At 44.3% G+C, this 70,475-nt stretch overlaps 4 protein-coding genes, 4 long non-coding RNA genes and 1 other non-coding gene across 16 annotated transcripts; 6 read left to right on the top strand and 3 right to left on the bottom strand.

Moving 5' to 3' along the window:
• Positions 1–1,522: 1,522 nt before the first annotated feature.
• Positions 1,523–7,486, top strand: LOC105915093. The gene is made up of 2 exons (XR_001164954.2): positions 1,523–2,077; positions 6,905–7,486. It is a non-coding gene; the product is annotated as an uncharacterized LOC105915093 (long non-coding RNA).
• Positions 7,487–7,790: 304 nt separating this feature from the next.
• On the top strand, positions 7,791–7,865 carry TRNAR-ACG. Its single transcript has one exon. It is a non-coding gene; the product is annotated as a tRNA-Arg (tRNA).
• A 1,579-nt stretch (positions 7,866–9,444) lies between these two features.
• LOC111255752 lies at positions 9,445–11,195 on the top strand. Its single transcript, XR_002675665.1, has 2 exons — positions 9,445–9,822; positions 10,919–11,195. It is a non-coding gene; the product is annotated as an uncharacterized LOC111255752 (long non-coding RNA).
• A 1,539-nt stretch (positions 11,196–12,734) lies between these two features.
• On the bottom strand, positions 12,735–23,980 carry LOC105913623. 4 transcript variants are annotated; one of them, XR_001163055.2, is made up of 3 exons: positions 23,426–23,980; positions 21,964–22,548; positions 12,754–14,150 (listed from the first exon to the last, which is right to left on the bottom strand). It is a non-coding gene; the product is annotated as an uncharacterized LOC105913623 (long non-coding RNA). The 4 variants fall into 4 exon arrangements; XR_002675781.1 differs by lacking the exon at positions 21,964–22,548 and adding an exon at positions 15,075–15,298 and having other exon boundaries at positions 23,426–23,976; XR_001163054.2 differs by lacking the exon at positions 21,964–22,548 and having other exon boundaries at positions 12,735–14,150; positions 23,426–23,972.
• Positions 18,331–21,049, top strand: LOC101763097. The gene is made up of 2 exons (XR_002675782.1): positions 18,331–18,837; positions 18,925–21,049. It is a non-coding gene; the product is annotated as an uncharacterized LOC101763097 (long non-coding RNA).
• A 6,584-nt stretch (positions 23,981–30,564) lies between the features above and the next one.
• Positions 30,565–33,862, top strand: LOC101762688 (myb-related protein P). Its single transcript, XM_004982471.3, has 3 exons — positions 30,565–31,432; positions 31,539–32,277; positions 33,271–33,862. The coding sequence occupies exons 1-3, from the start codon at positions 31,049–31,051 to the stop codon at positions 33,543–33,545; spliced, it is 1,398 nt and encodes a 465-aa protein (XP_004982528.1). The 5' UTR covers positions 30,565–31,048; the 3' UTR covers positions 33,546–33,862.
• Positions 33,863–38,978: 5,116 nt separating this feature from the next.
• On the bottom strand, positions 38,979–40,706 carry LOC101762152 (probable membrane metalloprotease ARASP2, chloroplastic). Its single transcript, XM_004982470.3, has one exon. It carries the CDS (start codon positions 40,593–40,595, stop codon positions 39,330–39,332), a length of 1,266 nt encoding a protein of 421 aa, XP_004982527.1. The 5' UTR covers positions 40,596–40,706; the 3' UTR covers positions 38,979–39,329.
• A 12,321-nt stretch (positions 40,707–53,027) lies between these two features.
• LOC101761740 (putative disease resistance RPP13-like protein 1) lies at positions 53,028–61,103 on the top strand. 5 transcript variants are annotated; one of them, XM_012842816.2, is made up of 9 exons: positions 53,028–53,286; positions 53,470–53,542; positions 53,931–54,044; positions 54,119–54,596; positions 54,957–55,229; positions 55,568–55,648; positions 56,749–57,138; positions 57,485–60,337; positions 60,442–61,103. In XM_012842816.2, the coding sequence occupies exons 5-9, from the start codon at positions 55,014–55,016 to the stop codon at positions 60,625–60,627; spliced, it is 3,726 nt and encodes a 1,241-aa protein (XP_012698270.1). In that variant the 5' UTR covers positions 53,028–53,286; positions 53,470–53,542; positions 53,931–54,044; positions 54,119–54,596; positions 54,957–55,013; the 3' UTR covers positions 60,628–61,103. The 5 variants fall into 5 exon arrangements, with proteins under 5 accessions (XP_012698270.1, XP_012698269.1, XP_022678535.1 ...); XM_012842815.2 differs by having other exon boundaries at positions 53,396–53,542; XM_022822800.1 differs by having other exon boundaries at positions 53,396–53,564.
• Positions 61,104–62,377: 1,274 nt separating this feature from the next.
• On the bottom strand, positions 62,378–67,148 carry LOC101772296 (GDSL esterase/lipase At5g55050). The gene is made up of 3 exons (XM_022829674.1): positions 66,869–67,148; positions 63,200–63,321; positions 62,378–63,099 (listed from the first exon to the last, which is right to left on the bottom strand). Exons 1-3 carry the CDS (start codon positions 67,146–67,148, stop codon positions 62,380–62,382), a joined length of 1,122 nt encoding a protein of 373 aa, XP_022685409.1. The 3' UTR covers positions 62,378–62,379.
• Positions 67,149–70,475: the final 3,327 nt, after the last annotated feature.

The raw sequence follows: 70,475 nt of genomic DNA, 5'->3' as shown, positions 1-70,475 counted from the left end.
CACCGATCCCTCTTTCTCAAAATTTAAGAGGCTGCTTGATCGACCCAGTGCGATCTACACACTTTGAGTATATTAAAGTGTTTTATTGCCAGACGATCTTGTCTGGTGATGAACAATCTAGCTGGGGTAGTTGAGTGCACAAATCAATGTTCAATAAAAGATGCAAACAACTATGTGTGTAAATGCTAGATAATGTTATAATAATAATGTCGAATTGAAAAGGTGAAGCACTACTAGTACTTGTCTCTTCATCTGAAGCTAAAGGAAGGGTGTTCACATCTTTTTTTCTTTTGCGAGTGGTGTTCACATCTTTCGTACTTCCCCCGTCCTGAAATACAAGGCACATTTTGATTTTGCTTGACCTGGTCTAGTAAAAAGCTAGATGGAGGTAGTTGATCAATTGTAGCATTGTTCAATAAAACATGTATGGAAATTATTGCGTATATTTTAGATTATACTCATTTGTTGTAGCTGTACACAAATATATTAATATTGTATGGATAATGAATTTTATATCACAGCTTTTTGTGTGTACAAATGCATACGAATAATACTCAAATAAAGGTGTTAAGTAGTATGGTTGTTCGTTGTCCTTTCATCTACCTCAAGGGAAACAATATTAAGAAATACATGTGTTCATTTACACACACACACACACACACATATATACATATATATATATATATATATATATATATATATATATATATATTCTCTATATATGCAAGTACTTGGGGTAGTTTTTATATTTTACTAAATGATGTCCATATACATATAATTATATATTATAGGTATTATGGACCATGATCATAATTGGAATATGTAAAATATGAAGTAAAAATATACATCGCAATTCTATGAGTTTTTCATCGAGTGAAAATTCATGATTCAAGTAAGCATGGGGCAAAACCTTTTTTTATTTTTAATTCAAAAATGAATGCTTGCATGATTTTGATATTTGTAAGCGCTTTATCGCTTGGCCTTGTCTGGTGAATACTGATCTGGAGGTAGTTGAGCACATAAATTATTGTTCAATAAAAAGATGGAAACAACTATAAATAACAGATGGCAGTTCTACTATAAGAGTACTAACAATCCCCTGATAATATATTTTAATATACCATAGCTTTTGTCTTCTTTTCATCTCTCAAAAGAAAAGTTGTATATGTTTAAATGAAATTTTGCATTCCACATTAGCTACTTTGACCACCAAGTAGCAGTATCTAATTATGCTCATTCTGGAACTTGGCGAAGTGTTATACCCGTTGGGAACAAAATCATGAATCTCCGGCAAGAATAAACGAACGCATCAAGAAACCCAACCAGAATTGGTGTGCGTCCTGAAACATTTCTCTCGATTGTATCCTGTCACTCACTTTCTGCCGCCTTTTAGGAGCCAGGAGATAAAAAGTTGCATCATGAGAAAGAGAAGCTCCTACAGTAGAAGGCACTCACCTACTGGCTATATAATCCCCAGATATCGCTTTCTCTTGGAGAAGGCACCATTAGGTATCCGTCCACACACCACGCCATTCCATTTGTCTTCAACAACACCCTCTCTCTCTCTCTCTCTCTCTCTCTCTCTCTCTCTCTCTCTCTCTCTCTCTCTCTCTCTCTCTGCATCTGCTACTGTTTCCTTTTTGTCTACTTTCTCATTTGTTTTTTTTTCAACCCGAAGTAATTTTCTAGAGACTAGAGTCACTAGATTTCTAGAGTAATCTTGCAGAAATGGCTTGTGTTTTGGTTGGCATGAAAGGAAAAGAAGGGAAGGCATGCTTCGGCTAGCTTGTTGCTAGGATAAGGAGGTATTGGCGCGCCTCAATCCGAAGGCTTGGCTGATTGGCACGGCAGCCATGTTCTTGGATTGAGCCGCGTCAATATCTCCCCTTGCTCATCTCCTATACCTGGCTCGCGCTTGCCTTCTGATGTTCCTCATGTTGAAGCTAACTAATCGCAAGCAAGAATCGTCAGATGCATGCTAGCAGGATCTACAGGATCTATGGAAGTATGGAGAACGCTAGCGTCGAGATATCATCTTCAGGAGAACATGAACGGAATTGGTTTCCAAGCAAACTAGGTATGTACTTCATGCTTCATCTCTTCATTAAGAGTTTTATTTCCAGTTTATTTACCTTTTATTTACCTACCACACTAGAGAGAGAGAGAGAGAGAGAGAGAACCTATGCCATATAGCCTTTCAAATTTTGTCTATTCCATGCCACTGCCATGAACTCAGTGTTTATTTTTCAAAATCCTCCATTAGGGTGTCGTCAGGTATGCTTAAAATGGTTAAAGTTCCCTAATTGGTTGCAAATATGCAAATCCGCTTCTCATCTTTTTAGATACAAGATTTTCTACATTTGATGTTTGAATCAAGCTAGGATTGATATTATATATCTTCAAGTAGAAACTAGGAGCAGGACATATTTTTTGGATAACGTGGAAAAGGTACCACCAAAGAGTTAGGTTACATTGGATTTTGTGTAAATCATTTTTTTATGAACATAAACTGCGAAGATGAACTGGCCATTAAAAATATAGATGAATTGATGAAGTTTTTAACAAAGAAAAGCAATGTTGATCAATGTTGTTTCCTGATAGATCCCCCTCCCCTACTATGGTCATGTGTTATTAGGGGAAGTTAATGTGTCTATACTGGGAGATGCAAATAGTCAAATGGTATCATTTAGCTCGAGATGTGGCATTTCATAAAACAATTTACTTACACATAAAACCAGTAACCACTGGGGGAGCCTGCCAAAACATTTCACTGGCCCCATTAGTAAAAATATACTCTTATACTGTCGTATAATCTACTGCTTCTTACCTATTTAATATCCAAGCAAGAGAATGCCAGGTTTGTACAATATATAGCTTTTCATCCTTTGTGCTTCTGATTAACACCTTGCAGAAAAGGTATATGGTGTGTCAAAATTAACAAACTTCACAACTAAATCTTTTGAAGTACCTTAAAAAATTAATAGATGAATTGGTTTCAATTATGTTACTTTTTAATCAACGTAAATTCATTGTTGGAATGCAAACTCGCCAGTAGAAAGTAATTAAGTCCTTGCTTTTGAATTGTTTTTCTAATTATGATATGTTGGCTTATGTATGCTTGTGCATTATCCAAGCACACTATTTACAAGAGGGTTCTTTCTTTATTTTAATGATATCTAATATACAATACTAGTTCTCTTTTAATAGAAGGCATAAAGTAAAAATAATAATTTTAAGTCGACTAAGGTACTACACGCATGTGTAGATTACTGCAAACTCTCCCCTATCTGTTTTCATTTGCATACTATGGTTTCTGTCCTTCCAAGCATTCAAAACCTCCAATGCACCCTCTTCAGCCTCCAGTGTGAGTAGAGGTAGGGTAACGCTAAATTTTCTCTTTACCAAAAAGGGTACATCGTATTTTTTTTGTTATCCATGATTAGAAGGTTAACAAAATAGAATTTACAAATGGCAATGGAAGATGGCCATATATGGGTTATCATTTCTGTGATATATATAAGGATGTATAAGTTAAGGTTGTATATGCAAGTAATTACTAAAACTTATAAATTAATAGGATATGCATGCCCATCTTAAATTTTGCAACTAGGTGGTGAAAACTGTAAGTCTATTCCTAGGTATTGATGTATAGAATAATTAAAAAAAATACAAGTTCCCACTTTAGAAAACAAAATCATATCACATTATCACTCAAAAAACATGAGGCCGCTCGTAATGCCATGGTGGCAAGGGCAACAACCTTATTCAGACAATCAGACTCAGTAATCTTACCCTACAATGGGTAAACATTTGTAGAAGGTATCTGGCAATAATTATATTATTTATTAATTGTGTGCTCCTGTCGTGTACGTAGTGCAGCTAGCACCAAATAACCAAATGGAGTATCATCATCCCAGGATTTGTAGGTAAAAAGATAGTGATGTTAAGTTTAGCTGCCACTATCCTTGCAGAAGAGGCCAAAGAAAAGTTTGGCGAGCTGCTCCTAGTGGAGAAAAGATCACACACCACTTCATGGTAATGGCTTTTTTATGGACTCGAGCTTATTTTTGAACGCCAGCTCAGTCACCTCACTTTTGGAAAGCATCTGCTGTGCCCCTATATATCAAGAACACAATGAAATTATGGTGGGCACTGGTACACTGAAAATTTATTGCCATGTATATATTGGCCGAACTAGCATGTGTATTTGTTTCGGTGTTTATTCCCTAAGAGAAAGAACAAGATCACTGGGGGTGCAAGGATCTAGTTATTCCTTGTCGGCAGAAAACTGTTAGGGAGCCAAAAACACTGAAGCGACAGATATAAATCCCCTCCCCTCAATTCCATATCCAAATAAAAGTGGTCAGAAAAAAGTTACAAAATGCAGATGCTACTACCTGGGTTCCTGAACACGGATTTGAAGGAAGGTGCCCTAAAAGTTTTCTCATTTCATTTTTACTCTCCTCTAAAAATCTAAATTTTGGAGTGTTAAACTTGAGTTTGGAAGTAAATATCCTGAACTAAATTTTACATACAACTTGTACTCACTCGTGCAAGGGCATCTATCCTTTTTGATAAAAAAAATACTGGCTTGATCTAAAGGGTCAAGTTTGATATAGTGCTCCAAATTTCTCGCAACACGTATCATGAAGGGCTCAGAATGTGCAGCCCACATGTTCTAGTGATGAAGCGACTGCAACAACTCAATTGCAAACCATAAGCCCATGATACCATTTGCAAGCCATAACTTTGAATGTACAATTGAGTTGTTGCAATCGCTTCATGCGGCAGTTGCGTACTCTCAGTCCACTTGCTCTACGTATTGGTCTGACTCATCTTTCCTGAAGCGGATTGATTGTTAAAAAAAAAATTCGAGCTGTATTCTCGGTTCATAACGGATTGCTTTATCAGTATATAGGATGTAAATGTAACGAAGATTGAAACCGAAAGACCCTATTGCCCGCAGCGGTTCATTCTTCACGATTGTCTCAACAAGTCAAGGTTTCAGATTGTTGAGGAAGGAGTGACATCGCCGTATGATCTTTTTCCCAAAAAAGCGTAGAACTTGGTCTGTTTGATACGAGATTGGTATTGGCTTCTCATTTTCCGAAAACAGGATTGCAGTAACATAAGACAAGATCACGCAACTGAAGAGCAAGACAGAATGGCACCAGAAATAAAACTTTGTTCCATTACTTTCAACAACTCAATTACATGTAGTTGGCAAACGCGAACAAGTAAACACCACAAAAGTGTGAATCTTTCTACAAGAATCTGACTCAACAAGTCTAAAAAGTAAGGAATCAGTCAGTCAAATTATAGCTAGAACCGATATGCTACATTAGTTCAGACAAGAACACTACGCCACGCCCTAAGTGACTAGAGGACGGCGAGGCAGAAGAACTCCACCGGATCAATAATCACCGGCAGCTTCACCACTGCTGCTCCTACCCCGATTGAATGGGCACCAGGCGCGGAGGCCTCTTCGCTGTGGCAGCCCCGCTCTTCCCCGGCGGCGCGGACCAAGCCATCGCAGCGGCGGGAGCAGGACGCGGTGGTGGAGCCTCCTCGATGGCGCAGGGTGAGGTCGCGCTCCAGGACCGCGGACGGACCCACGCGTCGGATCGTCTGCAATTGCCCTGCGGTTTGCCGCGACGCGGCCGCGCCGGCGCGTGAGCGCCTCGACGCGGTTTTCGTTGTCCACTGCCACGAAAGTGATGGCATCGTCGATCGAGGCGGCGAAGGCGCCCGCGGGCAGGAGCAGTGCCCCGTAACCGACCATCTTCTTCTTTGGCGCGGCACGGATGGGGATCGGAGAGATCGGCGATCGCAGAGCGCGCGGGCGGGAGGCACGAGCGGCTGAGCGGCAGGGGTTCTCGAGTTGGCGGGAGGCAGCGAGGTTGGGGGCATCCGAGTATGTCGTGGGTTCGCTCGATTCCGACTCGGACCTCTCCACTCGGGCGTTCGAGTCGGACAGCAAGGAAGGCGCATGCCATTCAGCTACGTTAACGCAGTCGGGAGACGTATTCCTTCAAGTCCGCCTTTCGTGAGGGGCTCGGCAAGCGTGTTTAGCATTCCGATTTCCAAAGTCCTGTTTTGATTCCGAGACAGGCTGGAAAAATGCAAGCTGGAATAGCATAGTACCGAACACAAACAGCTTCGCAAGAAATAACTAAAAATTGGATTTTTGACACGTTTTCCCTTCGAGGTAGAATCAAATGCATTTTAAAAGATCGTTTCAATCGATCCCATGTAATTCTTGATCTAAAAGAGCGCTTCAACCAATCACATTTCTACTAGTAAATTACAACGTGCTGTTAGGCTGTGTATAGCCAGAGCTGATGCTGATCGGATCAAATCAATCCATTTAGATCACATTTGGAAATCGATCTACTAGGGTGCGTTTACGGACTAGTCCTGTTTTCAAAGTCTCATGGTTGGCCATCGATCTACTAGTCCTGTTTTGATTCCGATAAATAGCTCTGTTTTGATTGTTGTCAACACGGTCTATGCTGCCAGCTATTTAGAGAGCTCCCATAGCTGATTCTTTGCTGAATTCAGCAGGAGCTCTACCAAACAATTTTTTAGAGAGAAGTGATTCTCTGCTAATTCTGTGAAGTGATTCTCTGAAATGAACTAAGAGGCTGGGAGCTGAAAAAAGTAGTTTCTCTGATTCTGTGAAGTGATTCTCCATCTTGATTTTAAGAGTTCATGTTAGAGAATCAAAGAGAATCACTTTCAGCCATAGAATCACTTCTCTCAGAGAATCAGCTCCCATAGAGAATCAGAATCGGATGGAGTTCTACCAAACAAACCCTTAAATATCCTCAAATTGTCCTCTACCGTAGTGCCATCACTCTAACAAGCACTTCAATCTCAAACTCACAAAATCCATCTTTCCCAGGAATTACTACACGGCCAACCATGAGAGCTACCTTCCTCCTTGTTGTCGTCACTATTGCGGCCATCTACATCTTTGCAATGCCCGCTACCGCGATCTCCCAGCCGCAGCAAGGATGGTACCCATTACCAGTTATTGATGCTCCAGTGTCCAAGAGCTTGGCAAGTGGGCGGTGGTGGAGTACAACAAGAAGGCAAGATGAACTTCCATCGGGTGGTGGGTGGTGATAAGGGGGAGGATCCGCGGCTAGGCCAGAGTTACCATTTCATCATTGATGCGTCGAACGGTAATGGCAAGGACAGAAAGTACGATGCGGTGTTGGTTGAGCAAGTTTGGTTGGACAAGAGCATTCTCATCTCCTTTAAACCCAAGAATTTGAGTGTTTTTTGTTTGCACGCTGCAGATTATTTGAATGTAATAATTCAAGCCTATGGATTTACATCTAGTTTGTTTCTGTATCAATCAATCATCGTATCTGTTATCTCTAGATAGTCATGAATTTCTGGTACAACTCTATTTCACATCTACATTAGACAAGTTTGGTTAGACAAGCGACTCTAAGGAATTGAATTTGCCCACTCTTAACGGATTGGGGTAAGCTATTTTGATGGGCCAAGAAGGAAAGCCCGTAGAAGTGCTGGAAATATGACGGGCCAACTGATTTGATATTTGAATTTGAAGTCCTGCAGTTGACTAGCCAATAGAAATTCCACTGGAACGTGACAAATATTTCCCTAACTTCTAGATTCTACGACACAGTGCAAATACAGCTTCGAAACAGACCCTCTGTCTGAGTGCCCATGCCCTGCGTCTTCGTTTTAAATCTGTGTATGAAGGCGTAAATATATGAGATTAAGTAGTATTTGTTGTGGAAAGCTGTCATGCAAATGACTCCGTGGCCCAATGGATAAGGCGCTGGTCTACGGAACCAGAGATTCTGGGTTCGATCCCCAGCGCGGAGTCGTTTTTTTTTTGCCGTTTAAACGATTCTCCAATTCCATAGTAGGCAGGCGAGCACTAGCTGCATGCCCTGCATGAGGCATTCGTCTTCAGGTCCCTCTACTGCATTTGGACCATGCTATCTTCATGGTAATCAATCATTATCTTGGTATGGCACGTTTGGACGGCAAGAAACAATTTTATTTTAAATCTAATATCTGCAGGGCAAATATTTAGGCATAAATTCGTTTTAGCTTATACATAGGGCGACAATAGGCAATTCTCACCTATCATTAACTGCTAGAAACCCCTTGTCATGCATGCTAAACGTGGATTGATGGTCACCTAAATTTTAGCTTGTCATCATGCGCAGTGGTGGAACTGGAGATAAAATTAAAGGGGTCAGATAAACATTTGTCGGTTCAAGAATTTTGATAATTTATCCTAATTTTTCGTTGTCCCCACAAGCATACAATAGGTAGAGTAAGAACAAAGCTTTGGCCTAATTTCATAAAAAAAAATCCTATGATATTATGAGATAAGAAATAAAATTGAAAACAATTTATGGGATATACCGATATGGCTTAGGGAAATAAGACTTGCTTTGAGTTGGAGGAATACCAGAAGTAAGAGGGTCAGCCGTGATGTTGCCCTCCATTGCAGCCACACTGCCATAGCCACTGGCTTGCTCGTCGTCGATGGTGTAATGGTAGTGCAAGATTCCGACATCCCGCAGATTGCAGGTGGCAGGCGAGGTTTTGGCGGCGGCGGCGCGTCGCGAGATTGGAATGGAAAGTCACGTGATTAGGTACGTGAACAGACGCCTAACCACCTGTGTGCATACGTGCGTTGTTGAACGCTAGGTAACAGCTGACAGAATGCCAATTGGGCTTGGCCCTTGAGGTGTTGGCCTGCTGAGTCCTGATGTAGTCTATAAGCTGACAATTGACGAGGGGTAGTAGAAATCTTTTTTCTTTATTGGGGGAGGTCATGGCTCCGGCTCCGCCACTGATCATGCGTTCTATTCCTGTAATGTTAGAAGGTTTATATACATTCTGAGTACTCTCTTTCCATATGCTCTTCCTGCTGATGAAGAACTATCCTTTGATCATCCTTTTCAAGGTCTCAATTCAGCCTGGCGAGGCAGAGTTTTGTGAAGATGGCTGATCAAAGTCTAGGTCATCTCTGCTCGACTACGACCTCAGCTCCAGTACAATCAAGATGAGAATGCCATTGATATGGGGCCATTGTTCAGATAGCAGTCAACCTGAGACTGACATTGATTTGGGAGCCGGATGGTGTGAGGTGTGTATTATAGTACATCAATGAAATGAAGAGACATTCCCCCACGAGGCGAGCGCGCTGGGCCTGATGTCGCCCTGCCTTCGGCCTAATCGCTGAAATTAAGCCTGAATCTTCCAGCCCATGATGCCTCGCCTCTGTGAACATACATAATCGTTGAAATTAAGCAGACTACATTGTTGCTAGGAGCCGGACATGATATTTCCTATATTTTTTCCAATAATTAACAATAATATACTTTGCTACTGTATTTTTTATCCCATTTCTAAGGTCTTCTATGTTTCGGTGGAAGGACCCACCGCATGAACCTCGGTTCTCGGCACCGGTTCCTCCCCCGCCGCTAGATCCCGTTTCTCGGCACCGCACGTCTCCCCGAAACCGCCGCCACTAGCACACAAGTGTGAGGGGCTGAGGTCCAAACTCGTCGGCAGTTTGTACCCTATCAACCAGCTGACCTGGATTGGAGACGCATTTGCGGCATTGAAGCTCGGCGGCGGCAGGTTCCTACCCATCCCTTGCAGCAGCGTCCAATTTCTTTCCTCACCAGCTCCCCCTTCCAATCCCGCTCGCCAGGACATGAATCGCATTTGAGGCGTTGCTCCTCGATGGCAGCAGCTTCCTATCCCTCCCCTTCGGCGTGGATTTATTCGGATTAATGAGCTATTCTCCCCCATTGCAAGGTTCCTTTCATTCTCCTCCCGTATGATTTCAGTTGATTTTGATTGATTTCCCGCAGAAGTACCGTTGATTTGTGCAGGTTATAGAACAATGTTGGCCTCTTAGATTTGCAACTGATGGGAGATTGAGTATTAGATTCGGAATGGTCTCCAAGTAGGATATTACATCAACCATATGTACCCCTAAAATGTAGAATTCTCCATTCAGATCGATGCCAGGATCATTCAGTGAAATTTTGCCACTTGGTGTAATGCACATCCACGCTCCTGTCATTTTTAGAGACGATGGATCATTTTTCTCTAATTTTTAATGTGAGGTGCTAATCAGAAAATATGCTAATAGAAGCAGACAAAGCTTTATTTTGAACTAGAAGCACTAATGTTTTCTTTCCAGGGAGGACAGTATGCATTTTTTATCTGGTGTTCTTGATGCTCTGTTTTGTGTTTCCGATCAGTTGAAGTGCAAAATGGACAATGGATAATATAAAGTAGGACTGATTTTCTTACTTACTCCATTTTCAGCTGCAAGATTCATATGTGGAAATGCATGTCTGCTCCATTTTTAGTTTAGGTTAGCTAGTTGTCAGTTGTCACTATATGTCACAGTGATTCATAAACCTTTCTGATATCTAAAACTTTTCTAATTTCGTTATGTCAAATGGACCAGCTTATATGTCTTATATGCAGTCGTACATATATCTTTCTGCTAAGCATTATGCTTTAAAATAATCCTTATTGTTACAGTTTAAATGGTCTGCTTAGGCACCTTGCAGTGAGATGGCATCCAGTAATCTCTGTTGCTTTGTTCAAATTTGATGGCACTACTCTTAATACTGAGTCCCTCAATAGTGTCAGCATGATTGCATAGATGGAATGGTGGCTAAATTGAAATGGCTTAAGGAATCTAAGAATAAATTAAATAAGTGATCTAGAAAAATAGAAACATAGACCGGTAATATATTGGATCAGAGATCACAGTCTTGTTTTGGTGCCTGGACCTGTACCTGTCGGAGTATGCTCGTAATGGGTGCGCTACCATTTTGCTGAATCGATAGCTAGCAATTATATGTTGCTCTGAACTATTGACATCTGCCTGCAGCGGCAAGATAACTTTAGAGGAGATTGGTATGAACAAACAAGCTTGACTTTCGTTTCCATCACAGAAGATATCCAAACAACCTGTCAGATGATGGCGAAGGCTGAAATATCTTGGGGGAGTGTAGAAAATTCTTGTTAGCGTAATGGTTAATGTCTTTCCGAGATATTTATTTGTATGCCTGTAATATGATCCTTCATTACACAAGATACGTAGAATTTACCATTCAGGTTATCGCTAAGTTTATTCAAGGAAAGAAATGTGGCACCTGGTGTATTGATATTCCTATTTTTCTTTATGAAAGATTTTCTGTGGCGTGAAAATGAGACACATCGCATATGATTGATTTGCCAGATTGATTTATCACAAACACTCGCATACGATGAATATTTAAAACGAGAATTTTTTAAACGAAATATGATGAATATTTACTCGACTGGCTGCCATTTCAGTTCGTAAAGAACGATAAGTCGGACCTGAAAGGCCCTTTGATATGATTAACATTTTGCTTAAAGAAACGTGAGAATACAGTTCAATCTAAAGCTCGGTCAGTTTGGATCATACAAACTGAATTCTTCTCTTTTATTATTAGTACAAATGTGTCAAAAAATTCGTACTGGACCCACAAGGTGGGCAACAGAAAATATCTCCAGTTTGGACTAAAATACTGAGTTCAATCTACTCCGTTCCGGTTGTTTTATACATTGATGTGTCATTATTTAATTACTACCAAAGAACAGATGATAAACCATTTGTCAGAAAAAAAATCATTTTTCTCAAATACCAAACTGGTGTCTTAAGACCACGACTGAGATAAAATGGCAGATATAAAATCATTGTGTTCAACTAGTACTAGATGACGTAGCACTGTTGAAACAACAAATGAAAATATTCAGTAGTTGGATCATAAACACTGAGATTTTGGTTGACGCAACATTTGCCTGCATGTGAACGTGAATGCTTATGTTGTACTGTATTTTGAGGAAAAGAAATTAAATTAAATGGACCTCATGTCACGTACTAGTTCCGACTAAAATTGTAAATTATCTGTTTTTAGTAAGTCACCGATATGATGCACGAGGCTACGAGCGGTGGATGTTGAAAAATGAAGATCGGCAGTCCATGTTCCATGCACCATGCAGCACTGTCCACATGCGCGAATAAAAAATGAATGGACAGGGCGCCTGCGAAAAAAAAGGAGCACAGACAGCCGAGGGACAGGGCGCTCGGTCACGCGGGGAAGGAGGGCGCCAGGCCGCGCGTCGGAGGTGGCTCGGTACGGTACCCAGGTATGAGAGAGTGGCAGTGTTGGTCTCACGTACATGATCACCATATTGTTTCTTGTAGTTTTTGGATGTCTTGCATTGCCTGCACAATGTGAGTCTACATAAACTCTTTTTTCTCATCTGGCTAACCTAAGCTTGTCAAGACATATTTTATTTCTGATGACATGATATGCATTTTTTTCATGATATGCAATTGATAGGTCGTTCTCGGATACTCGATGCTACAGCTGCAAGGAGGAGCTACCCGAACAGTTTGACCAACATGAGTGGTACTACTGCTACTGCAGCCAACTCCAGCTCATTAGATGAGAGCAAGTTAACAATGCAATTTTGCACCGAGCGGAAATTGCATTGTTTGCCTGGTGAATTTGAGCTCTGCTCTTGTTGCGAGAACCAACTGCCAGATCGGCAAAGATGTTTCCTCAGACCGGAAGAATGCAAAGCCAACTGCCCTTACTGCACTCCGAAGTGCGCCTGAAACCTCGATAGCACCAGCACCAAACGCAAAATCATAGAATATATACTTCATGATATAGGATATTCAAATCCTCAGGATCTAAACAATAATGTTATTGCTTTGATGTACAAGATACAATTTTAATGATGATCTGCATCAGTCTTGGTTCCTTAATGCTGTGATGAAACAAGAGTTCCTAACTTTTAAATTTTTTTGAGTAATAACAAGGTTTAGGTCCTCTCTGCTCGACTACTACCTCAGCTCCAATAAAATCAAGATGAGAATGACATTGATATGGAGCCATTGGATGGTGTATGCTAGGACGGCAGCCAAACAGACATTCCAACCTCCTTTGATTCAGATAGCAGTCAACCTGAGACTGACATTGATTTGGGTGCCGGATGATGTGTATTATAGTACAGCAGTCAACAGACATTCCCACGAGGCGAGCACGCTGGGTCTGATGTCGCTCTGCTTTCGGCCTAATCACTCAAATTAAGCCTGAATCTTCCTTTAGTGACACCTAAACATGTATCTTGAGTAAAAGGTTTCCAGGTACCTGGAATATAATATAAAATGAACTGTTAGGAGTACATACAAGGATTGTTTTAATTGTTTACTCAAGTGAGAAATGTGTAATATTAGCCCTCAATCAATCCTGTATAATACTGATATGTGGTGAAAAAAATTCCTTTTTTTTGGCACCAAGCAAAGTGATCCTAAAAATCATGTCAGCAATGAATCAAATTAATTTTGCTAAATCATGAGGGACTGTATATAGTAGATCTTATTGGATATGTATCCAGTGAATCCACTAATAAATCACATAAGATAGCTATTTATAAATGTTGACCGTTTTGTTTTCTACAATCAGAATAACAAACACCTCAATTTCATAGTTGCAGATCCCATTTGCCCCCATGGACTTACCTCAAGCTCAACTATGAGGACCAGCCTCTCTGTATAAATATCAAATTCGAGGCATTGCTGACAATCATATACAATTCAGATATTGTGACCAGTAAGTAAAATAAGTTCCAAGATGAGAGAGCGGCGGTGTTGGTCTCACGTACATGATTACCATATTGTTTCTTGTGGTTTTGGGATGTCTTGCATTGCCTGCAGAATGTGAGTCTACATAAACTTTTTTTTCTCACCTGGCTAACCTAAGCTTGTCAAGACATATCTACTGACATGATATGCAATTGATAGGTCATCCTCCTCGGCTACTCGATGCTACAGCTGCAAGGAGCTACACGAACAGTTTTACCAGCATGACTACTAATGCTACTGCAGCCAACTCCAGCTCATTAGATGAGAGCAAGTTAACAATGCAGTTTTGCACTGACCGGAAATTGCATTGTTTGCCTGGCTTGTTTGAGCTCTGCTATTGTTGCGAGAACCAACTGCCAGATCAGCAAAGATGTTTCCTCACACCAGAAGAATGCAAAGCCAACTGCCCTTACTGCACTCCGAAGTGCCCCTCATGCACCTGAAACCTCCATAGCACCAGCACCAAACACAAAATAAGAGAATAACTTTATGATCTTCAAATCGTCAGGGTCTAAACAATAATGTTATTTCTTTGATGTACAAGATATAACATTAACGATGATCTGCATCAGTCTTGGTTCCTTATTGCTGTGATGAAACAAGAGTTCCAAACTTTCAAATTTTTTTTGAGAGTAACAAGCAAGAGAGTTCCAAATTTTTTTTGAGAGTAACAAGCAAGAGAGTTCCAACTGCGTAGACACTTCCCTACACAAATTAGAACAAAACACTATTGGAGAATCGACCTTTAGTACTTGTCAGTAACCCCCTTTAGTATCAGGCGCCTGACCGGTATCGCTTGTTTGGTACTAAATGCCACGCCATTTAATACCAGGTCAAAATGTCCAGTACTAAATGCACCATTAGTACCAGTCGGTAAATTGATGAACAGCCGGAGGTCACGCAAATTTCACACATAATATGCGCGTGCGCGGTTCGTGGGATTCAAACCCACGACCTCAAGGCTCACACGAACCTTCCTTACCATCTCACCATCTCACCTACATAGCACATGTGACTGAGTAAAATATACTTTCCTTTTGAAGTAAACCGTGGAGAGGCCTTTAGTACCGGGCAATAACACCACCCGATTTAGTACCAGTTGGTGTTATTGACCGGTACTAAATGGTACTCCACGGGGTACTGGTGTTATCGCCTGATACTAAATAGTCCAGGCCTTTTAGTACCGGGTCATAACACCTAGCATCGGTTGGTGTTATCGCCCGGTACTAAAAGGCCTCTGAGGACCGAAAATTTCTACCCAGTACTACTTTTGCGCGTTAGTACCAGACGAAAAGCCGTCCGGTACTAACGTCAAGGACGAATGCTCATATTTCTAGTAGTGAAAGTTTGCGTGCAAGTATACCTTCCTTGCCAGGTTCCACAAACTGATGGCTTTCTTGCCTCGTCCAATTCTTGAGCATGAAACATGCCAGACTAGCAAGCGGCTTCCCCGTGTCTTCATGTGTTGCTGACTGCCACCTCATCTGTTTCTCGGAGGTCAGCAATGCTTGGCCCGATGTCTCTCTGCCTTCGGCCTATTAGCTAATAAAAGCCTGAAACCCTAACTTCCAGCCCATTGCCTCGCCTCTGTTAGTCAAGCAGATTACTGGGGAACATGAATTCGCAGAACAATTCTTTTACTTTTGGATAATGGAATAAAAGCATCCAGCCTCTACACCGTGAGAGGTTTATGGCCGTGCGGAACAAATCCAAAGTCATTGTTAAATGATGATCGATGGACACTTAGCGATACATACCTAAATGTTTAGCTGGTTGTCATGCTTGCTAATCCTACAATGTTAGAAGGTTTATATACATTTTTCTAGACCGGTCTATATACATTCTGAGTACCGGCTTTCCTGCTGATCAAGAACTACCCTTTTTTGTCACCCTTTTCAAGATCTCATTCAGCCTGGTGAGCCAGAGTTGTGGAGCAGATGGCTGACCAAGGTCTAGGTGCTCTCTGCTCAACTACGTACCTCCAGCTCCACTCCAGTAAAATCAAGATGAGAATGGCATTGATATGGGGCCATAGGATGGTGTATGCTAGGACGGCAGTCTACAAGACAATCCAATCTTCTCTGGTTTAGATAGCAGTCAACCTGAGAATGACATTGATATGGGAGCCATTGGATGTTGTATGCTAGGATGGTAGTGAAGTGAACATCAGTGAGCAGAGGCATTCAAATCTCATTTGGTTCAGATAGCAGTCAACCAGATTTTCTTTTATCCTAGCAGTCAAGCAGAGTTGGGCCACAGACTAGGGGAGATATATGTGTGAGCCTCCAGGAGGCGGATACAGCAATTAAACTAAGCGGGGTGGCCAGCGTGAATTGAACTGAAGTAGAGCTATTTGGGCTGATTTGAGGTGGGTACTACTACCATGGGTACTACTTTAGATGGCCTGAACTCAAGCAACACGATCACGCTAACGAACATCGGCTGCACCATAGAGGACAATATCCCAGGTGTGAGTAAATACTTGAATAAAACCATAAATGGATCACTAATTCACACACTAGAACACCTAGAAACTAAGGATCGGAGTAGATCATCACCATTGGCTAGAGTCGGAGTAGAACACCTAGAAACTAAGGAGCGAAGACCCGTGCCTGCTCAGTGCAGTGGCTTGTGTGGTGTTGATGGTGGCAGTCTTCCTATGGGCTTCAGGGCATGTGAGAGATCGGAACACAGGAGTGTGGGGTGGAGCATTAGCCCTCGCGAGAATGTTGGCCTCATGAGGGAGCCGACTCCCCCTCTTTATCATGTATGCTGCATGATGGGGGTTCGAAATCGATCATTGGTTTGGCAGGATACTTCCGTGGTGATTGGTCTGTGCAACCGGCGGTGATTCACGAGCAAGGAGTGTTGTGTCAGTCACGGAATGCTTGCTAGCATAGCAAATCCTGTGAGATCAAGTTGTATGAATTCTTAGGCTGTAAACAGAAAGGTTATTGATTATTTCCTTAGGTATTGGCTACATAGTATACTTTGTAGTATAGATATGTACACGGAATGCCAGCTAGCATTATGAGTTGTCGTCCACTGACTTACCTTAGAGGCTCGCAAAACACGTGGTATCTCGCTACCTTCCTATTTTACATTGCATGTATTAACAGAGTAAATTACACTTCAAATTGTATCTGCAACATTAAATGAGTTAGATATTATGCTATATGTCAGATTTGAAAAAAGAATCTTTGAGCTGTTCATTATCAAACAATCACACAATTTCCAACTGTGGTCGAAGACAGCTAGTACCCACTGTTACCTTAATCAATATAAATACCCCATCCTTCGCCAGATCTGAATCAGGGGCACGCATAGGTAGGAAGAGTTTGGCCAAAGCCTAAAAAGCATGGGTGACGAGGATAAGGCAAAGCATCAGATTGCTTTGATTGAGGAGGAAAAGAATATTGAAGCTTTATCGAAGCCCCCAGATTGGCTCCCTGATGGATGGATCATGGAAGTCTACCGTGGGGAAGATGGTACCATTAATCGGGTAAGTCTTATCTCAAAATTTAGGTCATGTTAGATCAGCGACTCAACAAATAATTATGCTTTATGGATTGTTCTATACTCAACCGCATCTTTTTTGCTACGGAGATCTTGTTGGGGACCGGGAGGGGGGGGGGGTCAAGCTTTTCAACTATTCCTTACGGAGATCTGTGGATTTTTTTCATGCTTTTCAACTAATTCTTATGCAGTATTACACTTCTCCAATATCGGGTTACACATTCAACATGAAGTCAGAGGTGTTGGACTACCTTTTTTCTCAAACAGATGAGCGTATACTGGAATCAAAGGAAAGTGGTGCAGAAAACACCTTTCAGGTGCATAGCTACATCTTTGATGCGTCAAGTTTTTATTTTAGACATGTTTCTATATTTGTTTATGTAAGTTTGTTATGTTCGCATCCCAGAAAGAACACAAATGGCTTCCAAAGGGGTGGGTGATGGAGATCAGAGCCGGTGGGGAGAAGATGGACAAGATGTACAAGGTAAACGCGATGAATTTGGTTATTACTTGGTACCTTTGCATGTCAATTAATATTATCTATGTGTATTATTGGAATGGTCTAGTGCATTAATTAATTTCAACAAGAGAAATATGTGTATTATTGGGATGGTCTAGTGTATTAATTAATTGCAACAGGAGAAATATGTGTATTATTTGAATGTTCCTTTATTTGGATCTGAGTTGCTACATTTGAAAAGGTTACTTCCAAGCTCTAAGATGTGGAATTTACCAGTTAATAGGAAAATGAACTTCTCTTAATGGATCTATGATATAGGCATTTGGATTAGCTAAATTATGAGTAATTGGACCCAGAGTTGGAGCATATGTTATGAATCTGTCATTAAAAATCCTTTTGATCTTGTATGAGTTATTGCTACTAAATAGGCAATTTTCTTAAGGTCATGATATCAATTGTATGATGGACACAAAGATTGCCATTGTATGAACGCATTTTAGTGTCATACTTTTGAACTTCAATATATTTTTTATTTAGAAAAGAATAATCTAAGACCTTTTATATACTGCATGTTAGGGGTGGGGATGGTATTTATTCAATTTGCCGAATACACTATGGTACTTAAAGTAAACTTGTCTACTGTATATTCCTACCCATTATTTCAGTTTTAAACCAATTAACTTGCTATAAAGAAAGCTATATGTTGCCTTTAGGACTCATAACTAATAATGGAAATATGAACATCAAGTGCAAAGAGCTTTGCGTGCTAGTAATGATTTAAGTACAGGTTGACACCTATTATTGACCTTTAATATGATTCCTTTGCAGTTTTATGTTTACCCAAAGACTGGAGTGCGACTGCTATCAAAACAAGATGTTCTTCTGTATATCAATGAGGCAACGGTCTCAAAGTGTGATACAAATGGACAATGTAACACCAGTTCTGAAGCTAATGTGTGCCTCTTGCTTGAACTTCTTACTCGAAGAACACATCACATCCTTGAATGATTGATTTTCTTTCCTATGTACTCTTTTGGCACATTTGCAGCTACTTGCAATAGTGGACTTTCACCCAAGTGGATTGCCAGAAGGATGGGTAAAAGAGCTAGTATTTAGAAAGACAAAGGAAGGACTCATCAGGAGAGATCCGGTAATAAATATTATGGTTCATGAATTTTCATCATTGGTTAAAAGGGTATAGTTTGATTTCAAAATCACTATTTTCCTTATCATGCAGTATTACACGGATCCTGCTAGCTCCTACACATTCCGTACGCTGAAATCTGCACTATGCTTCGTAGAAACCGGAAAAATTTCCAAGCGTGCTTTTATTCAAAGGATAAGTGTTCATGACCTGTACTCTTTTGACAAGTCTGCAGATTTGGTAATTGTTCTCTTGATGTTTTGTTATCTGGATAAATGTTCACTATTCCCTAGTTACTTGCATTCTTCACATCATCATGGAAAAACACTAAACATAGTGAGAATTTATTTTTTGCCACCTGATTTAGAACTACTTATTTGCTTTATTTTCTAGCTTCAAATAGGAATCATATTTGTTTCATAAGTTTTTCCAATGTATTATGGATGGATTAAAACTGAATTGGAATCAATTTTATTAACTAGATATCATTAATTTTATGGTCATGTTGCGTGGCAATTCCTTGCTAGATTGCTATATACTCTCTCTAGTCATGAACACTTTCTGTTTCAAATAAGGTTTCATCTAACAATTCCAAGCTTTGAATAAAAATCTTATACAATATTTAGTTTTGAAAATATTCTACTATATCATAATCTTTTAGTTTTATTAGAATATTACAGTAGAAATTAGAGTGGTCAAAGCTATACATTGGAGACAGGTCTTGGTCCTCAACATCAAGTATTTGAGTCTGGACTTGAGGGAGTAGCAGCTTTATGACATTCCAGAGGTCCCTCAAAATAATTGATTAATTTTTTTTTTGGCAGCACGAAAGTTTGCGTAGTAGACTGATAATAAATGAGACACCTTATGCGAAGGCCACAAGATCATCCCGACCTAGAGGGACACCACAAATAGAGTATGATCAAATTATAAACAACCGTAAGTTCCTGCACTTGTCGTTATTCTCATAATTTTATACATGTGTGCACTCCTCTTGGTTTTATACTACTTTCTTTTTGTTCTACAAATTTGCAAACATGCATAGGCTTAGCTATGTATGTATAATTCTATACCAACGTACTCCAAAAATGAAATATAATAATAGCTGCTTGACATCGAATAGAGTATGCTATTGTTACATGATTTCCTTTTGGTTCTATGAATTTTCCACCAGTCTTCGGAACTATAAATTCTTTTACATATTATTGATATACATAGCAATAAATAACACACTAAGTGAATTAGACTATGCATGCATATATATTTACTGTAACTCTTAGGATTGTTTCTTTATTAAGGTAGCTAATTTCCATCAATAGGGGTTAAGGGATTCCCACTTTTCACTCATCTACTAAGTGGCCTAGAAGTCAAATAATGTTTAAGAATTGATGCATACATATGTACTCTATTCAATCATCATGGTGTCATTTTTAAGCCACTTACCTTGTGTTAGTATATAGCTTTATGGTTTAAGTGGACCAATTTTCACATTTTAGGCTTCGTTGTTCCATGTTTTTTTTTCTTTAATGATTAGCTATGACCTCAAAGTACATATTATAGATTAGATGCATCCAACACAAGCTTGACTAACCTGAGAAAGGGTATGGAGCAACAATCCATTTACGTATATGTAAATAGCTAGGCAACATGCACATGAGATCATTTAATATATTATGCAACTAACAAATAGAGATATAATGTTAATCAACAGCATGCATGTTTCCATCCAAACAAATAGAGATCAATGCATCATGTGTTGTATTTTCCGCTTACTTGCTCTGACAACTAATTTGTTTGTGCTTTATGCTAGCACAAGATGGTGACACCTCTGGCTCAGATTCGCCATATGAGCCGGAAGAAGAAAACATCAGAAGCAGGAAGGCTAAAGGCAAAGAAGCAACCAACTCAAGGACTATCAACCGTTCAACAGGAAGGCCCCCACAATTGAGGATTAAAGAGGAGCCAACAGATGATCAGGATGTGGACTAAAGAAACAAATTGCAGAAGATATCAAAATAAAATTTTACCAACACTTATGGTGTTGTTTTGTTCTATTTCTTAGTGTGCTGTTACTACCAGCAAAAATAATTATCTGTAATAGTTAAACTAGTATTAAGTCATTGCTGCTTCACATTTGATGGTTGATGTTTCAATTTAAACTAGTATTAAGCCATGTCTGTTGCTACATATTGATGGTTAATATGCTTCTATTGAACTCAGTATGAATCTGAATCATTCATAATTCTGTGTTCACCATGTTTGATAAACAGTGCAATTATCATGCATTTGCAGTTGTGGTCTGGATGTGTTTGATCTAGTTAGTTAAAAAATTGATGACCTGTGTAGTCTTTACATTTTATTGGTGTTCCCCCATTCTGATGTAAGAATAAAGCCTGTGTGCAATGGATGATACAATAGCCAGATGAAAAAAAAATTATCTAAAATTTCTGAGATTTTAAGTCAAAAAATAAAAATGAACCCAATGAAACCGACAAGATGCCTTTTTCATTTGGTATTAGAAATTATTTGATAATAGAACTTGTTTGTGGATTGTTTCTACAGAGTTCTAGTGCTTATGTCTCCTAAAATTTCTAATTTGTGTGAGAGCACAAATTGATGCATTAGTGATGGGTAATTAAGAACTATAATCCACTAATTGTTACTACCTCCGTCCCCAAAAAAGTGAAATAATTCTAATTTTGTCCTAACAAACAATAAGTATCACAAGATTTGTTATGAAATGTACTTTCATAACCTATTTTGTATCATAAAAGTTGGTACCCTTCCTTATAAACTTTATCGAACTTGTGATAGTTTAACTTAGAATAAAACTAGAATTGCATTATATTTGGGATGGAGAGAGTAGATTATACGTCACTGACGGTCTACTCTGTTTCTTCCTATATAGCAAGACCTTAGGTTGAGATGTTGTACCTCATAATGAAATAAAAGGATGCTTACAGAAAACCTTTAAATGTGTATTGCAAAAGCTAAATCAAGAGGACTCTTGATTTTTAGTATATCACGTGAGCCCTCCCAATTTGTAACATACGAGGAAGAGAAAGGGGCATTGGAAGACAAAAAAAGGAAAAAAAAAGAGAGAAGTAAACGAGGAAGTAACAAATCGAGCACCTCCAACTCCGGCGACCTCCTCTACTCCAGCGATCTTCTATCTCCGGCGTGCACCTCGTCTTCTCATGCGAGCTCCGAATTGGGTTAGGATTTGGGTTCATATTAGGGTTTGGGGGTTTCGGGTTGGGTAGGGGATTGGTGGCTGTCGGGCTTAAAAGGATGGTCGTGGAGGCTGCCGAAGTGACAGTGGTGGACGGGACAGCGAGCCACCACCCACCACAAGTTAGAGGAGGCAGGTTGGGGAGGCTCGGTGTGTTGGTGGCGGTCGCGTGGGTGGCGGATCCGGCAATGATGGCCCCCCAAGGCCGGGAGGGACGGCGGGAGATTGGAGGCAGGGAAGCTCGGGTCTGACTGCAGGGGGGCGTGGTCTAGCTGGTGGTCAGGGATAGATGCACTACCATGCCTCGCACGGATGGAGAAGATGAGAGGAGCGGGGGGTCAGGAAGAAGAAGACGAGAGGCTTTTATCTTTTTTGTTTTCTTTTTTTCGTGCAGCTGTGGACACCTTATAAAGATAAAGCACGGGAGAGCCGGCGGCGGGGCTCTGCACCAATCGTTATCAGGACAGCCCACTCTCCCTAGTTGCCTACAATGTGTATAGATTATTGAACAATAGTGAGGACATAAAGTAAGCCTCGGATTCTTTCATGCATAGCAAAATTTAATCTAAGTTTATATGGTTATATTTGAATTAGCTATGCAGTCATTTGCTTCACCTAAAGCTCCATTACTCTCTCAGGAATTGCAAGAGACATAGTTGATAGTCAAATGCATATTAAAAAAACACTTTCTTCTTAATAGTAGCTCACCCTTAAGACTTACTCGTACATGTTACTAAGAAGCCAGTTTGAAGATTGCACCGTTTGAAGCCTTATATGGCCGGAGATGTCGAACACCTTTGAATTGGTCACAAACTGGAGAAAGTTGCATAACATGTTTCACTTCAATCAACTGTTTGGATGCATGAACACAAACACCACTGGTATATTCGGAACCATTTTATTATAAATTTACTATCACAATTTGTGCATACCATCTTTCGCCCACTCCTCAACTCCCGCACTTCATTCTCCCCCTCTATCTCCTAGAGTCCTAGTATAGTAGTATGGCAAGCAGGCACTACCATGCACCATTCAACCCCTAATCATTCTTTTCCGATTCCCACACCATATCTGTTTCAACACTCCCCACTCTCCTCCATCTCCCAGTCCAATCATCACCCACATACACCTTATATTGTATCTCATGATAAAATAAATTATAATTTTTCATGCTTAAAGAAAACCTTTAAACGTGTATCACAAAATCTAAATTGAGAGGGTTCTCGATTTTAGCTTATCCGAGAGCCCTACCGATTTGCAACATACAAGGAACAGAAAGGAGTGTTGGAAGACAAAAAAAACACATGAAAAAAGAGAGCAGTAACAAATTAAACCCAGACGAGGAAGTAACAAATCACACACCTTCAATTGCAGCGACCCCCTCCTCTGTTGTGCACCTCGTCTTATCTAGTGAGCTCCAGTTTGGGATAGGATTTTGGGTTCAGGTTAGGGTTTGGGGGGGTTTGGGGTTGGAAGGGGATTGGTGCCTGCCGGGTTTAAAGGGATTGCTGGGGAGTCTGCAGGACTGGTGGTGGTGGCAGTGTGTCGATGGAACGGCGAGGCGCTACCCGGCACGGTGGTGGAGGCCGGTCGGGGAGGGCCAATGGTAGGGGTATCGTGACCACAATTGTTTACGGCGATGGCGATCGCGTGGGTGGCTCCAGTAGCGTTGGGGCCGCCGGATCCGGGAGAGACGGCGGGGGATCGGAGCCAGCTCAGATCCGACTACAGTGGGGGCGTGGAAGGAGAGGGTAGAGGGGAAGGGAAGGATAAGAGCGGTCCTCGCCGCTGTTGGGGGCGACGCCGGTGAGGGGAAGCTGGCGGCGGGGCGGGGCAGTGGTCGGTGCTAGATGTGTCATCGTCCCTAGATGAGAGGTGGGAGGGGGTCGGGTAGAGGAAGACAGAGGAAGATAAAGCAGGTGAGTATAGATGTTCATGCAGCGCGACAGCCCAGCACGAAGTCCCCTTTCTTTGCTCCGTCCCCAGCCCAGCCCGGCCCGCCCGGCCCGTAACTCTTCAGGCTCGGGCTGGCCCGGCCTGATGGCTCGTGCCGGGTGTGAGCCGGTGCCTCGGCCCGATAGGCGGCACAGCCTAGCACGAAACTTACCAACAGCACGATGGCGGCCCGGTAGCCATCCGGTCCTCCTTCTCCCTTAGTTCCCCAGACCCCACCGTCACCTTCCTCTTGGCTCTCTCATCTGGCGCCCTGCCGCCCTCTACCCCCACCGCACTCCGCACGGCGCCTCCCCTCCCTGCGGCCTCGTCACCTCTTGCCAGCTGTCGTCGTCACTCCCTCCCTGGGCTCCGGTCTCCTCTGGGGACCTGGGCTCCGGTCTCCGGCTCCCCCCACGAGATCTAGGCGGTAAGACTGAGAGCGGCGGGCAGCGGCGTGGGGCTAGCCGGGGAGCAGCGACGGCAGTGCGGAGAGCCGCAGCGGGGAGCGGGAGCAGCGGGGAGCGGGAGCAGCGGTGTGGTCCGGCCGTGGGCAGCAGTGGCGGCGGTGACAGGATCGGTTGTGGGAAGCGGCGGCAGTGGCGACGCAAGGGGCCGACTGCATGGAGCCAAAGCAGTAGTACGAGGAGCTGGCCACGGCGGCACATGGCCGATCGGTGGCGGCGCGAAGCTTGAGCGGCAGCGCGGGAAGCTCGAGGGGCTGCGTAGGGAGCACGACGCCTCCATCGAGCAGGGCCAGCTGCGGGAAGCGGCGGTGGCGGTGCGGGGGATGGGGGCGGCGAGGGGCTCGGCAGCGGCAGCGGCGCGGGGGCGCGACGGTGGCAGCGCCTAGGAGGAGACCGCGGCTCAACTGGAGCCTGCAGTGGCGCACAGGCACAACACATGGAGCAGGTAGTGAGGGCCCATAGTGCCTCGTGATGGCTCGAAGCGGCCGTGGGCCGGCCCGGCACAACAAAGACCTTGCGAGCACGTGCTTGGCTGCCGGTGCGGCCCGTGGGCTGGCACGGCACGGCACGACATGACCGTCGTGATGGGCCAGGCTCAGCATGAAAAATAACGAGCCTTGCGGATGGCCCGAATGGACAACTATACACGTGAGGGGATTGGCAGGGCTCTCCAGTTGTTTAGTTGCCTCTAATGTGTAATGATTATTGAACAATAGTGCAGACATAAAGTGTTAGTCTTGGATTCTTGCATGCTTAGCAAAATTTAATCTTCGCTTATTTGGTTACAGTAGAATTAGCTATATGCACTCATTTGTTTCACCTACAGTGAAATGACCCGAATTCTCATTTCTGAGATTTCAAGCCTACGCACCTCCGTGATAGTCCTAGAAAGGCTATCACGTGTGAATCCCTGTCTTAGGTAGTACAAATCCATACCACGCCGAAATATAGAATAACAACAGAGTACAAATATCATAAATATCATAAGTATCGAGTACATCTCTTCGGCTCATGCCGGTACAGGTCCATCAGGACTGAATCAAGAAAGGTAAAACATCTACGCAGTGGAAATATAGGCTATGGCAAACACCATCTCTAGAGGCGACTCGAGTGAAGGATCATCCCTAGTCTTCCCATCCGTCGTTGTCGAAGTCGTAGTCGGACTCTGATCCTGAAAAGCCACCATCTACCCGAGAAATAGGTAGGCAATATCAACTCCTAAAAGTAACAAGCCAAGAAAATAGGAGAATTATACTATATGCATGAGTAAACCTATATATGACCGTAGGGGTTTATGCAGTAGCAGTAGCAGCAATCAAGGAAGTAGCAAAGTATCACCATCTCCGAGGTCAACACCTCAATCAAGGAAGTTGGTACAAAACACCAGATCCTTCACCCAAGAATCCAGTACTCGACACACTAGGCGATGTGAGAGCTCACTTCCCTCACATCTGAACGACAAATGCCGGCCTATCTCAAAAAGGGAAGGTAGAAGAATAAGCACAGTCTAGTCAGAAGTAGCGGTAGTCAACATCATTGTCCATAACCAATAGATACGGACTATAGCTATAGCTTTATACACTCTGCAGAGGTTGTACAACTGTACCCGCACGGATGGAACCTGAAAAGTAGCGACCCGTCCCAACCCCACCTAATAGCCGGAGCCCTAGTAGGTGGATAGGTCTCTCCTGTTTTCTCGAGTCTGGAACCGTCCTCAGCTGTAGGGCATGCCGTCACCAGTGAGGACCTCGAAGCTGTGAAACCTACCCATGCCGGAGTGCAGTCTGGTCAGAGTAGGTCAACGACTTGAACTCCTTACGCTAATCCTCCAATCCTCCTACAGGCTGAGCACTATCCACCACTAGTTGCGGACCGAAACCCCGCCCATAACGTAAGCGAGCGTTATGTACGAAAATAGATGTTGTGACTGGTGGTAAAATGACTTGGTCCTTAAGGGGCTGAGAGCGAGCACTCTACTCCACAAGTATGTGCTGAAGCAAGCATGTCACCTGCTCCTCAGTAACAAATAAGGTACCCGCCACAAGTACAAGGGGTAGAGAGAGTTCACAACGTCCTCTCCTGGCAAGGCACTCCTAAGTACCAACCATGGCTCGCTCCCGCCAAAACACATTAAGGAGTCACACTCACCCAAAACACACGAGAGAGTGTTCAAGAAATTCCATCACCAAAACCATGGCATATGTCCATCCATAACTCAAAAGTATGTATATGGATATATGAATGGTGGACTAGCTAGGGTCTGTAGCTAGTCCAAAAATAGGTAGCAAGGGAAACATGGTAAACAATTATCAAGGCATGGCTTAAAATATTGGCTATGCAATCCACCATCATCAAGCATCATAAATAAAGTGCTAGCAGCTAAGCATGCATAGGATCTATATGATTGGGAGTGATATGACACCTTGTCCGTAGTTGTTGGGATCTTCCTCGGCGTAGTCGAGGTCTTGAGGGTCTTCTGAGTCGTAGCTCGGGTCTGAACAGAACGAGATACAACATAAAGTAAATTAAACGGCATTACATCTAGGTAAAAACTCCAAGAAACCTAAATTTATAAGATCCAAATAACACCAAACTAGCTACAAACAGTACGGGCTTGATTTTACGAATTTAATGCAACTAGTTAAAAAATCATATTTTTCAGAGTTAAAATGAATTAGTTATGAAATTTTAAGGATTAAAGAATTTATTTAATTATTTAATTAATTTTAGAAAATATTTTATTAAGGTGACACGTGTCAACTCCTGGTTGTGCCCCACGTGTCTGCTGACGTCAACATTGACCCGGTCAACGGTCAACTGGATCCCACCGGTCAACAGGTGGACCCCATGGGTCAGTGGGCCCCATTATTAGTCAGTGGGCCCCACGAGTGGGCCTAGCCTATGCCTTGTCGTGCCACGTGCCTTTCCTGTCTTACGTGTATAGATGGCCAAACGGGCGGCCCGGCCTAGCCTGGCATGAGCCCGATTAGGCCGGCCTGTTTAGGCCCGCACAATAATCGTGCCAAGCAGGGCCGGCCCACGTGTCGAAGGAGCGGCCCAGGCCCAGCCTGCTGCCTTCTTAGGCAGGTCATGCCGGCCCTGGCCCGGCGGGCCATAGCGGCCTGGCCATGCTTGTGCCAGCCCGCGGCACGGCTCCGGCTCCTCCTTTTCCTCAATCCCCACCGCACTACCGCAGCCTGCATTTCCCCCAAATTTTCCCCAAATCCACCACCAAAGCATGCCAAAATCACCACCAAAATCACCACCAAACCCCAAATCGGCAAGGCCACCACCAGATTCATCCTCTGCCTCACGAGACGGCGGAGGGGTGTGGTTCCCGGCGACCGAGAAGGCGATGGAGGAGGGCCACGGGAGGAGGAGGCGGAGGGGCGCGGTTCCCGGCGACCGGGAAGGATGCGGCGGAGGGCCACGGGAGGAGGAGGCGGAGGGGCGCGGTTCCCGGCGACCTGGAAGGATGCGGCGGAGGGCCACGGGAGGAGGAGGCGAAGGGCCGCGGTTCCCGGCGGCCGGGGGGCGGCGACGGAGGGCCACGCAAGGAGGCGGCGGAGGGGCGAGGGTTCCGGCGGTCGGGAAGGCGGCGGAGAAGAGCCACAGGAGGAGGCGGCGAAGGGGCGCGGGGAGGCGGCCGGGGAGGCCGCAGGAAGAGGCGGCGGAGGGGCACAGGGGAAGCGGCCGAGACCGACGGTGGAGGGGCGCGGTCGCGTGGGAGGAGGCGGAGGCCGAAGGGGCTAGGAAGTAGAGGGGGAGGAAGCGAGGGAGCCGAGGAGGCCGGAGGCGGCTGGGAAGTGGAGGAGCCGAGGAGGGAGCTCAGGGAGGCGGCTGGGAGCCTAGGGAGTGAAGGAAGCGGGGGAGGCTGTAGGTTTTATTGCTGGCCTCTTAGCTGGGCCGAAATAGGCCTAACAGGCCTAAACAGGCCGTGCCGGCACGTTACTGGTTCACGGGCCAAATGGGCCAGGCTGTGCCGGGCCAGCCCACGGGCTGAGGCAGCAGCCCCGGCCCGGCCTGCAAGGCCGCCATGCCGGGCCGGGCTTGGACCGGGCCAAAATGCCATGCCGTGGGCCAGCCCAGGGGCCACGGGCCAAATGGCCAACTATACTTACGTGGCACTGCCACGTGGCACCCACATGGTGCACACGTGGCCGCTCGGGTCAGCCCCAGGATCCGGTGTGCCAGCTAGATCCCGTGCATCACGCGCGTGTGGCCGCGCATGGAGTGCGTGGTGACTGGCTGCGGCGGGGCGCATGACGTCGTGGTGGCGGGCTCACGGTGATGGGCTGCGGCGCGAGCGACCGCGCCCACGACGCCACAACACGGCGCAACATCGCAGCGCGTCATGGTCTGGCGCGTGGCGGGAAAATGGCCGCGCGGTTCGGCGTGAAGCAGCGCCGAGCGGCGGGGCTGCGACGTGAGGCAGCAGGCGAGGCAGCAAGTGCAGGCGAGGCAGCAAGTGCAGGCGCGTGTGCACGACGCTGTCATGGGGTTAACCCCGGCCGCGGCACAGCTAGCTACGTGTGCGGCATCTTGGAATTCCAGGGCCGCGGCGCGCGCACGGCGGCATCGGACGGCGGCGGCGGCAACCACAGCAGCACGAAGGCCAAACAAGCAGCAAGAGTAGTGGCTCGACGGCCAGACAGGCAGGGTCAAGGTGGTGGTGACAAGGCTCACCGAGGGACGGAGAAGTAGATACGCCGGCGTGGGGTGGACTTGCGGCGCGGAGGCGGCCTCCCCTACTTCGGCTTCTGGTGACGGCAGCGGCAGCAGCGGCTCCGACTCCTCGGCGATGGCGGCGACAAAGGCTACTCGAGCTCCTTAGCGACGGCCTGCTCCTCCTCTCCTCTCCTCCTTCTCTTCTCCTCTTTCCCCTTCTCCTCTTCCCCCTTCTCCCTTCTCCTCCTCTCTGCTTTCCTTCCTTCCCTCTCTGGCGGCAGCGATAGGGAGAAGGACTGAGCTTGGGATGAGCGGACGAGGGTGCCGGGCGGGTCTATTTATAAGCCGCGGTCAGGCTAGGGTTTCGTGCGGCACGCACCATTGTCGGGCGCCGTCAATTCTCAGCGGGCGCGCCCGGCATGGCGTGGCGGCCATCGAACGGCTCCGTGCTAGGGTTTAGGGTGCGGCGCTGGGGGTAGCTTGGTCCTTTCCCCACGGTGGAAGGCTCCGGAAGTGCGCGCGGGCGCGATAGTGCGCTCCAGCGCGGCTGGCGAGCGCTCACTCGCCGAGCGCGTGCCGCGGGGGTTGACAAAGGCGGCATAGTGCCAGCCGGGCATGCGGGGTTGGCTGGCAGTGAGAGAAAGAGAGGAAGGGAGGCGACGGCGAGCGGGCGGGCTGGCTGAGCTAGCTGGGCCGGATCGGTTGCTGGGCCGCAGGCGGGTGAGGGCGAGGAAATTAGTGGGCTAGGCCGGTGGGCTGCGGCCGGCCTGGTAGGTTAGTTTAGGTTAGTTTGCTTTCTGTTTTTATTTGTATTTAGTTTGAATTTTGAATTTGATTCAAAATTCAAAACACACTCGAATTTGAGATCCAAATAAAATTCAAGAAGAACCAAATTCAATCCACACAAGTTGAATTTAAATTGGAATTTAATTAATAGCATTTGCTTTCTATTTTTCAAATAAGCACACAATTCAAATAAAGTTTTAAATTTTTAAAAATTTCACTCAATATAATATTTCAAATTTTTGGAATATTACATACAGCTCCGTTACTCTCACTAGGATTGCAAGAAACATGCTCCATTACTCTCACTGGGATTGCAAAGACATAGTTGATAGTCAAAAGCATATAGAAAAACACTTTCTTCTTGATTGCAGCTCACCCTTACGCCTTACTCGAACATGTTACTAACAGGACACTGCACTAAAGTGGTAGTGCAAAGCATCCCGTTTCTTCCAGCAGAGTTGCAATGCTAATTTTCGGTCATTGTCCTCCATGGATGTTGCATAACAAATTTCTTCCTCCATGGATGTTGCGTAACAAATTTCACTCGAATCAACAGTTCAGATGCAGGAACAGCACAAAGGCGATTGGTGTATTTGGAACCATTTTATTACAAATTTACTGTCAAGATTTTTGCCCACCATCTTTCGCCCTCTCATCGCCTCCCACACCTCGTTCTCCCCGTCTCTCCTAGAGCCCCAGTATGCAGGCACTACCATGCACCATTCAACCCCTAATCATTCTCCTCCGATCCCCACACCATATCTGTTTCGGCGCTCCCGGTCCAATCCTCGCCCACATACACCAAAAACGTAAGCATTGCACCAAAAACCCCAGGCATCAGATGCTCCAATCTATGCAGCCCATATATAGCCCCTTTTGGAGAGCCAAAAGGTGAAAGTGCCAACAAATATGAAAACGCCACCGTAGCCCCTCACTGAACTCGCCTGCAAAAACCACTTGCAAACCACACAAACCGAAAACGCCAGCTCGTCGGCCTCCATTTTTAGCAACTTTTCCCTTAAATCTCCGCTTGCACACCTTCTTCCCCCCAGGCCCCCCACACAGGCACACAGCCGTGCCTCTGTCTCCCCTCCCTCCTCGACCCTTCCCCGGCGCCGCCGAGGCCTCGCCCATGGAGAGGAGCCCCGGCGCGGCGTTGACATCGTCACCCGAGGAGGAGGAGGAGAAGACGGCGGATGGCCATGCTGGCGAGGAGGCGGCGGCGGAACAGGAGCAGGAGGAGGAGGCGGCGGCGCCGGTGGTGCTGAAGAAGGGGCCCTGGACCACGGCGGAGGACGCCATGCTCGTGGACCACGTCCGGCGCCACGGCGAGGGGAACTGGAACGCCGTGCAGCGACTGACCGGCCTCCTCCGCTGCGGCAAGAGCTGCCGCCTCCGCTGGACCAACCACCTCCGCCCCAACCTCAAGAAGGGCTCCTTCTCCCCCGACGAGGAGCTCCTCATCGCCCAGCTCCACGCGCAGCTCGGCAACAAGTGGGCGCGCATGGCCGCGCATGTAAGCAGAGCACACTATCCTCCTCTTCGCCCTGATGATTAATTTATTGCGACTTCTTGATGTGACACTGATGGTGCTGCGTGTGCCTCTTCTCTGGTCGGTGCAGCTGCCGGGGAGGACGGACAACGAGATCAAGAACTACTGGAACACGAGGACCAAGCGCCGCCAGCGCGCCGGCCTGCCCGTGTACCCGCCGGAGGTGCAGCTCCAGCTCGCGCTCGCCAAGCGCCGCCGTTACGACGAGCTCTCGCCGCTATCGGGGACGGCGGTCAATGTCCAGGGCGCGCTGGACGCCGCCGCCGCCGCGGCCGGGTACACCAGCTCCCGGCCGGCGCCGCTCGACCTGGCTCGCCAGCTCGCCGCGACGAGCCAGACGGTGCAGTTCCTCTCCCCGACGCCGTTCTCTGCGCCTTCGTCCCCGTGGGCGAAGCCGTTCGCGCGGAACGCCCAGTACTTCCAGCTCGCGCACTCGTCGCCCGTGTCGCCGTCGACGCCGACCGGGCCGCTGCACCCCGTCACGCCGGACCTGTCCCTCGGCTACGGCGTGCGCGGCGCCGACCAGCAGAGCAGGCTAGCGCCGCTCTCGCCGTCCCCTGGCCCCAGAGTGGAGCTCCCTTCAAACCAATTCGGCCAGGCGATGCCGCCGACCTCGGCCGCCGCCGCCGGCTTAGGCGGCGGTGCGGCGCTGCCGGATCAGCACCAGAACGCGGCGAGCCTGGAGAAGATGCTGCAGGAGCTGCACGACGCCATCAAGGTCGACCCGCCGGCGCTGGCCCCGGCGAACGGAGACGCCGCGCGCCCCGGCGGCGGCAGCGGCGCTGTCCTGGAGCGGCATGGTGGCAGAGGTGAGTAGTGCATGCCGTGTGTGAAGCATCTCCCACGCCTTGCCTTTTTTGGATGCACTCGGAGTTCGATTTGTTGCTTTGCTGTATAAGAGAACAAATGCTCATGATTATGATGTGAATTGGCAGATTAGCGTGAACCTTTTTCGTTCGTGCTTCCAAAATCCCCATTTGTTTTCTCTAGCGAAGTGCCACCAACTTCTTGAAAAAGCTAAAGGAGACAAATTCTTAGCATAGTGTCACCATCTGGTTAATCAGATTTCACTTACTTTGGCAGTGATAGGGATGAATGTGCCTTGGTGAAAGTAATTCTGATGGAATAAACTATTTTAGGATCTGGGCAAAATCAGAATCATGGACAGCACACTGTTTGGAATCTTGCTCGTTTTTTTTTCCTTTTTGATAGTTTTAAGGTTAGAGAAGCTTCTGCGGGTACAGTCTACAGAGGGCTTTCTTTTTGTCCTTGCAAGACAGTGACTGCCTTTGATCTTGTGCCATGATTACTTTGCCTTATCTTGCCAAGTGCTTTAACACCTTTATTTCCCTTTTCTTCCTTTTCTCACTCCATCTACCACTTTATCTGTCATTTACCTAATCAAATGCAATATGCTTCCTTTTTCGTGCTTCTATGATTGATTGCTAGCTTCCATAACAGCACGTCACATTGCTGTGTCATATTCTGCACAAGTTTAACATAATCAGGATGATCATATCTAAGAATATTTTCTGGACATTAACTAGAGATATAGGTTCTCATGTTCAGTGAAACATTAACTAGAGATATAGGTTCTCATGTTCAGTGAAGAATAGAATCAAATCAGAACTAATCTATCCTCTCTGTGTATGAATGTGCGTACTTTGGTGCAGATATAAACTTTCACGAAGCAAATTGAGCTTTGATAATTTGTGCTACACAACTCTGTCACTCTGTTCTGCATTCTGCGTCATGAATTTTTATCTAAAAAGACTCTATCATTAATTTCATTTCAATTGCAGAGAACAAATCGGGCGGCCAGCATAGGGTTGACGACATGGAGACGCTGTTCGACCTGATGATCCCGACGCTCAACGCGCCGGAGACCGTGCAGGTGCCGCCGGCAGCTGCGCCCAACCACTCCAGCTCGACCTCGCAGCACAGCAGCGACGACCAGGACCCGTCCACCGTCGACCTCGGCGTGGACCTGCCGGTCGCCGGTGGCGGCGGCTCGTCGGACCAGGACTGGGGCCTCGACGGCGTCTGCCAGTGGAGCAACATGTCCAGGATCTGCTGATGATTGCAGCAACTGCAGGAGCAGGATCCATCGACGCGGCCATGTCAGACCATCGATCGAGTGGCTGTGCTTAAGACATCCGATGATTCTAAGAACTCCTTAAGGAGAGAGTCCCATTCTGAACCTTTGTTGATGTTGATGCTGTCAGATGCCAAGCATCATGGACAAATCTGTTTGTGTTCTGTTTTCTTGAAGACTATGCTGGTTGGTCACCAACTCAATCTCAGCTGCGCAATCCAAACCGAACTTGCGTCAGCGTCTAGTAATGTATGTTTCCCATTTGTTTGTCATCATGAATGGTAGATTTTGAAGATAGATTCCCTTGATGTTTTACTGGAATTCGTGATCTATCGTTGCTCGCATGCTCTGTCGAAAGAGTATGGTCCCATTGGGTGTAGGCACTAGGCAGTGGCTACATCAGGTGACTTGCCCAGAAATGGGAGCCTGACAAGGGAATATTATGTGCAGGTTGTGATCCATGTGTTTTGGAGACAGGGGGTCCCCTACTGCCACCTGAAACTTTCAGAGATTGTGACTAGTTGCTTCTCCAGCTAGGGAAATCTGATCCCAAGAAATCAAAATTGCCCTAGTATCAAATTTTCAAGATATCGAGATGCATTAATCTGAAATTCCTGCGTCCTGAACTAGGCCTGAAGGTTTGTAGGTGCTGCCTCGTAGGCAATGCAGGAATTGAGAGCTGAAACTACGTATACAGGATCAGATACAAGGAAATAGGGCCATCCCAGTAGGACCTACCTTCCTTACGATAGGAGAATGGGGACACTAATCATGATCCTTATCGACTTGGGACATTGCACATCCGTGTGGAGAAAGCCTTTTCCAAGACAGTTTGTGCTTATTCTGCTGTGGTCTGCTGCAATTATATATGCTTAAATTGTTTACAAACATACTCACACACTAGTTTGTCTGCAAATTCAAAGAAACTATATGTTCTAGAACTGCACTTTCCTCTAATGCTGGTGTGCTTTAATTTGAAACACATCAACTATTTCTAGTAGCATAGATTGAAAAGCAGTTATTCTAGAATTACTAGAAGTAATATATTGCACCAAACAAAATCGTAGCAGTCCCGGGCAATGGCCATAAGTCCATCATGAAATTAACACGAGCCATGCCAAAGGTGTTTTGGTTGTCCCAGGTCTCCCACGAAGCACAAATCGATCGAAGAATATGGAGCGGTTGGATGGCATGAACAGGCTCCGGCCTATCCATGCTAAATACGTGTTGCCCACTCTTTGCTCCTTGCTTTGTGCCATAAGTTGCTCCCCAGGAGTGGCACCTCTTGTCGTGACTCCTTGCTCCTCTGTTCCGGGCATGATCTTGTTCTTTGTTTCCTCGCTTTTTCTTTACCGTACGTGCGTGCCTTTGGGTAAAAGAAGCTTCTTAACGGTTGTATCCTGAAAGAGAACCGGACCAGGAAATGGGCCTCGCCCTCAGCTTAACTTGGGTTTTTGAAGAATGTGATCGGTTGAATGCGTTTTTTTTTCTCAGTCCTTGCATCATTTTAGGCGTTTTTTTTTAAAAAAAAGAGGTATTCTAAAAGGCAAGCGATGTAATCATTCTAGCTTGTCCGTTATTGACTGAATGACTGCTAGAAGCAAACGTAAAGTTGAATGTGATTTCGATGAGATTGTAAACGGATCCGACACGCTACAAGTGTGTTTTTTTGTGAAAGTAAAAAAAAAGGTAAAAAGTGTTTAGTTGTCGACAAAAATGCGTGCTTCTAATAACAACATCAACGGCAACAGACGTGTAGATTTTTGCGATCTTTCTGAGAGGAGAGAACCGGTCCATGTTGGAATTCGAGGATCATGTGTGATGCTCCGAATGAGAGACTAGAGAGGATGCCAGCCCGGCGCGTGAACGATCGGAGCGTCCGGGGGGTCACCGCTGGAAAGGGACAAAAACAGCTCTGCTATCGTTTAATTCGTGCACGCCCTGGCCTGGCGCACGGCTGCTGACGCCCGACGAGGCTGGGCTGGTGCCGGCGGTGACGCAGCGGCCGCGGGTGGCTCCCCTCCGATCGGTTAGGGTGACAGGACATGCGTGACGTGCGCGCGCGACCCCAGCCCAAACGACCTCCCGCCCTTTTCGCGCCAGCAGCCTCGTTGCACGGGCGACACGTTTGGGCGTGTGGTGACGACGTGAGGTGGTGCGTCAGCGCCGCCGCCGCGCGCAGCATACACATCATCTAGTAGGCAACGAGACGTGCGCCGCCGGGCGGGGGGACGCGCGGTCGGCTCGGGGGCTGGGGGGCGATCTGGATGACATCCTCCGAGCTAGCCGAGCGATTGGGTGGTGGCCACGCCCTTGGCCGCGCCACCACCATGCGCGGATAGGCCGCGCAGCTTCTCTATTCCGCTACTAGTATTGCACTGATGATAGGCGCTAGCAAAGTAGGAGGCTCCTAGCTAGTCTACGCTCTACGGGTCCTGCATCTTTAGTTTTTCCTTTTTTATGAGTCCTATTTCCCCCTTTTTTTTCTGAGAGTATACTCTATCTTTGTACATAGGAGTATAAGGGAATTAATGCCCTGTGTGTAGTGGTACTAGCTCTAGTATGGAGGAAGCGAAATTCCACCGGTATGAAGAGCAGCAGCGACGAGAGTCATGGGGCAGTCCTGGTTGGCAGGCAGCCTCCGCCATCGTCCTTCTTCCTGAACCTTCTTGTGGCCATCGCCCATCGAGAAGCTCTGCTTGAGTAATTGTGCACAAGCCCAAGAAAAAGATCGATTAGGTCCGGTCACGCGCGCCAAATACCTTGGCGCGACCGGCCATCCATACCAGCCAGCGGCAGCATGACACGACCAAAAAAACTACTACTTAAAATTTTAATTTAGTATGAACTATTTTTAATATTTATATTTTTTTTATTAGATTAAAAACGATTAAAATAAAAAAATTCCATCCGACGAGACTATGCAATACGAGTCTGCTTATACAGACCGCAGGCTCCCCCAATCCAAGCTGTCTACGCATGGTGGGACTCAAAAGAAGTGCGTTACTGCGCCTGGGACATGTTGCTTCCTGCAGCCGTTGCTCACTGAGTTACTGGGCCGCAATGGGCCGTTAGCAAGGCAGCAGAGTGAGGCCATGTACGCAGATTTTTTTTTATTCTTTCTCTTTTCTCATTTTTGGCTGTGCCTACATAATATATCTTAAGTGACCTATGTTTTTGCTGTTTTTTACGAAGTATTTTTCTAAATGTTGAGTCGTTCAAATTAATTATCGCATTATCATGTATATATTTTTGGAATCGTGGTGCTGTCTACATGGCTATGACACTATTTTGCCTATGTATTATTTATGATTGTAACCGTTGCATGGGATTGAACGTTTGAGGTGGTTACGTACGTCAGTGTTCCCGAGTTGAATTAATGATTAAAATTGTTTCGTTTCCGGTATCCTGATTTCGCTTCCCCAATCGAAATCCATTTTCGATTCAAAAAATACGGAAACGAAAAGTAGTTAGAGAGTTTTACAGATCGTTTTCGTCCCCTGTGCCATCTTCTACAAGAGTCCCAGAGTCGACTTCAACGATCAAGCGAGTCGCCAGCCACACCAATCTCCCAGAGTAGACAGGCAGGCCGTGCTCGCTCGCTCTCGCTCGCTCTCGAGTCTCGACTCCGGGCAGCGCCAAGCCGCCGACCCCTTCGGCCTTTTGCCAGAGTCCACCACATTCAGGTTTCAATTTTCACCCAATCCAGCAGCCTGTGCCCGTCGCCGGCTCTCCTGATCCTGGACGGCTGCTACCCGTGCAGCGAAAAGCGCTTCGCTGCACGCCCAGTGTGAGAACTGAGGTGGTGCAAAACCGCAAACGCACCACTCCTCCAAGTCGAAGAGCATGGCCCCCCTCCTTCCCCATCTGGCATGCAGTGATTACTGCAACGAGAGGTTTAAGATCAAGCCATCTTACCTGGTGTATTTTCTTCTGACCTTTTCACCGTCAATGGCAGAAACATATCGTTGTCGGTGTAGACGTACAGTGAACCATGTACTCTGATCTTACATGCCACAAAGGAACTCTTGTCCTAGCCAACTATGCCTGGGCCTTAAGCTTATGCGCTGTAATTATTGCATCTAGTTGTGTTTGAGTACAAAATTCATCAGGATGGTGATGCCATCATGGTGAACAGAAGCCGGCGCTGATGGTGTTATTAAATATGTACTGTATAAATGCATAATGGTTACCAACGTTGGGCAGAACCTCTCTTTATAAACAGAGCACAACAGGTAACCTTGTTCAGACATACTCTTGTGCTCCGATAAGAAAAAAAATCTTGTGCTAGTTGTCGCATACGAGTACCTTAACTTAAAACATGCGAAACGGTGTAACTGTTGCAACAATACAGGAAAAAAATTCAGCATTTCAGATGAATCAATACTCATTACTCAATAAAGAATGGTAATTTCAAGCCCATAAACAGTACTCAGTAAAATGCATCCCATACTACTGCATTTCTTGGCAAGAATACAAGACATTGATAACATTTTCTTGAGCCTCTCTGCTTTGTGTTTCTTGATTCAATTTTATAACTATTAAAGCTATGCTCCGATGATACCAATAGCCTAGATAATTCATGGCTTTTTGGTGATATTGCCCCTACTTTAAAGTGCAATTGTGTTTTTACCCTCGCTTTTTTAACTTTGTGATTTTGCCCTCAACTATTCACAAGTCAATGTGATTTTACCCTTGGTCTTTGCGTATTTGCCCCTGTTTGATCGTTGACTAGGGGCAAAGTCGCATTGACTTGTAAATAGTTGAGGGCAAAATCACAAAGTTGAGAAAACGAAGGCAAAATCACAATTGCACATCAAAGTAGGGGCAAGAACACAAATGAAACATGACTTAGATCCACGGAATGGAAAAAGGAAAACACCTTTACCTCTCCTTTGAACTTCATAAAAATAAATAAACATATTCATGCACCAGGATGTACTACAAGTAACAAATTCATGTCCTAAAATACATGCTTTGAAACTTTAGAACTTAGAACGCACTTAGATCATTATTATGCATCGGATAAATATTTTTCTTAAGGAACCATGTTGACAGAGTCCCCATGGAAAGTACATTTTATCATATTTTATTATTGACATATACTGAGAAACAACTTAAAAGATGTGCATTACTAGATGATGCCTGCATTTTAAAGAACAAGTTCATCAGGCTAAATTAGTGTACCACTGGAGAAGGAGCCACTCAAACAACTTTCAAGAAGGAAACTAGCTACAAGGAAATTTCATCTTATCTTATCTATGTCCTGAACTGCATAGCCAAATTGATATTCTGATTACTATATTCAGCAAAATTGATGTTCCAATGACCAGATTCATAGTCTTCCACCATCAGTGAAAGCATTTTAAGATAGGAGACTAGATATCATGATTATCACCCCTGAAGCACATAATCTATGAAAATTATACTGACAGCACTGATGTTATGATCTGATTATAATACAGCGATTGCAAGATGATTCTAAAACACCATGCTAACAAAACCTATTTGAGCCTTGCAAGCACGAATTTACATATCAGCAATAAAGCATTCCTTTTTACTTTGAACTGCGAGTAACTGTAACTTCACAAGCTTCATTCAGATAAGCAGCAATACAATGACCTATGATCAGTATAGCAAGCTAGAGTGCTAAATCCATCCCATCCAAGGGTAAAAGAATAACTACTAACCTTTTCATGCCAACAAAAGTTTAACGATGACGATTTCACTACAACTGTGATCAATTTTGGGCTTTCATCATGAGTATCACAAAATCTCCTTGATGAAGTCAAGATTGAGCGTGTCGCGCACAATGAGGAACATGCCAATCATCAGCACCACCAATATTCCTGAAGACATGATCCCCTGCTCAACTTCACGGGGAATCTTGCGACCGCCACGGGCCGCCTCAAGAAGGATCAACGCTAACGTCCCACCATCTAATGCTGGCAACGGCAACAAGTTTATTGCTGCAAGGTTGAGGTTGATCACTGCTGCAAACTGAAAAAGCCCGTCTGCGCTTGACCTGGCCACCTCTGCTCCGACTGCAATGATGGCCACAGGGCCAGACACCTTCTCCGCTGACTGCGAGAAGTTGAGCAATGTCTGCCTGAGCCCGTCGAACACCGTCCCGGTCAAGAGCGTGAACTCTCGCACGGCGAGGACGGTAGCGTCGGCCAGGTTCTGGGGGCGCACGCGCGTGACCCGGAAGTTGGGCGCCAGCTGCACGCCGATGCGCCCGGTGCCATCGGCGCTGGTGTCCGGCACGACTGTGAGCTCAACGGATTGCCTGTCGACCGCCCCGGGCGCGGTTCTTGAGACGGTGATGGGCACCTTCTTGCTGGGGCTGGCCTTGATGAGGTCGACGAGGACGGGCACGGACGGGTCCGGCGCGGCGCCGGGGACGGCGAGGATGATGTCCCCGGGGAGGAGGCCCGCGCGCGCGGCCGATGAGCCAGGGAGGACCTCGGGGACCAGCACCCCGGGGAGCTGCGCCTGGACGGGGACGCCGACGGTGAGCGCCTGCGCGTAGACGATGAGGAAGGCGAAGGCGAGGTTGGCGGCGACGCCGGCGGACACGACGAGGAGGCGGTCGGGGACGGGGCGGTTGCGGAGGAGGTCGGGGTCGTCGGGCGCGAAGCCAGACTCCGGGTCGTCGTCGGGGAAGCCAACGTAGCCGCCGAGCGGGATGGCGCGGAGCGCGTACTCGACGGGGCCGAGGCGGAAGCGGGCGAGCGCCGGGCCGAAACCGATGGAGAACTGGGAGACGTGGATGCCCCGCGACGCCGCAGCGAGGAAGTGGCCCGACTCGTGGACCAGCACGATGGCGGCAAGGACGGAGGCCGCGGAGGCCACGGACTCGACGCTGGCAAGAAGGTCCGGCGCGGCGGCGGCGGTGGAGGCGGGCTTGGCGAGGTGGCGGTGGCGGCGGCCCGGGAGCGGGAAGTGCACGGAGAGGTGGTGATGGGAGTAAGAATGGAGGGGGGACGGGCAGCGGAGCTTGGGGGTTGGGGAGAGATGGGTGGTAATCATGGTGGGAGGGGAGGAGGAGGAGGAGGAGGAGGAGGAAGAGGAGGCCGCAGTGGATAATCTGGCATTCTTGGGAGGGAGGGAGTTTGAGGTGTGGGGTTGACAGTGAGTGAGGTTGGACGGCTGTGTGGTGTGGACGACAAGCGGATGGCGGAGCAGGGCACACCTAAGCTCTCGGCGGCCCCCAGTTCTCTAATCCCTGTCTTGAGTTCCAATCTGACCTGATGCACAACTGCTAACTGCACATATGCAATCAAGCATTTTACATCGAAAGAGATGTTTTTTGGATCGGTAGCATCAAACTAAATTGCATAACTTGGTCATAGCAGTATTTCATGACAGCGCCATAACAGGTCATTCTAGTCCTTGCTATAAGCATCTGTTTGGTTTAGTTTTAAAAAAAGCATCTGTTTGGTTAAGTTTAAAAAAAAAGCATCTGTTTGGTTTGAAATGACATGGGATAGGATGTTCTTATTTTTATTTGAGTAAAATACACCAAGGTCTATGTTTGGTTTGAAATGATATGGGATAGGATGGTCTTATTTTTATTTGAGTAAAATACATCAAGGTCCATTAAACTCGGAGGAGGTGTCATCTGGGTCCACAAACTCTGAAAGTGTATTTCTAGATCCATAAACTTTCTACATCGTGTCGTATAGATCCACGTGAACACATATTGGTGACATGGCACGTTGATTGGACATCTCTTCTCTCTTCTTCCTCGATCATCTTCCACTATGTATTTCTCTCTCCTCCCTCTTCTCCTTTCCCCGCTGCTCTCTCTTTCTGCTTTACTCTCCAATCCAGCAATCCATTCCAGCGTTTCCCTTCCTCCCTCTCAAAATCTAGCCTAGGGAGTGGCTAGTCGGGGGTGCTCATGGACACATAGCTCCTTACAGACGCTGGACTTCTCGGCACCTGCAAAATCCACCAGGACCCAGGCGGTGGGATCAGGAACAACCTGAGGCATGTTGTAGCTCTGCCCGCACTGCACGCGAGCGAACACTCTATGGGTCACGGCGGTCAGTTGATTTAGTACTATTGGTTGGCTACTATTGTAGCGAGAGAGATCCACAAGGGATTTGGCCATTTGAATTGCCATCGCTTGGCTACAGCACGTGTAGAACCGATGGCTTGCTAGAACACATCCATGCAGCAGATTTCCAACTACTAGAACACATCCGTGCTAGAACACAAGAGGAATATGGCAGAATCAGGTAGCACTAGGGCAATAAGGCCATAGGGGTAATTCAATTTCCAACTTTTGGTAAGAGGAAGTGGGCAGTGATCACTGAGCCGGAGGGTGCATCATGGTTGGCATGCCTAATGTCATCCATGACAGGTGTCCATTGTGCATGAGAGCATCTACATTGAGGCTGTACCTGCCATTTATAGAGCTTTCATGACCGCACCTAACTTGAGCAAGGAGCCCTAATGGTAGCTCTTGGATACGTGATGGCTAACAAGGCCATCAGCCTCATCTTCCTAGACATGACCCCAAGAACTATGACTTGTGGCTCAAGACCCACCTGACCAAGCACTACTTCATCTAGATTGCAGCTAATTAACATGTCAGTCTTACCACTTAACTATTTATGTAATTTCTTCATGCTTGCATGATACTTGAACACCCCTAGCATTTGTAGGGCCCTAATGGTGGTGCTTGGGAACCATATATTATTTTGTACATATATTGATGACATGGGTGGTTGCATACTTGGGAGTATGCATTAGGTGGTACTTGATGGATAGTTGGTAGATTTGTAAATAGGATGATGAACATCTCTATAATGTTTCCATTTGATGTTTTCTAGATGTGTTATCTTCATGCTACTTTTCATGTGTTGTTTCCTTCATATATGATTTTGTGCCATCACTAATACTTTATTTTGTAGGGTAGATGGTCTACCTTGTGGTCTTCAACAGTCAACAACTTAGGTTAATGCTACTTGGCAATCATGCCAAGAGAAGGTAGTGGAATTCCCTAACAAATGCTCAAAAGTTACACTGGTAGAGAAAGAGCCATAGCTGAATTGAACGCCTTCTTTGGATACAACACCAAAGGATTAAAAGAAAACTAAGATGATACCCCAACCAAGGTCCTCATGTAATGGCTAATTAATGGTTTAATCAGTATAGAGATGTAGTTATCTTTGTTCAGCTTTTCATCAACCTTATTTTACTATTCATGCTAGTATTAGTACATTGGTGCAATTTATATCCTTCAACACTAAAAGTGATGCATTTAGTTCATATTCTCCCAAATGTATAAGACTTATTCATCCATCATGCACACTGCCTCTAGGACATAGCAAAATCTCCGCTCCCCTCCCCGACCTCAACATGTGTTCTCACCACCCCAGCCATGGTGACCAAACAAAGGACTCATGCAACTAACCAAATACAAGCTCCGTGTGCCCGACATGCAAGCCGTCCATCCAATTGAACACCGGCACCACCTAACATGTCCCTCGCTGGTAGGAATCCAAACACCGCGCCAACTCAACATTATACACTGTCCCAACCAGGCGCGTGTTGGCCTAGGTACTCTCTTGGGCCAGGCTAGGGTGCAGCTACTGAAGCAATCACGCAGTTTCAAATTCAGCTACTACAAAAATCCCTTAAACTACACCAGATCATTAAAGATTGTGCACACTAATAGACAAATTAATGAATACAAATTTTTTTGAGGAAATCATACGTAAATAAGTTATTTGTAAGTTATCCTTATTCTTAATATGTTTGTTACATAGTATACTCTATGATACAACTATGTACATGGAATTCCAGCTTACAATATGAGGCTATGTACATGGAATTCCATCTAGTAATATGAGGTATCTTCAACTTACCAACTTGGAAGGCTCACACCACACTCGTTGTGTCACCCTCCTTCATATTTTTACATTCCATGTATTGATAGGCTACCTCCAAAAGTACACGTCAGTTAGCTTTATTTATCATTGGTGTGGAGGTGCCACGTAAACATATTAGAGCTAGTGCTGAAAATTGTTGGAGGTGAGCAACTATACTTCAAATTGGGATAATCTATAACATTAAAGGAATTAGACGTTACACTATCTTTTTGACCGAGATAGTACACTATATTTTAGATCTTCAAAGGAATCTTTGAGCTATTCCTTATGAAATAGCTACGTATTTTCCAGTTGTGGTGGATGCCAGCTAGCACTAGATGTTATCTTGATTAATTTAAATAGCCCATCGATCAACTCACCCTTTGCTTTGAGAGCTCCAAACAAGCAGTACCCATATGAAGGAATATCGTAGCCAAACCCTCCTTGACAAATGGATGACAAGCCTTTGACTATGGTGTCAGATGAGGAGGAGGCAAAGTAGCCAATTGCTACGAATGAGGAAGATGAAGAGGATATTGAGGCATTAGCAGAGCCACCAGATTGGCTCCTTGATGGTTGGATCATGGAAGTCTACCGTGCTGAAGATGGCACCATCAATTGAGTATGAATTTTCTCATGTACATAATTTGCATCTGATTGTTACTTTTCTGGTACGAGGTTCGTGATTTTTCATTAAACTTTTCAACTGATTATAATGTAGTATTATACTTCTCCTATATCAGATCGCACATTCTCCAAGAAGTCAGAGGTGTTGGAGTACCTTTTTTCTCAGACATATGAGCGTATACTAGAAATAAAGGAATGTGGTGTGGAAAGCACGCTTTAGGTGCACGGATACAATCTTTGATGTTTTGAATTTTTATTTTGGACATGATGCTATATCTGTTATGTTGGCATCTCACGGAAAGAACGATAATGGCTTCCAAAGGGGTGGGTGATGGAGATCAGAGTTGGTGGTGAGAAGATGGACAAGATGTATAAGGTATAAAGCCATGACTTGGTCAGTTTTTACCTTGCTTGATATTTAATATATGTTCTATATTCTATTTGTTTTTCTTTACTTGGATGCTCTAATGTCAATGATGATTTTAAGATAACTTGTGCATTATTGGAATGTTCTTTTATTTGCATATGAGTTGTTACATGAAAACTAGAAAAATCCCAAGCTCTAAGATGTGGAATTGGCTCTTGGATAGTATTGTCATATGTAAGTTGTAACATGCATAAAACAATATGATGTATGTTGTTATGCCGGGAATTTATATCATTTGAATATTATGTGTATGTGTGGATCACATTGGTGATATTTTATTAGTTATAGTGTGTAAATAAAATATATACACAAAATTAATAAGGATATACTTCATGCAAGAAGTTTCTTCCTTTCAGAACTATCATGAATACACATGATACACATACATTTTTGTTTGTAATACAATTGTCAAGTACAAACATTCAGTGGTATCCACCATTTCGTTTGATATGAGTTTATGCCAATAATGAATAGGAATTTTTCAAGGCATTGAGTACAACTGTATACACATATAGGTGGGGTAGGCAATACCTGTTTATGAAAGAATTATTGCCATATTTTGAAGTTTAGTATAATATCTTGTATTCTTTGCTTTCTATGTATTGCATATTCAGTGAGGGGGTATTTGTTTAATGTTTCTTTAGTCAATTGTTGTAATACTCTTACTCATTGTCTCGCCTTCGAGTAACTTATTATAAAGAAAGCTATATGCTGCCTTGTGGACTCATAACTAATGGAATAAACATAGGTACCAAGTGCAAATTGTTTGGTGTGTCAGTAAAAAATATTAATACATATTTTGATAACTATTATTGACTGTCAATATGATTTTCTTTGCATTTTTATGTTTGCAAAAAGACTGGAGTGCGACTGCTATCAAAACAAGATGTTATACTCTATATTAATGGGCGAATCATCTCCCGGTATGATATAAATGGACAATGTGATATCAGTTCTAAAGATAACATGTGGCTCTTGCTATAACTTCTTACCTAAAGAACACATCATATCTTTGAATGATTTTTTTTCTTATTTTCTCCTTTTTTGTATTTGCAGCTACTTGCAATAGTGGACTTTCACCCAAGTGGATTGCCTGAAGGATGGGTAAAAGAGCTAGCATTTAGAAAGACAAAGGAAGGATTAACAAGGAAAGATCCGGTAAATAATATGATTCATGATTTTGCATCATAGGATAAAAAGAGTATAGCTTGATTTTGTAATCATTATTTATCTTATCATGTAGTATTACACAGATCCTACTAGTTCCTACACAATGCGTACACTGAAATATGCACTTTACCTTGTTGAAACTGGAAATGTACCCAAGCACGGCTTTATTCAAAGGATAATTGAAACTGGAAATGTACCCAAGCACGGCTTTATTCAAAGGATAAGTGTTCATGACTTGTACTCTTTTGACAAGTCTGTAGACTTGGTAATTGTTCTATTGAGGTTTTCTTTACCTAAAGAAAATCACCATTACATTATTTTTTCCCAGTTACTTGCATTTTGCAAATCATCATAAAAATAAAGAAAGTGATTTTTTCTAGATATCTAATATAGCATTATTTATTTACTTTTCTAGCCTCCAAAATTTGTGTCTTTGTTTTCCTTGCCACTTATATGCTACCATAATTAAGCTAATCATTTACCATTGTTAAGAGCATGAAAAGTCCATGCCTCCTAATCATGTATATATAGGTACCCAGAATTAATTTGACCCATTTCATCATCCCAGTTCCAGAATTTATTAATCATGAGCTTACTGCTATTGTGCAATGTAACATTTACCATACTTGTTAAGAAAGGCGGTGGTTGTCTTATTAGTTTTCCCCATATCATGGAATTTGAGAATTGAATTTATCATTATATTGTAATTGTGCATGCTTAAAGAACATGAAATATTTAGTACATATTGTGGTGCAAATTCAGTTTATTTTAGTCCCTCCCATAGTAAGGAAACATTTGATATTGCAAATATATTATAAGTGTTTCTAATGTATTAAAATAATTGATTAATTTTTTCTCCTGGAAGCATGAAAGTTTGCGTAGTAGAGGGATAATAAATGAGACGCCTTATCAAAAGGCCACAAGATCATCTCAAGGAAAATTACAAATAGAGTATGATTAAAATAAAAAGAATGGTAAGTTCCTACATTTGTTGCTATTATCATAAATTTTATACATGTGTGCACTTCCTCTTATCTTTTATACTTCTTTCCTTATGTTATGCAAGTTTGTAAACATGAGTAGGCTTAGGTATCTTATAACCAACTTAGGTACCCCAATAATGAAACATTAGAATACTTACTTGACATAAAAAGAGTACATGTTTCTTAAAGTATTTCATTTATGTTCTATATGCTCTATTTAGTCATCAAGTCACATTATATTGTTCCAACCACTTACCTTGTGTTAGTATAAAGCCATATGGTATAAGTCAACTGATTTCACACATCCCAGCCTTCTTAGTTCCATGTTTTCCTTTCTTAATGATTATATACAACCTCAATTGCATATATACTACTCCCTCCATTCCAAATTGCAAGTCGTTTTGACTTTTCTAGGTTCATAGATATTATTATGCATCTAGACGTACACTATATATAGATACATAATAATATCTATGAATCTAAAAAAGCTAAAACGACCTACAACTTGGAACCAAGGGAGTAGTACAATTGATCTGATTAGATGCATGCAACACCAACTAGATTAAAAGTGAGAAAAGGCATGCCTCATCTGATAATCCATTTACATATGTGTAACTAGATAGCGTGTATGTGAGATCATTGAATATATTTTCCTACTAACAAATTACATGTATGTTTGCATAAAAATAAAATGGTAGTCAACAACGTTCATGTTTCCATTGAGAAAAAGATCAACGCATGTAATGTGTGCTGTTGTGTTTTCTGCTTCCATTCTCTGACAATTAATTTATGTCTGCTTTACCCTTGCGCAAGATGGTGACACCTCAAGTGGCTCAGATTCTCCATATGAGCTGGAAGAAGAAAACATCATAAGGAAGAAGGCTACGGGCAAAGAAGCAACCAGTTCAAGGACTATCAACCATCCAACAACAAGGCCCCCAAAAAACCAGGACTGAAAAGGAGGTGCATGCACAATCAGGATGCAGACTAAAGAAACTGCTCGCACAAGATATCACAATTAAATTTCACCAACACTTATGGTGTTGTATTTTGTTCTATTTCTTAGTGTCCTGTTCTTACAGGAAGAAATAAAAATTGTAATAGTTAAGTTAGATTAAGCCATGTGACATGTGTTGCTGCAGATTAATGGTTAATGCTTCTATTAAACTCAATACGAACCTGATATTTTAAATATAATTCATAACTCCATGTTCACCATGCATGTTTAATAAAACAATGTGATTACCGTGCTTAGGCAGTTGTCGATATGTTTGTTTGATCCTGCTATCTAAACTTTGATGATGCAAGCAGTGGTTATATTTTATTTGTTTTCCCCATTTGCATTTAGATGAAAGATAATTTTTCATGCTTAAATAAAACCTTTGAATGCATTTTGAAAAATGGTATGCACATTTATAGCGGTGAGCGTGCGTGCGTGAATGTGGGCGGCCATGTGACCGTGTTTGTATTGTTTCGCATAGAAAATATAAAGTGTCATCTTGGATTCTTCTTGCATGCTTAGAATTTTTTTAATGTAGATTTATTTGGTTGTAGTTGAATCACGTATACACTCACTTGATGTCCAACTAGTTAAAAGTCGTCCAAAAAAAACTAGTTAAAAGTCGTCCTAAAAAAACTAGTTAAAAGTCCATCAATAGTAGTCCGTATCTCCATGACACGCCGGAAGCGGCTGAGTGGCGAGTGTGCCGTGCGATCCTATGACAGAACCTCTCTCCTGCAGCCTGACCAGCGGCAACAAACATGCTATGAGTGATCGTTGATCTCCATCCCAGACAACGCCGAGCAGACTCTGAGCTCTGACGAGCGCTTGGACATGCATGACTTCCTCTCCCGCTCGCATGGTTGGTGACCGGGAGTCCAGGACCGAGCTCGAAACCACCGAATCTTGGTCCTCGTGGTGTGTGTATTTTGTTGGTAGTTTGTTCAAAGATCAAATTTTTGTTTGCTGTGTCGATTAATTTACTGAAAAACCAAAGTACGCCAAAGCTCCAAACTATGTTTTTAGGCTTTGTTTGTTCTTTTTTTTTGATAAATTTAGGCTTTGTTTGTTCTGTTGATGACTGGGCAGGCACCGTCCATCATTCATCAAAATTGCAGATGAGCAACTAGTAACACTGTGGTTGTTAGATTAAATTTTACACCATCCGTTTCAAATCGTAATCACCGAAGCAGCCAAGCGGTTAGTTGCGTAATAAAAAAAGAGAAAGGAACGGGTATCTGAATTATTTGTCAAACTAATTTTTGCTCCATTTGATTCAAATTTTAACAAGTCATTAGAAAATATATTAATTTCTAAATACCATGTAAATGCAATATCAAAATATATTTCATGATGGATTTAATAAAATAATTAGACGTTATAGTTTGTGGTACTTTCTTCCTATAAATTTGATCAAAATTAAAAATTGATTGGCCTAGAATAAAGTCAAATTAACCTATAATTTGGAAGAAGGAGAATATAACATCAATTTCGGAAGACCAAAATTTAAAAGAACCAAAATGACCGGACCAATTTTACCAAAATACCGGGTCCCTCGAGGTGGGCCAGACTGGCCGCTTGAAAGGAAGAAGGGTGGGATCACCATCATTCGGTAGATATTTTCCTATTCATCCTCCGATGTTTAAGATTAGTGCATGAATCCTCTCGTCCGTTGGATGCGCCCATCTCCCTAACCATAATCTTAGCCTGCTTGTGCCACCGCCACCGCCACCCGCTTGCCCCGTGGCAGCCCGACTGACGTTGACCGGCGCCACTGCCCTACCGTAGCCCCCTCATGCCGACCCTTGTCATGCTGTCCAACGCCGCCGCACCGTGGCCTCCCGCATTGCTATTGCCGGTGTGCACTGTCGCCGGAGAAGAAGAAGAAACCAGAACATTTTAAAAATGTTAACCTTTGTTTGAAAAAATGTTGAATCTATTTTTTAAAATGTTGAAATAGGTTTGATTTTTTTTTGAATGTAGTATTTCTTTAAAAAATATTGATATATGTTTTATAAAATGTTGAATGTAGTATTTTTAAATGCTGTTCTAACTTTTAAAAAATGTTGAATTCAATATGTTGAAATGTTGATGTGGACTTTAAATTTCGGTGTAATGGAGTTTATGCTTTTAGGGTCACTTTGGGAACTCAAATCCCTGCTGATCCCACGCGACCCTCCGGCCACGGGTCAATCTAACCTGCCTTTTGGAAGCCCATTTGCCAGGGGAGCTCTACCCTATCCCTTTCCTTTTCCGCGGGCTAGCTCCTTCCCACCTCTAGGGTCTGGGCGGCTATTCCCGAGCGCTCGCGACCGCATCGCGTCCTCGTCGCCCTGCCTTCATCCCTGCGCCGCCCAGGCGCCGCCACCCTACCTCCGTCCAGGCACTGCCGTCCCTCCGCCGTCCAAGTGCCACCCCTCCACCGTCCAAGTGCCGCCCCCTCCGCCTTCCCGTCGATACTCCACCGCTACTCCGTCTCCCTGTCCAGGCGCCACCTCTCCGTCTCCGATCTGCGATGACGCCTGCCCCTTGGCCACCACCTCCGCATCCACCGTGGTGGCGTCGGTGCGTCTTCCTCCTCAGCACGTGAGTTCCCCTCCTCTCCTATTACCTAGGGCTTGTACTCCTCTTGCTAATTCGATTTCTTTTAGATCTTGGTGACTTCAAAGCTGCCAGACCCAAGATCCACCCTTCTTCGTCTTTTCATCGGACATTCTTGACCTAGGTAAGCCTCTCCAGTGGTGCTCGTGTTTTGAGCCATTTGTTTCCTTTGACAGTTCAATTTAGATCACATCTCAATCTGACCATGCTCCTAGATGAGAGAATGAGATGCATCTTTTACTTTGCCTGCCATACGTCACTTGCTTTGCTGTGTAATGTACTACTCCATAGCTTGTAGTACATGTGCAGGCTTGATGTTCCTGGTGTGCCATATTTTAGGCCTTGTTTAGGTTTGGGTTATGATGACCTGTTTCTATAATATAGTCGTTGCATGCATCTTATAAATTTCTTGCACCCTAGTCTATGCTCATGTTTTGAGTTATTATTAATTAGCTGGTAATATGTTCATTTGTTGACTAGTACTGAATATATGTCTTTGAAACTGATTTGATTCAAAACCAAGAATGAAAAGTTGTTTGAGTAGAGGTTACGAAGTTGAATATGGATTAGGGTACAGAGCCAGCAGGAGATGTCCTTTCTAGTAGGAGAATAAGAAGTTGTTTGATTAGAGGTTCCACTGTATGCCTGCTTCTGCTTGTATGTAAGCTACATTTGTGGATGTGCTTGTCATTACTGAGCTGGGATAAGTTCATCTGTTGAGTAGTACTGAATGTCTTCAGAACTGAATTTGATTAGATCAAGAATGGAAACCTGCAGCAGAGGTTCTGAACTTGAAGATAGATTTGGGTATATAGCCTGCAGGAGATGTGCTTTCCACTATATTTTTGAAATTTTCCCATAGAAGAGGATTCTAATTCCTGGAATACATATTATTTCTTCCCTCCGAGCAGTAACCTGGTAGCACAATTTATGCCTGCTTCTGCTTGTATGTAAGCTAAGCTATATATGCTGATGTATATATGGCTATTTAATTTTCCAGCTTCATTGTTTGTTTTCAAGCTGTTGACTTTGTGAATGTATTTGCCAATTATCTCATGACTTCCAGTATAGTCTGCCATGAAAGTAAGTCATAATCAATTTTACTTATAGATGTACTGATGCTTTTTCCTGCCTACTTATAGAGGATACCCACTTGCCGACAGTTCTGACAGTTCTGAATTCTTACAACTATAGGGCATGTATACTAGTCATATCAACTCATGTTATTTAAGCATTCTCATATTAATATTTTTACAATCTATATACTATCTAATAAATAATTAATAATATTATATCTGTATGTTAGTGCAGCCTGAGTAGCTATGTATAGCGGTTCTTAGTGCAGATATCTTTATATGGAAATGTTGAAATGGGATATATTAGTGAAAATAATCTCATATCACATCTCTAGTCTGCAACATATCTTATGACTTGTTTTTATAAGTGAATTTGACAATACGAAAAAAGAAAAAGAGTTTAGTTGGATAATTAGAAAATTCCTCAAAACCCATCTATACAGTGTTGTTTTTGTTGTTGTGGTGCAGCTGCCTGCTAGCATGCCAAAAAGATCAGATGTAATGCAATAGGTCATAGTTTGAGCTTAGTAAGTTATGATTTGTGCTAGCAGATGTGAAACATAACCTATTTGTTTTCTGCTGTGGAAATGGACTGTTGGATGGTATCTGGGTTTCATTTTTTTACCTTTCCTTCCATTTGCTGTGTGCTGTGAGTTTCCGAAGGTGGTTTTGCACACTGGATTTTGCACTGCATTGAACAAAAATATGCTCTGGATAGATGTTTTTCATTTTACTCATGTACCTTGTTTGCATATTATGGCCCTATTTGTATACGCTTCTTCTAGCCACGCTTGGATTATAATCTAAGCGAAGATTTTCTCGCTTCTCGCTTTTCGCTTCTCGTAGTTCAAATTTCTGAAGCGGCTTACCACAGAAGCGAGAATCGGTGGAAATAAGCAAAGCGTTTGGCAGGATTATCACTTATTTCCACCGATAAGCCGCTTATAAGCGGAAACAAACAGGGCCTATACCATCCTGAATGATTTGTTGAGCACCAAGTGGTAATCATATGCCCTTGGCTCCTTTTTTTTTCTTTGATCAACTTTCGGTGCATGCTAGAAACCTGAATAATTGGGCATGTCTATTGCTGTTCTGATGAAAGAAAATACATACCCAATTATTCAGGTAATTGATAGCTCTATGTGTTCTTGTGCAACACATAATTGAGGCAGGGATGTATTGTTTCATGCCTTGAATCAATCTTGCCTCTACCTAACAACAAATCATATGCAGAAAGATCAGATGGCCATACTCCATATAGATCGACATGGTGATGTTTCATATTTGCATTGTGTTTCCTAATATACCATCATAGAGATTCCAACTAGGCCTTTCTGCTACCTTCCCTTTGCACCTTTTGTTTATTACTGTTTGTAATAAGAAATCGATTAATCTTGTGTTTATTACTGTTTGTAATAAGAAATCGATTAATCTTGCTGCTATACGAAGGCAATGAAATAAGCTTGAATAAATCAATTTTACTTGTGAAGTGTTGTTGTTGCTATTACGTGATCAACACTGATTTTAATTTTTATTTTATTGTTTATTTGCCACGAACATATTTTCCCCGGGCTAATCAGCCCGTGCTTCCAAAGTAGCCCTTGGTGCTTAAGGGAGATAGGGTCCCCGGGTGGGATGGGAAGAGAGAGACGTCAAGATGCAAGCAAGTTGTAAATGGATTAACGCGCGCGCTGATGACGGATGCGCCGCTCAGTCAACCTGACTGACGGTTCGTTCCACTGGACTGGACGTCACCGCTTTCGCCACCGTCTCCAATCATCCATCCAATCCAGAGGCGTGGTGCGACCCAGGCCCACCCGCGTCTTCGTCCTCCCCTGTAGGCTCCTCGCACGCAGTGGGGTCCTCTCCGCACCCCGCCGACGGCCGACCGGCCGCCAGTGCATCCAGGGAAGTCGGGGGACCGGCCGGTGCGGAAGGAATCGACCCGGAGCCAGGTGAGGGTTCCTCTCGATTCTTGTCTCTCTTTGCCCAGGCTTGCTTGGATCGTTGCTTATTTATTTACCATGTGCGATCTGAAATTTACCCTCTCTCTGCTTCTGTTAGAGCCGAGTCTTTCTCTGCTCACTGACCTGGCTCCTATTGATTCTGGAGTTCGGTTCGCATGGCTTCTGAATCAGGGGACGGCAACTGCAATGCTTGGGCAGCGAGAGATCCTTCTGGAGTTCTCTCGCCATACAAGTTCGACCGCAGGTGGCTTCCACCTCCTGATCTGGTGAAAAAAATTCAGTTTTCATTTTTATTACTATCTCCTTGCTGCGTTAGGCTTCATGGATGGAATGGAATACCTATCTATGGTCCGAATTGTTCCCATGCCTTTATGTGTACATTATGTGTTTGGTTTTCAGTGTGTTTCTTTCATGCCTGTTTCTAAGTGAGCATATATCAAGTGGGGGAACAAGTATTGCAGGTATTTCTGCTTGTCGTGTGTATCAAACTAAGCCATGAAACTGATGCTTCAATGAATGGACATTTTAGGTCTGCTGACATTGCAGAAATTTGGGTGCAGATAGGAACAAGCTCGTCTTTTGTGCAGTTAGCTCAGTGGTTTTGTTTTCATGACATCTTCTTATGTTTTCAGAGCAGTGCAAAGCGGCGATGTTTCATTGAAGATCACACACTGTGGAGTCTGTTATGCCGACGTTGTTTGGACACAGAATATGCACAATGATTCTAAATATCCTTTGGTTCCTGGGTAAGCCTTTTCAGACCAGTATATCTAAAAATGATGTTTGTGAATATATTTGTCATTAATATTAATTTGTGCAGGCACGAGATAGCTGGAGTTGTAACTGAGGTTGGTTCAGATGTCAAAGGCTTTAAAGTGGGTGACCATATAGGCATCGGAACCTACGTGACCTCATGCTGAGATTGTGAGAACTGCAATAGCTCTCTAAAGACTCGATCAAGGGGAGAGACGTCCCCTTGACTTTCGCCTTAAGATAGGGGCCCACCAAACCCGGAAAGCAGGCAGAGATCTCACGCGCGCTCGCTTCATTGGCGGCCACGGAGTCCGCTGCTCTGTTACAGTCCAGGAGGTGGGTGTACGACCCTGCAGCGCCAGGATTCAAACCCTGGTGGGGAGCGCCACACCTGGGCGCTCTACCATCGCGCTATCAGCGCGTCTGCACTGCAATAGCTCTCTAGAGAACTATTGCCCAAAATCAGTTTATACATTCAATGGCATTGATAAAGATGGCACTGTCACAAAGGGGGGTTACTCCACTCACATTGTAATCCATGAAAGGTATGACAGTACCATTTTATTTGGATGCTCAAACAGGATTTCTTGAATTTGATAAAAACTAGGTTTAGAGATGAAAACAGGCAGTATATATAGGTCGCACTGACAAGTTCTTTTGTTCCTCTGTAATTTCATTCACTGATTTGATCATACGGTGTCATATTCATGATGCTATCTAGTTTCTTATGAGAGGTGACTAAAATTTGTGTGTCATTGCTGCGGAAACATTTTCAGCAAAATCAATGCATGATTAAAAATATAATATATAGGTCCATATAAGAATATTGTTGGCATCTTGATGCTGGTCAACACTACTTGTCTGACAAGGAAATCACATCTTCTGTTGATTCATTGATGTTTCAGGTACTGCTTCAAAATACCAGGGCAAAGGCAGCACCTCTTCTATGTGCTGGAATCACTATGTATACTCCAATGATGCGACACAATATGAACCAACCTGGAAAATCACTAGGGGTCATTGGACTTGGTGGACTGGGTCACATGGCAGTGAAATTTGGTAAAGACTTTGGCCTTAAGGTCACAGTTTTCAGTACGAGTGAATCGAAGAGAGATGAAGCCATCAACATCCTTGGAGCAGATAATTTTGTTATATCATCAAACACACAGCAGATGGAGGTACTGCACATATAATGTACCTGATATGCCACGTTTTTCTTCACATACTTTTTTATTAATAGCAAAATGATGAGAAAGTTGGTATTTCTTTTTAGTGGGAAAAGCTTTTTTTGTTTCTTCATTTATTGCTAGAGATACAAGCAAATCACGTTACTTTTGCAGCAGATCAGTAGATTGCTATCTTTCTCATTGTTTTGCTACTTGGTTCCGATCTGGGCGCCCAGTTCTGCATATGGCCATGAATAGTTCTCCTATGCTGAGAATGAAGTTATGTTGCTAAATATTGCTTGTTCCATTTAATCAACAGCTGATTGTGACTATATGATCTGCTTTTGCAGTCCCTGAAATACTCTCTTCACTTCATAGTTGACGCTGCTTTGGGTGACCATCCTTTTGATCCATATCTCTCACTTCTTAAGGTTGGTGGTGTGATGGCAGTAGTGTGCTTTCCAAGTGAGATCAAAGTGCATCCTGCAAGCCTTAATCTTGGTAACAGAAGCTAAGTCATTCAGATTTAACCTGAGTTTCTTTTTTAAGTGCGCGGACCTTGTCTGGTAGTATTGTTGGAGGTACAAAAGACATCCAGGAAATGGTTAACTTCTGTGCAGCGAACAAAATCTATCCGCAGATTGAGATCATCAAGATAGATTATATCAATGAGGCTCTCAAAAGGCTTGTTAATCGAGATGTGAAATACCGCTTCGTAATCGACATTGAGAACTCGTTCAAGTAGCATGTCTCATTCTCATGCTCTTGTCTTTTTGTCGATGTATGAGCAAGCACACATGTGGCATAGCATTTGAATTATTCCTAGTGCGTGCTGTGACGCTACCTGCATCTCTCCTATGTACGGTTAGCGTTGTCAACTTTGCATAGTATAACAAATTGGCAGCAACGCTGCAGTTGGTGTGACATCGTTGTAAGTTTTATAGCAATATCAATAAACATAATTATCAACGCATATGGGTGCATGGGAATACTTCCAAGCACCATATATGGTAGAGATGTTAAGATGTACACAAAACTTCACGTTCTGTGCCAAATTATTGCAAAATGTTCTGAAAACTTTAGATGCACTTATTGTAACTATTCTTCATAAATGTAAAATCTTATCTTCAATTTTCTCTCGTTGACTAACAAAATACGAGAATCTTAATTGATGATAAATCAAGACAAGAAGTCAATTCAGGCTCGGAGCAGAATTCCTCTCTGCTTTATTTTCAAGTTTTGATTTGGCATAGAGCCTACCATAACATATATTACTATGAGTCCGGCAGCTGAAAACCAGTTTACAAAAACTAGCCTTGGGCCACTAAAAGAACAGACAAATTTGGTCAATACAAGTACAAGCCTCCATGTGCAATGGTACAAAAACAATTAAGGTGCCTTGAACGCATTGCTCTATCATACAGCAAAGTCAACACTCTCCAGACTCCAGACCTAACTTTGTACTAACTTTTAAGTGTGATTTGTGGTTGCAAGCCCCATCCTATAGCCTGGTCAACTCAAATTCTTGCAGCTAGCAGGAAGGAGCAGAAGTGGAGAGATGGCTGGTCTGATTGCATCTGGAATCATCAAGTGGACAGCAAGCAAGCTTGCTTCCTTGGTTTCTGCACCGATTGGGCCATCATCTTCATCTGATGAGCAACAGACTTCTGCAATCAGAGATGTGCAGATGCTGCAGAGGAGGATGGCATCAGTCCAGCGCACACTGGAGGCAATAGATGAGGATAGCATCAGAGATGAGTCTGGAAGGCTTCGATTGAGGGAGCTCCAGGAGTTTGCCTATGATGCGCAGGATGCTATCGATGAGTACAAGTTTGAGCTGCTGCGTCGTAGGATGGATGATCCAGACAGTCTTCATGAAGACAGAAGTACACGTAAACGCAAGCGCAAGGGCGACAAGAAGGTACTTGCAGTTGCTTCCCTGACACTTGAATTTTAATTTGTTGATCACAAGAATGTTGATTACCTAGTATTCTGTTCAAACTGTTTTGGTTTAGATGATTGGTCTAATCATAGTACAATACAAAACAGTAGCCAAAAAATTTCCTACAGTACAACCCAAAACACCAAACTTATGGATAGAAACTGCAGTGATAGCCATCAAGCCATGTTGTATTGTAATGGGAGGAGGACAAGATAAAAGAGATTAGGGCCAGTGCAGCTTCTATTGGTGCTGGTTAAAATTAATTAAAGGTACGAATACAAATATAGATATTAGATTCCATTTTGACTAAAGTATTTCACTCCAGGAACCAGAAACAAACCCTGTGATGATTCCAGTTCCAGATGAATTGGCTGTCAGGGTAAAAAGAATTCTGGAAAGATTTAAGGAGATCACAAAGGCATGGAATGATCTTCATCTGGATGAGGCAGATGCGCCATTCAGGGAGGAGGAGGAAGACTTTGTGCCTAGGCTAACTACTCCACATGTTGATGAACCCACTGTAATTGGCAGAGATGATGATAAGGAAAACATAGTCAAGTTGTTGCTCTCACTGAATGGAGCTTGTGGAGAAAATAATGCATCAGTTCTTCCTATAATTGGAATGGGGGGAGTAGGAAAGACAACACTTGCTCAAATAGTTTACAATGATCAAAGGATCACAAAGCAGTTTGACCTGATGGGATGGGTCCATGTATCAGAGAACTTTGATCTTAAAAGCATCATGAGCAAAATTATCATGTCATTTACAAGGAAACCTTGTCAGATAACAGAATTGGACCAGTTAGAGTATATGCTGATGGAACAAGTTGTTGGCAGAAAGTTCTTACTTGTTCTTGATGATGTATGGAGCGAAAGGAAGGACCTTTGGGATGCCTTGCTATCGGTGATGTCTACTGCACAATTAGGGGCAATACTTGTAACTACCCGCAATGTAAATGTGTCATCAATTATCCAGACAATGCCTCCCTACAATGTGGGCTGCTTACCTTTTGATGAATCTTGGCAACTATTTAAGCAGATGGCCTTTTGTGACCTGGATCAAAATATAGAAAAACCCTTTGAAGAAATTGGCAGAAAAATTGTTCAGAAATGTGGAGGCTTGCCTTTGGCAGTCAGAGCAATTGGAAGCGCACTTCGCTTTGAGGAAAATGAGGAGACGTGGTGTGATATATTGGACTCTGAATACTGGGACTTACCAACGAGGGAGGATACTGTGTTGCCAGCCTTAAAGTTGAGCTATGTCCGTATGCCAATTCACCTGAAACGGTGCTTTGTTTTCTTCACGCTGTTCCCCAAGGGGCATATTTTCGTGAAGGAGAATGTCATATATCTCTGGATATCTTTGGGCATCCTTAAGCAGACTAGGCATCGGCACCTTGAGAACATTGGCAATCGATACTTTAATGACTTGTTGCAGAGAACTATGGTTCAGAGAGTACTACTTGATGGAGGACACAATTGCTTCACCATACACGACCTTTTCCTTGATCTGACCAAATTTGTCTCAGGTGAAGATATTTTGAAATTGGACACTCAATATATGCCGTTCTTAAATGACGCATCACAAAATCTTAGATATTTATCCTTGGCTGTGAGTTCTTCAGATCATACAATATTAGACCTGCGTACCTTGCCAATTACTAGAGGTCTTAGGATACTTCAAGTTATAAATGCTTTGGATGATAACAAAAGGTATTACTCTTCTCTTTTCAAAAATAACAGAAGATGCTTCTCCAAGTTGTTCTCTCATCATATCAATGTTATGCTTCCTGAGGATCTAAGGGGTCTCCGACATCTGAGAGCCTTAGATTTAAGTCGGAGTGCATTGACGTCATTGCCAGAGTCAATAGGAGAACTGAAGCTGCTGAGATACCTCTGTATTTTCCAAACACGAATTGCCAAGCTACCTGAATCTATCTGCAGCCTACACTACCTGAAGGTTTTAGATGCGAGAACCAACACGCTTGGAGAGCTTCCACAAGACATTCAGAAATTGGTCAGCCTTCAGCACCTCCTTTTAGATTTCTGGTCTCCCCTATGCATGCCAAGTGGAATTGGGAAGTTAAGAAGGCTAAAAACATTGACGAGGTATAGTGTTGGAACAGGCAATTGGCACTGCAACATTGCTGAACTACATCATTTGGTGAATATTCATGGAGAACTTTGCATTACAGGTCTAGGTCGAGTGACCAGCATTGATGATGCTCAGACGGCAAACCTGATCAGTAAAAAGCACTTGCAAATTCTGAGATTGGATTGGTCTGCTGGATTCTACGCTACTGAATGTGAGCACATTGTTAATCAGAATAATGCAACATCAACACCAGAACTGGATGAGGGTGTATTTGAGAGCTTAAAGCCGCAGAGGAACCTCGAGGAGCTAGAGGTAATTAATTATAGTGGCTACAAATATCCAAGCTGGTTGGGGGATCCTGCCTTTTCACGTTTAGCCAAGGTGACTCTATGGAAGCAAAAATGCCAGTTTCTTCCAGCTCTTGGCCAACTGCCTCAACTCCATGAACTTGTGATCATTCATATGGAATGTGTAGAGCGAATTGGGCAAGAGTTCTATGGCCAGGACTCCATGGAGCGATTCCCAGCTTTGGAGAAACTAGAGTTTGAGGACATGCCAAAATGGGTGGAGTGGTATGAAGTTTCTGAAACTGATTTCCCTTCCCTTCGTGAGCTGAAAATCAAAGATAGTAATGAATTGAGGGTCCTTCCACAGAAATTGCCATCCCATCTGAAGAAGTTGGTTATCATAAACTGTGAGAAGGTGATTAGACTACCGGCTGTTCCATGCCTCACTCACTTAGTCTTGAAGGGCAACATTGATGAAGAGACCTTAAGTTGTCTCCATTTTCCACTCCTCAGGACATTAAAAGTTTGTTTCTTGAGAAAAGCAGAGGAGGTCAAACTTGAAAACTTGCCAAAGCTTGAGGGACTAGCTATCACTGGATGCAAACGGCTGTTCTCTATAGATGGATTGTGTAGCGTTGAATCCCTCGGTATTCTGAAGATAAAAGATTGCCCAAACTTGCAACTTCCTTTAAAACCACTCCCACAGAAGGTTCAACAATCTACTGTCACAAATTGTCCTCAATTGCAGGAATGGGCTGAGTGGCAGCAAGCTCAAATGTCAGAACCTCAATATCAGGTATAGGCACACGTAGCTTCTTGCTGATGTCTTCAAATTAATATTCGTTTGTAAAATTGTTGGTTGCTGCTCTAATATAACTGATCGAGATCTTTCAAACGCAGTTCAAAGAACCTGATGGTGCAAGCTATGATCAAGAGGTACTTGAAGCACTAAGGGATGACAGCGAGGATGATTTCGAAGTTTCCAGTGAAGACGAAGATGATGATTTCTTTGAGAGAATGTTAGAAGTCGGGCAATCAAGTGGAATGGCCATCGATTACAATGCTGACAATGATGATGCTTGCTGAACATAAAAGAGAAGCGTAAACCCTCAACATACAAGAGCCAGATCAACACCATCCAAATGTCACAATGTCCTATATTGTAACCAATCTATGACTGTCGTTCTAGGAACGATAAGGAGGCTTTTTTTAACACTTTTTATAAAAGCAGTAACGTCAGAGTTAAATTGATGTGCTGCTGTTGTTGCAAGCAATACTGTGACGAGCAGACTGTGTGACATGGGTGGATGGTTGGCTATTCTGGAGCTCTTGGCAGACATGACCAAGAAAGGCATCATCCCAAACGTTACGTTCAACATTTTGATTCATAGTCGTTGCATCAGGGGAAGCTTTCTGTGGCAAAAAATCTGGTTTTTAATCATGGGATTCCTGCAAATGTTGTGACATACAATATGCTCATCCATTGGTCTTACTACCATGGGAGTGCTAGTGATGTGGAAAACATGTTTGAGTACATGACAAAAGTAGCGAATATTGCTCCAGATGAAATCACCTATACGATAATTGTTGATGGATTATGCCGACAAGGAAAATTTGATAGGGCTACTGATTGTTTTAAAGAACCCCTCAAGGATGGACTGTCAAAGGATCTTCTTACTGCCCTTATAAATAGGCTTGGTCACAGGGAGAGAATCTGGAACAACCCCTTATCATATTTGAGGAAATTGGAAGACAAGGTTTTGTCCGTAATCACATTATATTTGAGGGTACAATTAGATCATTTTGTAGGTTTGGTTTTTGTTAGCGCACAAAGATTATCAGTCTGGAATTCCTTCAGGATGGAATATTGGGATCTGGCAAGGAAGTATACCCTGCTCATAAGGGTTGAGGAAAAAGATAAATGCTCACATGCAACAATGCCTCTTTCAAGTTTGTTGTCAAATACATATGATTAGTGCTAAGTCGTAAGTGCTTCTATATGTATTACAACATTATGTGTCATATGCTAAACTACAGTTCTTTTTCTGAGAGACATTTCTGTGAACTTTAAAAAAAATAGGCAAGTCTTAAAGAAGGACCATTAGAGCGGAACAGTGACTAGTGTTTGGTCCCGATTTAGCCCTCAATGTGCTTCAAAATTTTCGTCAATATTCCATATACTGTTGAGCTAAGACAGATGTTATTGAATTTCAGTTACATTCTGAGGAATAAACCTTGTTTTCAGAATATGTCGTGGAGGAATTTGGAGGCCCTGCTAATGAAGAGAGCTGATCTGGCACAGAATTGGCTAATTCTGTGTCCAGAAAAGGTGGGAAGCCATCTGTCTGGTGGTATAGAAAAGCTAAAGCAGAGTTTTGCAAAGTTACATTCTTGTTTGGAAAGTTAAACACTGTTATTTCGCATATTAGCATTGAAACTTCTTCCATGTCGCTGTTGGAGTTGATACTTTTGGTCGATGGGATTTTTCCTCCTTTGTGAGCAGATCCATCTATGAAGCAACTAACATATTAACTGCCATGAGGGTAGATCACAAATCGAATCTGGCCATTCATATTTGAGTTTCGCTCTAATATCTGTGGCGGCTACATTGCATCTCAATTGAAATAGGATTTTGAAACACAAATACTTAACTGGGATTGTAATAGAGTAATCAGCATCTTAACCTACAGTGACGGTACTTGTCAAATAACTGTAGTGTATATAGTTGATTGTAAATCTTACCTTTCTTTTTTCTTTGATGGGGAAGGGGAACTATATGCTTTAGCTAAAATCTACATGTAGTATAAACTTTTCTTTTTTCTTCTGACTGCAGGTGGCCTATAGAGCACTGAGTTGCCTAATGTTCATGGGGAAGATGAGCGGCGCCGACCCGTCGAACGCCATGCTGGTGAGCTTCTGGGCGGTGGCCTCCGTGGGGTGGTACAAGTCCCAGAAGACATGGGTCATCCTGTTGGCGCAGTAGGAGCTCAGCGGTGTGCACCCGATCTTGGCGTTCATGTCGCCGAGCCCGCAGCACGCGACCCTGGCCTCGGCGAAGCCGTACGCCGCGGGCGTGTTGATGAACGGGAGCAGCGCGGCGGAGGAGTCGAAGAGCGCGTAGTGCATGTCCGGGTGGCGTGCCGCCATGCCGCCCAGGAGCGACGCCGCGGCGGCGTTGTACCGGACGGAGGCGTCATTGGCCACGGCGCTGCAGTCCCTGGCGGCGCTCAGCTTCCGCAGTCTAGGGCAGCAGCCGACGGGGGCCGTGCCCAGGAACACCAGCTTGCGCGCGCCCAGGTCGTAGAGCCGCTGGAGCTGTGCCGTGAGCGTCTGGATCAGGGCGTCCACGAACGGCTGCGGCGGCAGGTTGCCGGCGGCGGAGCTGGACTTGGCGTAGTGGATGATGTCGTTGCTGCCGATGGTGATGACGAAGAGGGATTTCGACAGGTGCGCCGCGGCCTGCGCCTGGCCCAGGCTCTGCGCCAGGGACGCGTACACCGACGAGAAGTAGTCGATCTGCTTGTCAAAGCTGATGCATAAGCCCTGCACAACAACATCGTATCATCTCTTTTGTTCTGTATTCTTAGAACTATTCTTCTTCGACTGATCGATGATCTTTTTCATGAAATGTAATGGCAATGTTTGGAGATTGGCGCACCTTGTTGGTGGCCTTGGAGACTCCGGCGCCACCGGAAGCGAAGTTGACGCCGTTTGCGTAGTTGGCGTTGCTTCTCGACAGGGCGAGGTATGGCGGTGGGGACGCCAGCCCAAGGTTGTCAGCTGCATGAACATCAAACGTAGTAACTTTTAATTTCTGATCAATGGAGCCTTAAGACGATGTCTCTTTGTTCATACTATGCAAGCCTCTGATTAACAAACGCATATGCAACACGCACGCTTGAGAGACTCTTGTATTCAACATTTCAGGGTATCATATAATTGAAAATTAAAATGCTTGAGAGATAAAAAAACATGAAAGACGTGTAAAATTAACCCATGTGCCTATATTAACAGAATGTGTAATACCTTGTTCCAAAACTGGAAAAAATCTTAATTTTCGAAATATTGGTCAACTATGACAGCTGAGTTCAGTCATAGATAAAAAAAACCAATGTTAATAAATTCTGCTAAGAAATTCAGCTGTTGACATCAAGCTCGGAGCACAAGTCATTCCAGCAAAGATTTTGATAACGTACACCGCATGGTGGTCTATTCATTTCTGAATTTATTTGACCCGTGAAAATGAAATGCAGAACGATGCCAAATTGGGCTTATCTGACTGACTTGTCATCAAGCGATAGTTTTTCTTGTTAACTTGAATACCATTGAATACCATAAAATAATCTTAGATACCTTAGTTTAGTCATTTAAATACTATAATTTGGATTACTTGAATACCATGATTTGGATCACTTGAATACCATGATTTGGTTTGCATTCTTGGTACTATAAAACCTACAAATGCTTGATAAACTATTAGTCCCAATGACTATGCTGTCACTCAATCACGAAAATCACAAACTATGATCTAATGGGCTATATTTCTTACAGACTGACTTGTCATCAAGCGCCATATTTTTCTTTTGTTTATTTCAGAGAAAAAAAATCATGGCAAGTGAAAAAAAAGGAAAGGAAACAACATATGGAATAATAATATTAGAATTCCTCTCGGGTCCAGACATATCATATATTGGCCACCTAAGCTATTTCTTTATGATGTTTAACTTAGAATTGTCACGATAAAGCATTAAAGGAATTTTTCAATATTTCTCTAAATTCAGAATATTCTTATGCAGGTACAGCAGTGTGTCTTCTCGACACTAATTTTGGCAACAATGTTGATAAGTTACATTTAGATTTGCTTTTAGTTACTCAACACATCTGGTTAATGAACTTCTTTTTCGAAAGACTTCATGCATCTATCCCACACTAAACTTTTTTCTAGAAAATTATTTGTAACTGAAATAAGAAAAGGAATAACGTGTACGACTTCTTTCATTCGTAATGGAAATCAAGATTCCCGGAACCCTTCTTTGTGATTTAGAATTTAGGAATTGCAATAAATATTTAAAACAAAATGTATCTTCTTTTTCACCGAGAGTGCTAGCTCTATCAGTTTGGTCAATGTCCAGAAAAACGAAAGAAAAATATTTCTTCCAAAAAAGGTAAAAGAATGATACATCACACGCCTAAACTAAAGTAGAAAGTAGTTATGGTGCGAGACTACTCTAGTTCAGCAAAACGTGCACTACTTTCCATTCGAAACGAGGGCCTCGGAAAACACTGCAGAAGATATTTTCTTCCTATAACAAATTAAGTAGAGGTTATCTTTTTTTCACGTGCACGACGAACTGTGCTCACATAGAACGGGTACGGTGCAGTTTGACAGGGTTTTAACGGTTTAGTTTAAATTGACTCAACAACCTGTTTGTGCTGTACTAGCTTCAAATATTTACTGCACTATAGCTAGAGAGACCTTCCATCCAACGTCTTCTTTTTCCCGATTGTCTTTGGACTCAGGACTAAAAGACCTTTAGTCCCGGGTTAAAAAATGAACCACTGACTAGCGAAGCTTTAGTTTAGTACCTTCCATCCAACGTCTTCTTTTTCCCGATTGTCTTTGGACTCAGGACTAAAAGACCTTTAGTCCCGGGTTAAAAAATGAACCACTGACTAGCGAAGCTTTAGTTTAGTCCTGGTTGGTAATTCCAACCGGGACTAAGAGGGCTTTAGTCTCTGTTGGTGGCTCCAACCGGGACAAAATACCCTTTTCACGCTGCCCCCCTCTCTCTCCACCTTATCTTCTGCTCACCCCTCCTGCCTTATCCTCGCGCAGGCAGCACTCTCCTCCTCCTCTCCCCGCTTTCTTCCAGACACTTCCTCTCTTCCTCCACCGGCGCCTCCTCTCCTCCCTCTCCTCCTCTCTCCTCTCTGTGCCGCCGCCGCCGCCCCCTCCCCCTCTGCTGCCCCTCCCCTTCCCCCTTGCTTGACCCTCACTAGCAGCGAGTAGCAGCATCGAGGTGAGGGCAGGGCAGTGGCGCGCGGGGGAGCGGCGCCGGCCAGCCGGAGGTGGCGGGGCGAGCTGGTGCAGCTGGGCAGCCGAGCGGCGACGAGCACGGGCGGGCGGGTGCGAGCGGAGGCAGGTGGTGGCGGGTGAGGGTGGAGCGGAGGCAGGTAGAGGTAGACGGAGGCGGAGTAGAGGCAGGTGGAGGCGGGCGGAGCGGCGCCACTGTGCCGACGGCCCACTTTTTTTATTTTTTTTTAACCTACCGGTTGGTAATACTCCCGAGTGAATGACCCGGGACTAAAGAGGGGGTCTTTTATCCCGAATGATTAGTTCCGGTTGGTCCTTCGGGAGCTATGTGGCTTACCAACACTAGCAGAGAACTGACCTTCCATCCAACCTCTTTAGTCCCGATTAACATTGATGAACCCGTGACTAAAGTGGCTTTAGTCCCGGATCAAAAATGTGCCACCGAAGGGCCACCGCGAGGGGGGGGGGGGGAGGTTTAGTCCCGCTTGTAAATACCAACCAGGACTAAAGCCCCCCTTTAGTCCTGTTGTAACGGCTCCAAAAAAATCCCACCGACGCTCCCCTTTTGTCCCGGTTGGAATTTCCAACCGGGACAGAAGACCCCCCTTTTGTCCTGGTTGGTAATTCTAACCAGGACAACCTTTAGTCCCGGTTGGTGTTTCCAACCGGGACAAAACGCCACTTGTCCCACACTTCGGGCATGCAAGTGCCTCCCACCCTTATCCTCTCGCGCGCTGCCTCCCACCCGAAGCTTTTTCTCCTCCTCTCTCCTCTCCATCCGAAAGCAGAGCTGCCCCTCCCCTTCTGCTGCCCCTTCCCTTCCCCCTCTGCTCGTCCCTCACTGGCGTGAGGAGCGGCAGCGGGGCGAGGGCGGGCGCGGCGCGGGTGAAATGGAGGCGGAGCGGTGGTGGGGTGGCGGGGCGGAGGTGGGTGGGCGCGGGCGGAGCGGAGGCGGGCCTACGGGCGCGGGTGGAGGTGGAGCGGCGGCGGGCGGCCTGTGTGGGTGGTGTTTTTTTATTTTTTTGAAAATTTTTTAGTCCCGGTTGGTAACACCAATCAGGACTAAAGGGGGTCTTTAGTCCCGGGTCATCCACCTGTAACTAAAGGACTCCTCTTTCGTCTTGAAAATTTAGTTTCAGATGGATTTTTGGGATCTTTGATCCTTACCAACTGGGACTAATACCGCGTTTTCCACCAGTACAACTGGAACTGAGTTTTCCACCCACGATAGAAAATACGAGTCAGTAGAATAGTACCCCGTATATACTAGATGGAGTACTAACAGTGACCCACCGATGAAGTCGACGGAGTTGTTGCCGTTGCTGAATCTGCCGGTGGCCTTCCTCCCCGGGTAGTCGATGCCGTTGTGCGGGAAGTCCGCCCTGAGGAACGTCGGCAGGTGGTTGTTGTTCCCGACGTCCGCGATGGAGTCGCCGAGCACGTAGATCGCCGGCACGGGCGACGCCGCCGCCGCCGTGGCCGCTGCCAACAAGAACGTTGTAGCTGCCGCAGAGAAGGCAACAACAGCAACAGCCATGGAACGATGCGAGGAGGTCACGGTAGCAGCGCCCATTGCACCGTCGTCAACGACGTTCGCTTGCTAGCTGACCTTCTCACTAGATCACTTGGTAGCGCGCGAGAGGCCTATTATATATATAAGCTCGAGCGCCGTCGTCACTGCCGCAGGCCGCAGCCAAAGGAAGGAAGTGACACCGATAGCGATAGATAGAGTTGACAAACGAGAGGCGTCAAGCAAGCATCCAAAGCAACAAGATACCACATCCACTAGCCAGTACGGCAGTAAGTGATAGGATAGGAATCCACAGGATGGCAACGGCGGCACGACTACCCCATGGAGGTACTAGTAATATTGCAAAATAGATGTTTCCCCGAGTCAAAGCCTCTGCTGCTTCACGCTGCTCTCAGCTGCTTCGCGCATAGACTAGACTCGGCGGGGGGCATTTGTTTGACGATTATTTTTACTGAAATAAAATGAGATATAAAGGGGCAAAAACATTGTATGTGACATTCATGTGTGGCGTTGAAGCCAAGGCCGCATGTTTATGCGAATTTGGTTGTGGTTGAGCTTATGACATGTGGGCCCCACTTTTCCAATGCTTCTAGAAGATTTAGATTAAATCCTCACGAGATCCTATCTGGTGAAGAGTTTAGTTCAAAGTCATTGATAGAAGATATGGCTTAGGAAAAAGGGAATAAAAAGTTCACGTCTCATTAATAGTACGTGTGTTTCACGTTTGATTGATGGCCGGCACATGTACGCGTGCATTGCAAATAAATCCGGTTACTACACAAGCTTGGCCCAGCTGTCATTTTCTACATAGGCTTGTCAACGTGAACAGATAAATATGAGTACGCACATGTATGACTTGGAGGTAAGGCTAATCTCCCCCTGTAGTAAAAGGAGGACCGTTGCTGTGGTAAAGTTGACTTTTGGTACGTCGAACCTGTCGCTGGGGTCAAAACCGAGTAGAACCCGTGCAAAACAGGGAGAACCGTCGGAATTAGATGCAAAACCGGAGAAAACCATAATCCTAATAGAAAAACAGGCCGCCGTTGCACGAGAACCGCGCACCTGGACCCGTCGCGCTTCCTCCTCGTCCTGCATCTTCCGCGTGCCTGGGCCGTGGCAGCTTGGCCCTGCGCCAGCCTGCGGTCGACCATGGGCCGTGCCAGCTGGGCGGGCTCGCATGTGCCTGAGCCAATAGTATCTGGGCGCATACGGTTGATCGATGAAGTATGCAACAACACACAACGGCAGCAGCGTGTTTGTGCATCTCAGCAGTAGTTACAACAATTTGACCAACAATCAGCGACTTATTATATATGTCTAATTGCATTAAAATTAATTTCACTCAATTTATATCATAAAAGTATACTTTTAGTACCTCTCTGCAAAAGTAGAAACATCAAAACTTATGAAAAGCAAGGATTACTGAGTTTAAAAATCCAACGCCCATGCACATAATAATAATGATCCGAGCAAAAGCTTCGGTTGATAATATGGAGGTAAGCTCATCATGACATCATCAACTAACTTAAATATTCGCATTGGGCATTTAACCTAGCTTGGCTTTTTGATGGATCAATCCACAAATATCTTCTTCCGTATAGGTATTTCTCCATTAGTCCTAAAAATTTAGTTTTGATTTGTGTTTAACCTCCTACCTCTATGGCATTTACATGCTCACTGCATATAACGTACAATATTATTATCATATAATAATATATACATATGATCCTCACCCGTAGCAACGCATGGCAAATTTGCTAGTTAGAGATAGAAACAAATCCTGTTTAAACGCGTGCACGTTTGCTTGGCCAAGGCTCCAAGTACCGGCCTCCCTTGCCCATATAAAGCAGCCGTGACCCCAGGCCAGAGGGGGTATAGGCCGGAGAGCTGAGGCCGAGACGCAGCAGAGACGCCCTATGCGCAGCAATGAAAGCCTAACCTCTACGTTCGTCGTGCCGTGTCAAGCAGCCACACCGACGTAAGCCAGAGGCATCTCGAGTACGTCCTGCCGGCGCAAAAAGAAACACCAGCTATCCCATCAACTCCGGCGAGCTCCTTCATCTTATTCATGTCAATGATGCTGAACCAGGCATACATTATAAGTTACGGTGAGCCCACAGCCCAGATACAATGTATCTGATCTTTCCCTTCCTTAATTTTTCTCCAAACTGAGCGGTAGCTCGATACATGACCTACGGCGGAAATTCTGAGCGGTAGCTCCATGATGCGGAAGATCCGAGCAATAGCTCGATGATCCAAAATCCCTGGTGAAAGCTATGAATGGCGAAAACTCCGAGCAATAGCTCGACGATCGATCTCCATGCGGCTTCTTTTTTTTTTCTTTCCTCGTTAACGACGAGCGAATGTTCCTTGCCCTATTATACGGGAGCGAGAGAAGCAAAGTTCATCTAAGCTAGCGTTACAGTGTAGCAGTCGGGCAGCCGTGACTGCAACGAAGCCTTCAAAGAAGATTACACTGACAACGCCTTCGGTATCGGTTCCTAACCCTTTTAAGTACCGGTTGTGCAACCGGTATTGCTACTTCGATACTAGGGGACCTTTAGTACCAGGTCAAATAACCGGTACTAAAGGGGGTCTTTAGCACCGGTTGTTTATACCAACCGGTACTAAATTGGCTGCCACGTCGCGCGTGGCCGAGACCAATTTAGTGCCGGTTGGTATAAACAACCGGTACCAAAGGTCTTTTTTCTTTTCTGTATCTTTTCTTATTTTCTTTCTATTTATTTATTCTATATTAGTATTTTGTATTTGTTTCCTTTACGTATACTAGGTCTAATACGTTAGTATATAAAGTTATATTTATCTATAATATTACATTTGATATAATATTATATATATATAGACATCTTCTGCCTTCACATTTATGAATAATATTACATTGCATCAACACTTGAAGTTCAACATTTGGAGCAACTATTCATTATGGAACTCCCTCGCTGGATTTACTACCTCATCTAGAAGAAATCCACTGAGTTGTTCTTTAATTGCCCTGATTTTTTCCGCCTTGAAGAGTGCTTCCTTCATGTCTCCCATCTGTGTTATTGGCAAAGGTTATTATATAGTAGATCAATGGGTCTGCACAATTAGAACTAATTTATTGTTAAGAAATTTGTAAACGTACTCTGAATTCGTGGTCGGTTATATGCTTGGAACCTATAAAGCCATGGATGAACTCACATACGTAGTATCCGCATAAATTATTCCCCGGATTTTATCTCAAACACTATATATATGGCAAAAGAAGTTATGAAATATTTATGTGTTCAAGGAAGTGTCATGAGATGTGAAAATTCAACACATACCGGGAATTCAGGCTTGAAATCAAGTTCCTCCTTGAATTCACCTGCG

Source organism: Setaria italica, chromosome IX (assembly GCF_000263155.2).
Source record: "Setaria italica strain Yugu1 chromosome IX, Setaria_italica_v2.0, whole genome shotgun sequence".
NCBI classification, from domain to species: domain Eukaryota; kingdom Viridiplantae; phylum Streptophyta; class Magnoliopsida; order Poales; family Poaceae; genus Setaria; species Setaria italica.
The sequence above is the reverse complement of the archived record's forward strand: the minus strand, read 5'-3'. Positions and strand labels throughout refer to the sequence as shown.

Excerpts from the sequence above, each read along its gene's own strand:
- LOC101762688 (XM_004982471.3), top strand. The coding sequence starts at position 31,049 with ATGGAGAGGAGCCCCGGCGCGGCGTTGACATCGTCACCCGAGGAGGAG. Across the intron at positions 31,433-31,538 it reads GGGCGCGCATGGCCGCGCAT|CTGCCGGGGAGGACGGACAA; the intron begins GTAAGCAGAGCA and ends TGGTCGGTGCAG. Across the intron at positions 32,278-33,270 it reads GGAGCGGCATGGTGGCAGAG|AGAACAAATCGGGCGGCCAG; the intron begins GTGAGTAGTGCA and ends TTTCAATTGCAG.
- LOC101762152 (XM_004982470.3), bottom strand. The coding sequence starts at position 40,595 with ATGATTACCACCCATCTCTCCCCAACCCCCAAGCTCCGCTGCCCGTCC.
- LOC101761740 (XM_012842818.2), top strand. The coding sequence starts at position 55,014 with ATGTATACTCCAATGATGCGACACAATATGAACCAACCTGGAAAATCA. Across the intron at positions 55,230-55,567 it reads CAAACACACAGCAGATGGAG|TCCCTGAAATACTCTCTTCA; the intron begins GTACTGCACATA and ends CTGCTTTTGCAG. Across the intron at positions 57,139-57,484 it reads AGCGCAAGGGCGACAAGAAG|GAACCAGAAACAAACCCTGT; the intron begins GTACTTGCAGTT and ends ATTTCACTCCAG.
- LOC101772296 (XM_022829674.1), bottom strand. The coding sequence starts at position 67,148 with ATGGGCGCTGCTACCGTGACCTCCTCGCATCGTTCCATGGCTGTTGCT. Across the intron at positions 63,322-66,868 it reads CAACTCCGTCGACTTCATCG|CTGACAACCTTGGGCTGGCG; the intron begins GTGGGTCACTGT and ends ATGTTCATGCAG. Across the intron at positions 63,100-63,199 it reads TCTCCAAGGCCACCAACAAG|GATGTTGTTGTGCAGGGCTT; the intron begins GTGCGCCAATCT and ends AAGAGATGATAC.